This window comes from Oncorhynchus kisutch, linkage group LG25, assembly GCF_002021735.2.
Source record: "Oncorhynchus kisutch isolate 150728-3 linkage group LG25, Okis_V2, whole genome shotgun sequence".
Taxonomy (NCBI): domain Eukaryota; kingdom Metazoa; phylum Chordata; class Actinopteri; order Salmoniformes; family Salmonidae; genus Oncorhynchus; species Oncorhynchus kisutch.
The window spans coordinates 26381276-26439015 of record NC_034198.2 but is presented as its reverse complement, the minus strand read 5'-3'; the positions used below and the strand labels follow the sequence as shown (position 1 = coordinate 26439015).

Genomic DNA, 57740 nt, shown 5'->3' with positions numbered 1-57740 from the left:
ACATTCGTTTTAGACACGTGTATTCTATTACAGACAACTTAATGCACACTTTTGAATTATATTATGTGAGCTTAACGTAAACAAATATTTTTTTGCTGTTGTTGAGATTACTAATGTTACTGTCCCCACTACAAAAAAAGTATATTTAAATACATGTTATTTTGTCCTTGAAACATTTAATTGAAATGGAAGACCGCGCCTACCGGGGCAGGCCAATATGGCCGACCGGTGGCTTCAAAGCCACACAATAGACAATACATAGCATCAGCAATCCAGGGTTTATATGCATAATTCATCTAGACGGACGGAGGTAGAGAAGAAGAGAGGATGAGAGAGAGAGCTGTCCGCACCATGTGAGATCTGACATTTGGATGAAATGATGCGGCGAGTAAATTGCGAATGATAGCTTGATAGAGCCAGTAGGGCTATAGTTTCAACATGGTAACAACGTAGTATATGGGCTACATATGAATTTGACCATCGTGATACGAATCTATTGCAGTTGAGGAGGATGGGCTCGCAACTGGTACAGACTCTGCGTCAGGGGGTTTGGGCATCATTGACAGGAGGTTGGTACCATGACCCGGACCAGAACACATTCAATAATTCCTGTCACCTCTATTTGTGGATGTTCCTTCTAATGTTGCCACTATCACTACATTTGGTGAGTATAAATTCAATCGAAGGCCCAGATCTTGTGTTGGCTTATAAGGTTTAGTGCGCCGCATCACTAAGCGCCCTTTTCATTGACAAACACGCTTCTCTTGGAGCAACATTCCGTTCTAATCTTTTATTTACAGTGATATGTTTTTTATCCTCAGCACTGAAACATTTCCGCTTATTTATGAATTGTATTGGCAGAAAATGGAATGGTCGCATTTTTCTCTGCATGCCGTTGGCTAGTATGTAGCACAGTGATGGAACGCATGGCTGCCACAGTGATGAAAAAGCAGAAAAGTCCAGGCATTGTAACACTTGACTGTAGGTAGCTAACACAGCGTTCACAAAGACAAACGGCGGCACACCTCACCTCTCTCCCGTTTGGATGTGATAGTATAGCCTACAGCACGCACTCACCTGCATTTGATCAATTTATTTTAGTGGCTAGTAGTCCTACGTCATTAATGATGCTGTTTGGGTTTGGTTTAATTTGGTCAAGATAGCCTATAAAAAATAAATTCCGGCACCAAATGTTGTGGTTGTGGTCTCTTTAATGTGTCACTTTATTTCCATCGTAATGGAATTGAATGTATTTTCATTTCAAGAATTCTATGCTATTTCTTGTACAGAATAGGCCTACTATGTTTCAGAATATGACCTATTGTCTGGTTAAATAAAGGGAGTTTCATTTAATATTAATTTAAGAAAAAACCCACACCGCTTGTTTCAGAGTTTATCTATAAATAACTTGATAAAAAAAAGGTCAAACGACATACAGTATGAGCTACTCTGAAGACCAAAAGCCTTCTGATTATTTGTGCAGATGTTAAAGTGATGAAGGACTGTCATTCTTATGTAATGGTGCAATATTGTCCCACCACTAACCCATTTCAAGGAGATTAGTTTTGTCCTCTATTTCAAGTTCTTATTTTATTCCCTATACCACAGAATGTGATATTGTGTCACTTCATAAGGGCCTGAATTTCCATACGCTTGATTTCTCAGAAAATATATATCGATATATGTTTTTATACAAATAATATAGAAATAGCTCTTGTCAATTAATTGTTTTTGGTTGATATATTACTTGACAATAAAATAGGCTGTAATTTTAAATAAGAATTTGTTCTTAATTGACTTGCCTAGTTAAATAAAGGTAAAATAAAATACAAATTGAATACAATGTTATTGTGTGATTATGAATTTTTTGGACTTGGTCCTCAGGGTTTGATGACAAGGAGCTAAACACAAAACGTATGACATCCCTTAGGCTGACTGTTCCTCTGAATTATAGATCAGAGCAAGTCACAAGCCCACAGTTTTACTGTTCATAATTTAATGTAGGCCTATAGCATACCTGTGTTTCAACATAATGAACACCATGGCTATTGCACATATTTGTTTCTATTGACAGGTTGGTTGATTCCTCTGATGACTCACTCATCTCAGTATGTAGCTGAGGGGCCACATGACTACATTATATGGTCGGAGCATTGACTTTTCATTCAGATCATCCTCAGACAATAGTTTTTCTTTCAGTGTCGCTCTTGGCTGTTTGAGCATAATATTGCAGCCCCAGATAGCTGCTTTGGCGTTGTGTTTCAGACTTAATTTGAGACTAGTTATCATATTGTTGAGGAAAGGTTGGGATGCACTCTGTGATGAAGAAGATTGCCATTTTTTAGTGGAATATTCTTTTATTGTCAGGATATGTGTTTTGAGATATTGAGGGAGTTTGTGTGTTCTATCCTCAGGCTCTTCCGCCCACCACCATGGCACTTAGTATATACTGCACCTCAGTCACCATCTTCTTCATCACGATAAAGATGGTCAACTATCGCCTTCATGTGATGTTTGATAAAGGTGACGTTGTGCCCCCAAGCAGTCTCTCTGATGTCATCCAAGGTGCAGAGAATAAAAGCAACGCGTCAGATTCATGTCTTGCAGCCAAATTAAGGTGAGCCTGTTTATAAAAACAAAATGTATAATAAATATAATCCAAAGTATACAGTCCATTCGGAAAGTATTCAGACCCCTTGACCTTTTACACATTTTGTTACATTACAGCTTTGTTCTAAATTAGATTAAATTATGTTTTTCCACATCAATCTACACACGATACGCCATAATGACGAAGGGAAAACAGGTTTTTAGATTTTTTTGCAAATATATAAAAAATAAAAAACAGAAATACCATATTTACATAAGTATTCAGACTCCTTGCTATGTGACACGAAATTGAGCTCCGGTGCATCCTGTTTCCATTGATCATCCTTGAGATGTTTCTACAACTTGATTGGATTCCACCTGTGGTAAATTCAATTGATTGGACATGATTTGGAAAGGCACACACCTGTCTATATAAGGTCCCACAGTTGACAATGAGTGTCGGAGCAAAAACCAAGCCACGAGGTCGAAGGAATTGTCTGTAGAGTTCCGAGACAGGATTGTGTCGAGGCACAGATCTGGGGAAGGGTACCAAACATTTCTGCAGCATTGAAGGTCCACAAGAACACAGTGGGCTCTGTCGTTCTTAAATGGAAGAAGTTTAGAACCACCAAGACACTTCCTAGAGCTGGCCGTCCGGCCAAACTGCAATCGGGGAGAAGGTCCTTGGGCAGGGATGTGACCAAGAACCCGATGGTCACTGACTGAGCTCCAGAGTTCCTCTGTGGAGATGAGTGAACCTTCCAGAAGGACAACCCTCTCTGCAGCACTCCCCCAATCAGGCCTTTATGGTAGAGTGGCCTTACGGAAGCCACTCCTCAGTAAAGGCACATGACAGCCCGCTTGGAGTTTGCCAAAAGGCACCTAATGGACTCTCAGACCATGAGAAACAAGATTCTCTGGTCTGATGAAATCAAGATTGAACTCTTTGGCCTGAATGCCAAGCGCCATGTCTGGAGGAAACCTGGCACCTTCCCAACGGTGAAGCATGGTGGTGGCAGCATCATCATGCTGTGGGGAAGGTTTTCAGCGGCAGGGACTGAGAGACTAGTCAGGATCAAGGGAAAGATGAACGGATCAAAGAGCTATCCTTGATGAAAACTTGCTCCAGAGTGCTCAAGACCTCAGACTGAGGTGAAAGTTCACCTTCCAACAGGACAACAACCCTAAGCACACAGCCAAGACAACGCAGGAGTAGTTTCGGGACAAGTCTCTGAATGTCCTTGAGTGGCCCAGCAAGATCTTGGACTTGAACCTTATCAAACATCTCTGGAGAGACTTGAAATTAGCTGTGCAGCGATGCTCCCCATCCAACCTGACAGAGCTTGAGAGGATCTGTAGAGAAGAATGGGAGAAACTCCCCAAATACTGGTGTGCCAAGCTTGTAGCGTCATACCCAAGATGACTCGAGTCTGTAATCGCTGCCAAAGGTGCTTCAACAAAGTACTGAGTAAAGGGTCTGAATACTTAAATGTGATATTTGAGTTGTTTTTTGAAATATACATTTACAAAAAACATTTTTATTTTGCTTTGTAGATTGATGTAAAAAACATTTCAATACATTTTAGAATAAGGCTGTAACGTAACAAAATGTGGACAAATTCAAGGGGTCTGAGTACTTTCCAAATGCACAATATAATGTCTCTTATGGGTAGTGCTTTTGTCTTGAAAAACATGATGTCATCCTTTGATAAATGAACTACCACAGATGGCCACATACTATACATCTTTCCAAATAGGAAAAGCAGCACGGTTCCTGACAGTGTTGCCATGACAATGTTGACGAGAAACAGGCCGAGTCCAGTCATCCAGGTTACAGTGAAACAGACAGAAACGGACCCTGGGTTGATTGGTGTGGTTAGTGTGCCATTATAACTACCCTCGAGCTCCATTCTACTACTATATTATATTATGGAATAGACATTTTTGAGTTAAAGCTAAGATGTGAATGAGCACTGCCCCCCCCCCCCCATTTCTCTATTCATCATCATCCATATTTCTTGCCCTTACAGGAGTGCCCAAAATCAGAAGACTTAAAGAATACTGAAGGTACTGTACTCTCCTATAATTTGAACACTGGTCTGATTCCCCCCTATAGTGGGAAATGGGTTTTCTATTTACAAATCTCACTGTGAGAATAACATGCTCTTCCTGGAATGCATTGTGTGGATGTAGTGATAAAATGATAATACTACTCATTATGCTAGCCCAGCACATTATTGCTTAAAATAGGCTCAGATAAGCATGTTGTCAGCTTCCAATAAATATTCTCACATAATGTTGGTTATTGGAAATTATGGATGGTATATTCTATATTCTTTATTGTTAGTTAAGAGCAGAAATTGTAAAGACTGAGATGTTTTTTCTTCTTCTTTCATTTATGAGGCATTCTAAATTCCGGTCAATATGCTCTTTGTAACATTAATGTATCTGTTGCAGCCCAGAGTGACAGTATCCCCAAGGAGAAACAACCCAGAGTGAGCCTACAGCCTGAGCAAGAGCTCTCCCCAGAGGACCTGTCTAGCCCCAACCCTGACCAGGCTGCCCCTCTCCTGCTGGGGGAGCAGAAGCATGTGGCTGATAGGGAGATTGCTGATGAGGGACTGCCCTCTTCCAAGGGGAGTGATGAAGAAAGCACAGACGAGACAAAGCAGGAGAAACAGCTCCAACAGGACCCCAACAACAACTCTCTAGAGGTCATTCAGGAGCGTGATGACCCCCTCCCACATCCTCCTCAGAATGACCAGCCAGAGGAGACATACTGCTCAGATGAGATCGCTGTTGTCTTTGTGGACAACTCTGGCCCATCAGCCCGCCTGGATGAGAACGACATGGTCAAGATCATCATCACCATGAGCTGTGATGCCCAGACGGCTGCGGAGCTGGAGGAGTCGGTCAAACAGAGCATCCTGGAGTCTGCCCAGGCACAGATGGGCATCGACCCCCATGGAGGGGCTGCTGGCGACTGCCTCATCAAAATCCCTGTTATCACCTTTGACTCACCTGAGGATGATGAACGGAGTGGTGCAGAGAATGAAGGGGAACCCTTATCTGAGGCTGACTCTGCTGAGCTGCAGACCCCAAGCCCAGACGGCCAGATCACCAAAGAGTTGATGAGCGCTGACTCTGCCGCTCTGGACTGCCGGGACTTAGAGTACAACGAGGCAGACCTGGAACACCCCAGCCCCCAGTTGACCACAGCCGACAACAGCTCCTCTGGCATTGATGTCCACTCCCACCCTGACGAGAACGACCCTCCGGACCTCAATGTGGATGCAGATGGCTTCCTGCGAATCCCGTCTATGTTCAGGAAGTACGGCCCAGGGGGCAGGACACACGTGCGAGGCCTGAGCATGGACAGCGGGAAGGATGCAGTCCTCATTGCTGACAGATCACAGAATAAACAGACCACCATGACCTCATCCAAGTCAGACCTGGAGGCCAAGGAGGGCCAGATCCCCAACGAGTCCAACTTTGTGGAGTTTGTGTCGCTGCTGGAGTCCATCAACAGCACCAGGGGAGCCAGTGGCATTGAAAACCCACCAGAGGAGGTGACAAATGAGGAGGACAGAGCCATGGAGGAAGGTGAGTCCAGGCATATGTAGGTTGTCAGATAATAATGATATACATGTAGACAGTTAAGACTTTAGGGGAGAAGTTATTGTCTCTGTTGTGCAAATAGCTGTGTTTTACTCATTCTTTATTGGTAAAATTGAAAACGAGTGTTGCTTTTGCAGAGGATGTCACTGCAAAAATTGAGGATAACGCAGAGACAGAGAGCCAGCAGGAGCGGCCAAACCCTCCCAATACTCTGGCCACAACAGACACCCTCCACACCATCCCCGAAACACGGATCCCCATTGTGTCTCCAGACAGGTAAACCTTTTCAAATGTCTCTTAGATATAAAAGGTCATCATCACAATTTACTTTATTTTGTTATTTGATCTGATCTTTATTGTAAATGAATGCATTTTTTTTATATAATCGTTGTATAGTTTGTCCTCTACTCTCAGTCCCCAGACAGACCGGGATAAAGACCCAGACTACGACTCCCTGCCCTCCCAAACATCTCAGTCAGAGAGCTCGATGCTCCAGGTCATATGCAGACCAGAGGCCACCAACAAGGAGGACGCCTATACTTTTCATACAGTCCACAGTAAGTGCAAAATATTATTGTGTGGCATCAATTCACTGAAGTCTACAAACTGGTTACAAACCCTAGATAATGTCGTAGTGAACTGACCCTTCGATAATCTCCGCCCTAGAATTTTGGCCAACAAATCGCAGCACTTCAAAGGATATCAACTGTCGATACATCGGACAAGCATCTGTTTAAATCGCTTGAAAACTGAGCGTTTTCGCCAAGAAATAAATGTTTAAATGGCTAAATAATTGAATAGTATCTTGCTACTGTGATTCTTGAAATGCAAAGCTTGTTGTAGTATTTTTTTAAATGTGAAATTATACTTTTGTTTAGTTCAGCTGGTTAGCTAGCTCTAAGTCACATTGACCACCAAAAGTTGCTAACACTAGCTAGCCACTTAATATAACCAGTTTTTCTCAAAATGTATGTTAGCTAGCTAACTCCCATCTCCTGTCAACATCAGGATATGATTTGAGAGCACTAGTTAGCTCCAAAAGTGGTTATAGCTTTGACTGCTTGCTGACAGTGAATTCAGAGCCAGTCAGTGGCAAGCTACACTACAAACTTAATTTTACCAGGTTCCCGTAAAGCAATTGTAATGACAGTCCACCACAACATACCCAAGAGTTTCCTGATTAGCAAGGGGTAGTCTGTATTTCATTTAATTGTCTATTAGAAACACAGTTTTAGAATATTGTGAGTGGATTTGTTTATTAGAAACACAGTTTGAGATCATTGTGAGCGGATTCCGGGTAGTGGTTCAATGGGAAATTGGGCTTCCCGGGAAAATGTTGGCAGAGGTTGCAACAGTAACCAAGGGTTAATTGTCTGTGCTATTATTGCCCAACTATTGTATAACATACTGTATGTATATCACTTATGTCATATCAGGTAGGTGTTTTAAATGTGAGGTTCTGTCTGCTCTCTATTCCAGGAGACAGACCTCGTAAACTGTATGCTGAGAGAGCCCTAAACCTACCCCTCGGAGCTGAACTTATCACAGGCAACATGTGGTACTATAACCTCAATTATTTAATATGTAATATTTGTATGAAGTTTTTGTTGTGTTCTATTACATTTGACAATGTTTAATTTGAGTTGTTTTTAAACGTCATGGGCTTTTACATGTGAACCTTGTCGTGTACCCAGTGATCTCCTGTCAACTTCCTCCAACTCAGAGTGCCAGGACGGGCTGGCGGGTGGACATACAGACTGCCCCTTCCAGCGCCGCATCATCCCTTCACACAGGCTTCGGCCTCGGAGAACTCACCCTGAAATCTTCCAGGTGGCTACACCCCCCCCACCTCAACCTCAACCCCTTTCCCCCATCCCTTTTCCCCCACCACCCATTCCTCCCCACCTTCCCTCACCCAAAATCTTCCAAGTCACTACACCCCGTCCCTCCACTCTTTCATCTCCTCTCTCCTCTCCCTTCCACTCCACCCATAAACCCCTATCCATCCCAGACAGTGGACGCAGGCAACCAAGGCCAAGCAGTGCTCCGACTCAGCACTGCAAATCAGAGTGCTGGCCATTAATCAAACTATAGTGACTCTGTGAGCAGAACAGAAACTGTCTGCCTGGCTCAGACATCACAAAGCACATCGTTCCTCTCAGTGCTAAATTCACAATGTATGGTTCATAACACTCACACACCACACACAAACACACACACACAGGAAATACACTGGGTGAAATGTACTGATGATTATTACTTACAATGTAGCTGTATGAAATAACTGATCTAAACATTATCTGTGTCATGACAGCGTGTAGTCAGTTATGAGTTGAAACTAACAGTCATGACGGTTTAAGACATCTATTATGTCAGTGTTATGTAACCTTTATGACTAAGGGTTCAATTAAAATTATATTGAGATTTATTTTACACTACAACCTGAATTCCACCTCTGACAGGAGGAGGACTCAATTGATGAATCATCAGAGACCTCCACACAGGAAAAGCCTTCTCGTAAGCTGTACTACAAGCTCAAGCTTTTTCCTGGGAAGTGGGTAAACATCTTGTATGACCGGCTCGCCTTGTTGGCGCTATTGGACAGGTAAGAGAAAAAGCTCCCATTCTATCTTTCCTTTTCCATTTCTCAGCGATTGATCAACTAGTTAACAGAGACTCGACTTTGACCTTTGCTATCTCTCCTCAGGAACCAGGATGTGGTGGAGAACATAGCAGTTGTGTTCCTGGCCTTTCTGGTGGCCTTCCTGGGATTCATCCTGCTCAACCATGGCTGCTTCAAAGACATCTGGGTTTTCCAGTTCTGCGTGGTCATAGCTAGCTGCCAGTACTCATTGTTAAAGGTAAGGAAGGTATCTATTTTGTAACAAAGGATAAGGCTTAATCAACCGTACAACCATTGCTGATCTGTGTTGACATAATTCAGATCAGTGATAGGATACCAGATCTGTGATAATACTGTGCCATTTTCAATGCTCCACCACATACTCCACTGTAACAATGGAATTAAGCTTTAGCTAAGTACTTTTTATCAGACACATTGCTGATGGAAACACATTTATCTGTCAGTCATTGACTGTATATCAGTTAATCACGTTATTAACACTTTGAACAAATTGTTTGTATTACAGAGTGTCCAACCTGATGCAGCCTCGCCGACACATGTGAGTCTGTATGGAACATATTCTAAAGGCATACTGTGAAGATACAAGTAACTGCCAAAATAATGGAAACACTTGATTAAATGAGGGATACAAAGTATATTGAAAGCAGTTGCTTCCACACAGGTGTGGTTCCTGAGGGAATTAAGCAATTAACATCCCTTCATGCTTAGGGCCATGTTGAAAAATGCTGGGCAGGCCATTATTTTAGCTTCTGTGGCTATGCCCCCATAGGATGACAATGCCCCATCCACAGGACACGAGTGGCCACTGAATGGTTTGATGAGCATGAAAACGATGTAAGCCATATGCCATGGCTGGCTCAGTCACCAGATCTCAACCCAATTGAACACTTATGGGAGATTCTGGAGCGGTGCCTGAGACTGTTTTTTCCACCACCATCAACAAAACATAAAATGATGGAATTTCTCACTGAAGAATGGTGTCGCATCTGTCCAATAGAGTTCGAGACACCTGTAGAATCTATGGCAAGATTCATTGAAGCTGTTCTGTTGGCCAAACGCTCTATTGAGATACTTTATGTTGGTGTTTCCTTTATTTAGGCAATTACCTTTATATTTTCACTGGTTGTTTAGTATTTTACATTTTTTCAAACTAGATTGTTCAAGGCTTTCTCTGCTTCATTTCACTCCCCTCTTGATGTTTTCCAGGGACACAATCAGATTGTTGCCTACAGCCGGGCTGCTTATTTCTGTATTTTCTGTGGCCTTATTTGGATTCTGGAACAGATGTTAAGAAGGAAGGACCTGCCTGTGTCCACTGTATATGGCATCACCATAGTATTAGCAGATGCTCTCAAATTCCTGAGAGACATTTTAGTGGGTAAGTCACGTACCATAAATCATTACTTTTACCTTTTTCCAGTCATCTCCATTAAACAATTTTAGATTATGTTTTATTTTGACATTCTAAAAAACGTATAGTTCTAAAGTCCTGTCTGTTCTATATTCGACAGGCATCACTTACTGCTTTCCTATCACATTTCTCGTTGGCCTGTTCCCACAAATCAACACCTTTATGATTTACCTGCTCGAACAAATAGACATTCATTTCTTTGGTGGAACAGGTGAGTAGCACTCTCTTTTCTGTTTGGCTTGACCTTCATAATTATGAACTGAATGTATACTGTACCACCATAAACTTAGTCCTTAACCTGATTCCTGTGTTTCCACTTCCTTTGTCAGCTGCAACTGGACTCCACTCAGCAGTGTACAGCATATTCCGTAGTCTGACAGCATTGTCTTTGCTGTACGGTTTCTGTTTTGGAGCTCTGAAGGTAGGAAGGAATTCCTTATTGAGTAAAGATGTGTGTATGATTACATGAAGGATATGTTTTGCACTGCGCCGGAACAGTTTGTTGCTGCAGAGGCAGTTTAGTCGAGCATGAAACTGTACAATAATCAATATTTCTATTCTGTTCTAAAGGAGCCCTGGGATGAACAGCATACCCCAGCCTTGTTCTCTGGGTTCTGTGGCTTGCTGGTGGTTCTCTCCTATCATCTGAGTGGGCAGAGCAGTGATCCGACTGTGCTGATGTAAGCCGCCTGCTTTTCTGCTCCTATTGTTATGCCTGCTAACATGCTGACTGTATGAGAGTTGTTAGTGCTAAGATATTCCCCTTTTTTTGTGTACATACAGGTCTCTGATCAAGTCCAAACTGATGCCCACTCTTGTGGACAGTGAGGAAGAGGGTGAAGACTCAGAAGACATCAAGGATCCTCTTCCAGAGAAGCTCATGAATTCAGTGGTAAGTCAGAGACTTGCATTGTTTCCTCCACTTCCACTCAACTGCTGTCCTCTGTTTTTGTTTCAGGACAAAATTTTGACTTTAACACATTATATTCCGCAATTGTGATATTGTATGATTTGCTTTTGCATTTGCAGAAGGAGATTCTTCTTTCAGATCTTGTGGTCTGCTCCATTGCCTACATTTTAACTTTTGCTATAACTTCAAGCACTGTCTTCCTGTCCCTAAAGGTGGGTTACCTACATCCAAACACCATCCCTAAACGATGTCATAAATGTTGTTTGTGTCATAAAGCAATGTTGTCTCATCAGTAAATAATTACTGTGGTGTCGTAAATAAAATGTTATCTGATAGGTTCAGTATTCAATCAACCCCCTTTTCTCTCCATCTCTCCCTCTTTATCCCTTCCTATCCCTTTCTCTCCCTCTCTCTCCCCCTACCCCTCTCTCTCTTTCTCTCCCTCTATCCCTTTCTCTCCCTCTATCCCTTTCTCTCCCTCTATCCCTTTCTATCCCTTTCTCTCTCTCTATCCCTTTCTCTCCCTCTCTATCCCTTTCTCTCCCTTTATCCCTTTCTCTCTCTCTTTCTCTCCCTCTCTCATTTTCTCTCCCTCTATCCCTTTCTCTCCCTATATCCCTTTCTCTCCCTCTATCCCTTTCTCTCCCTTTCTCTCTCTCTCTATCCCTTTCTATCCCTTTTCTCTATCCTTTTTCTCCCCTTTTCTCTCTCCCTCTCTATCCCCTTTTCTCTCTCCCTCCCGCTATATATATATTTCTCTCTCTATTCCTCTCTCTCTCTCTCTCTCTATATATATATATATATCTTTCTCTCTCTCTCTTTCTCTCTCTTTCTCTCTCTCTCTTCCTTTCTCTCCACAGCCCTTTGTGACCATAGTACTGTATGCGCTGGCAGGGACAGTGGGCTTTGTCACCCACTATCTTGTACCCCAGTTACGGAAGCACCACCCTTGGCTCTGGATCTCTCACCCAGTGCTAAAGAGCAATGAGTACTCCCAGTTTGAGCCCAGAGGTCAGTCCTGCCTTTATTGTTTAAAGAAATAAATAAAATTGGACACAATGCAGTTTTTCCTACTATAGACCTTTTGCATCTCTGACTCTCTGGTACAAATTTGATGAAAGACTACATTTAATAGCCTATAGTTCTATACACATGTGGGTTCAGTTAGTTGGGGAAGACCTATCTCCTGAGCTTTCATCTATACGGATTTGTCAAGTACTGCAAAAGTAAGAAACAGCTCTTGTGTGTGGTGAATAAAGTTGATTTCATTTTCCAGATGATGCTCAGTTGATGTGGTTTGAGCGTCTGTACGTGGGCCTGCTGTGTTTTGAGAAATACGTGGTTTACCCAGCCATCATTCTGAGTGCGCTCACCAATGATGGATTCTCACTCAGTCACCGCAAGAAGCTAGGCATCCAGTAAGTACCTTTCTCCTATTTTAATAACAAACACATACTCCCTCCTTTCCCTGAACAAAGACCCAGACCTGGGTCAAATGCAAAAGTATTTGAAAGTATTTGATGTGCGCTTGGTGTAATTTAGGGTTTGTACTTTTGGAACTATTCCAGTGATTCCATTGTACCAAGCTAACTAATTCAAGCCTATGCCAAGTATTGGACTTATGTATTGCAGGTTGACGTTTATTGTCATGAGTCTTGCTTGCCCTGGAAGCAGAACTGATCGGTTTCCACTAGATAGTCAAAATTGTCGATATCATAAAAATTCATGAAAACAAAAATGTGCTTTTTGATCTTAATTTAAGGTTAGGGTTAGACATTAGGGTTAGCAGTGTGATTCAGGTTTGGGCTAAGTTTAAAATCAGATTTTATGACTTTGTGGTTGTGCTAGCTAGTGACCAATCTGCAGAGCTGCCTTCAGTACATGAGTCATCTCAATAAATGCCAACCTGTGTATGTATTTGACCCAGGTCTTCTAAGAACCATTTTCAGTCTGTATAACATTCAGTTTGAAATGTAAAGTTAATCTCTTTGCAGGTAGACATTATGAAATACTTTAAACTTGCCTCTGTCTCACTTACGTAATTACCTTAAAATGTGAACATAAATCTTAATGTACAGATAACTGCCAAAATAACGGAAACACTTGTGTAAATGAGCATTACAAAGTATATTAAAATTAGGTGCTTCCACACAGGTGTTGTTAAAATCTGGTGATTTAGAAAGCCACAGCATATGGTTTCAATCGTTTTCATGCTCATCAAACCATTCAGTGACCACTCGTGCACTGCAGGCATTGTCCTCCTATGGTGGCATAACCACAGTAGCCAAAATAATACCTGTGGAAAGAAGTGGAGGACGCTCAACCAACCGACGTCAGTCGAGGTGCAACCAACATTTTTTTTTTATCATAGAAAAGGAAAAGGTGCAAGACTCGCTCACCATTAAACATTATTTGTTTTATTTAAGCAAGGTTAAAAGATTCATGTTTCGGCCTTCATCAGAATAATCCTGATGTTTATTCAGATGAAGGCTAAAACGTTCATCTTTTAACCTTGCTTAAATAAAACATAAAAATGTAATGGTGGGCGACTGTTGCGCCTTTTCCTTTTGAGTTCTAAAATAATGGCCCGCCTAGCATTTTATACATCATGGGATATTAATTGCTTAATTAACTCATTGCTTAATTAACCCAATTGAACACTTATAGGAGATTGTGGAGCGGCGCTTGAGACAGCATTTTCCAGCACCATCAACAAAAAAGCTGGTTATGGTATTTCTCATGGAAGAATGGTGGCGTATCCCTGCAATATAGTTCCAGACACTTGTAGAATCTATGCCGACGTGCATTGAAGTTGTTCTGGTGGCCCAACACTATTCAGACACTTTATGATGTCGTTTCCTTTATTTTGTCAGTTACATGTAGCAGCTGGGGAAACCTTACCCAGAAACACACAGTTCTTCATAGGTTTATAAAGTCTCCACCACTCCCTTCTGTGCATCTTGGAAGTGGAACAAAACCCTTAGCACCTTAATCAATCACATAAATATCACTTTCAACCCAGTTTGAATTATGTACATGTACTAACTAGTAGACAGTCAGTCACTTTGATGTCATCATCTGAACCTGGTCATCATGACAACAGTCACTTTGCATGTCAATTCTCTTGCTAGGGAAGAAAGTGTGATGTATACACAATATTCGCTAGTATTGGTGCATTTGTCTCCCCTGCTCCCGTCCCACTCAATGTCACCCCTCTGCTTTGCTCCGCTGTGTCACGCCTGTACACCTGAGTCGCTCAGGTCTCTGTGTCTCGCTCCAGCTGTGATGTCTTGTTGATGACAGTTGCTGGGATGAAGCTCCTCCGCGCCTCCTTTTGCAATCCCAGCTTCCAGTTCGTCACTCTCATCTTCACTATCGTCTTCTTCGAGTTCGACTGCAGCAGGGCCTCAGAGACCTTTCTGCTGGACTTCTTTATCATGTCCATTGTCTTCCACAAGGTCAGTCTGCGACGTGACCGGAGACTGGTACACACACTCCCAATGACAGACGTCTCACTACAATAAGATAGGAAAGGAATACAACTCACTATGACTGCGGTCCCCAAACTCCCTACAGTTGATTAACAAACATACAGTTTTCTTCGGGGTCTACATGAAGCAGCAAACACCTGCCAGCTGCTCTGTATGTAGAGTGGCCTTCCTACTTTTGATTATATTGGATTTATTTTTAGGATCTGGTCTAAAAATAACTGGCTTTGCTGTCTGTCAGTGACTCACAGCAGGTCTTTGTTCCTCGACAGCTCAGTGATCTGCTTCACAAGCTCCACTTCATAATGGTCTATATCGCACCGTGGCAGATTGCATGGGGTAGCGCCTTCCACGCATTCGCTCAGCCCTTCGCTGTGCCTCGTATCCTTTGGTTTTCACATGTGTAGAAACTACACAAGCTTCCGCATATGTTTTGACGTTGCTCTGACTGAAACTGTAATGTAACTGCAAATTTTACAGAAGATATGTGAGTATGGTAAACCTGTTGTCTCCAATTGAATTGATACCTGGTGGATTTTCCTTGGTTGTGGTGGTTCTCCTTCATGATGCAGCTCAGATTCAGCCATGTTGCTGCTGCAAACGTTTGTGACGACTCTGTTCTACACCCCTCTCAGCCCCTTCCTGGGCAGTGCCATCTTCGTCACCTCCTACCCACGGCCCGTCAAGTTCTGGGAGAGGAACTACAAGTAATGGCTTTTCACCGACCGCAGCATGAGATAAAGCACAATGAAATATGCATGCACCCCTTAAAGCACCATGGTGTGTCGGCCGCACCCCAGGGCATTCAGCCTTAGAGATGGGACATGGGAAAGTCCATTATGAATAAAGAAGGGGACAAGGGACGTCCGACTCAATTTGAGTCTATGACCAAACCATTGAGTTAGGTCGCTGTCAATAATTTTTCATCTGGTGAAAGTTCATTGTTAGTCACTCACCTCTGTTTCATCTGTTTTTATTAATGTGCTCAGAAAATATGCAAGTGGTGAATTATATGGCCTCCTAGAGCCCCTGTTGACGTCCATATAAGGACATTTCTTTCTCAGAGATGATGTCATGCACTCAGCTGACTGAGCCAAGTTTTAGTGCTATCCTGGATCCTTTTACCCTAAACCCTAACCACTACACTTACCCTAACCTTAATCCTTACCTTAACCATTTAAAATTTAAACTTCAAGGGGGTAGGGACGTCCCAAGGATTCTGGATAGCAAAGACCCTGAGCTAAGTGCTCTAGTCTAGGGGTATACAAGCAGAGTATAGAGACCACTAAAGATGATGGATAAAAGAAGTCTTACTCAGGACGTTTACCACTGAAAAGAATGGTCACAGTTCCGGTCTGCTTAAGGGATGTCTCTCCCATTGCGATAGCGACTGGGTCTGGTCTGCTTAGTTCATTGACTGTATATGAACCAGAAAAAAGGATCGAGTGAGATGTCTCGCTTCCTTTTCCATCTCTAACATTACTCCAGTCACTGAGTTATTGATGAGGATATATGTAATTAATTTAACACACAGAAAAGGTCCTATAAACCAGAATTAGACCATGTTTAGCTTATTTCAATGAATGTACTGTCTCCCTAATCTATGGTTTTGTACCATTTTGCAGCACCAAACGCATTGACAACTCTAATAGCAGACTGGTATCTCAGGTTGATAAAGAGACAGGTAACCTATTGAGTTTATTGAATAAATATCAACATGTTTTTTCCCCTAATTCACGTCAAAATAATAATCTGAATTAGAACTTCTCAACTCTACAAGGATCTTCTCATGGTTAATACGTTGGTTTGTTGGTCATGTCAATCAGTGTATTTTACATAAGCCTTTATTCCCCCAGGATGCGACGACAACAACCTGAACTCCATCTTCTATGAGTATCTGACGCGCTCTCTGCAGCACTCTCTGTGTGGTGACCTGATGCTGGGCCGCTGGGGAAACTACAGCTCTGGAGACTGCTTTATCCTGGCCTCTGACTACCTCAACGCCTTTGTTCACCTCATCGAGATCGGCAATGGCCTGGTCACCTTCCAGCTCCGAGGCCTGGAGTTCAGAGGTCAGATACTGACTAATATACAGCAACACAGTGAGGAGCACTAAACCACACCCGGAACCATATACATCTATATACACATAGATACTCTGTTTCTCTGATCACACTCTACGGATATGGGAAATATCTTGACTGTTGAATGTTACATGTTTGATATGTTTCATTTAATTCTGAAGTTATTCAAATTTTATCTGAAATTGTTTTCTAATAATCCTAAACCTTACATCTCGACCACAGATTTTAAATCACCATTAACATGATGGTCTGTGCTCCTTCTCCTCCTCCCCAGGTACATACTGCCAGCAGAGGGAGGTAGAGGCCATCACTGAGGGGGTGGAGGAGGATGATGCCTGTTGCTGCTGTGAGCCGGGCCACCTGCCCCACGTTCTGTCCTGCAACGCGGCCTTTAACCTGCGATGGCTGGCCTGGGAGGTCACCACCACCAAGTACCTGCTGGAGGGCTACAGCATCAGCGAGAACAATGCTGCCACCATGCTGCAGGTGTACGACCTGCGCAAACTGCTCATCACCTACTATCTGAAGGTTGTAGACCTTTTTACTTCTTATGGAAATGTAACAGACAATAACGGTTTTTGAATTTGAATTTAACCTATGATCTAAGCAGTATTTTAAACTGGGTGGTTTGAGCCCTGAATGTTGATTGGCTGAAAGCCGTAGTATGTCACAACGTATACCACGGGTATGACACAAATTACTTGTTTACAGTTCTAATTAGGTTGGTAACCAGTTTATAATAGCAATAAGGCACCTCAGGGGTTTGTGGTATATCGCCAATATACCACGGCTAATGGCCTGTGTTGCGTCGTGGATATGAACAGCCCTTAGCTGTGGGTTATTGACTATATGCCACTCCCCCTCAGGCCTTATTGCTCAATTATATTCATTTTTTTAAATTTTTTTATTTACTTTCAGCATCTTTGTAATTCATTACCGGTTTTATTTCATAAGCAGTTAAATAAATGTCATCCCATAGTAAGTCTGAGCTTGGTCTTATGCAGGCAAAAGGGAGTAGACCATAAAATCATCAATCTTCTGTTATTATGCCCTCTTGTTTCACCTCTAGAGCATAATCTACTACCTGATCCACTCCCTGAAGCTACAGACGTGGATCAAGGATTCCTCTATCACGGAGGCTCTGGTGTCCTACACCAAGTGGCACCACATAGAGAGAGACCCGGCCGTGTTCAGCGTTAAGATAGATGAGGACTACGTCCACTGCCTCCAGGGCGTCACCAGGGCCAGCTTCTGCAACGTCTATCTGGAGTGGATCCAGTACTGTGCCAACAAAATGGAGGAGGTAAGTAGAGATGTGAGATTGCAATGAACAGTACAATCATGCATGTAGTCAGGAAAAACTCCAGGCCCTAGTCTAGATCATTTTTCCTGATCAGGTCATGTGGTCAAGATAAACTTCAGGGCCTTATCATGACATGCATTATGACCCCATATTATACAGTTTTGTTTCCTTGCTGCTGGTCATTTCAGTGGATGTGAGCAATGAGAACCTTTGACCTTTGTGCTTTGCCAGCCTGTGGACTGTGACGAGGACTCCCCTCTGGTCACTCTGTGCTATGCCTTGTCTGTGCTGGGCAGGAGATCCTTGGGGACTGCATCTCACAACATGTCCAACAGGTAAACCTTCCATAGCTGTCAAATATTCATTCCTTTCATGTTTAATATGGGATTTATTAGCCTCCAGGCATGGACGGTAAAAACACATCAATCTACACTGAGCTGTAGTTCCATTGAGATTCAGCCTCTACTCATGGATGGTAAAAACACATCAATCTACACTAAGCTGTAGTTCCATTGAGATTCCGAAAGGGGGCAGCTATGGCTCTCGTGTGGTCAGGTGCCACAAAGAGGGACCTCGGTAAATTACAATTGACTCAGAACAGGGCAGTACGGCTGGCGCTTAAATGTACACGGAGAGCTAACATTAAAGTGGAGAAGAGATTGACTTCATCGCTACTTGTTTTTGTAAGAAGTATTGACATGCTGAATGCATCTGTTTAAACTACTAGCACCCAGCTCAGACACCCATGCATACCCCACAAGACATGTCACCAGAGGTCTCTTCACAGTCCCCAAGTCCAGAACAGACTATGGGAGGTACACAGTACTACATAGAGCCATGACTACATGGAACTAGTATATTCCACATCAGGTAACAGATGCAAGTAATAGAATCAGATTTAAAAAACAGATAAAAAATACACGTTATGGAACAGCGGGGACTGTGAAGAGATATACACACACACACACAGGTACAGACACACGCACCCTACACACGTACATTGTAATGTTGTTGTCTGGGGGTTTTATACATTTTGTGTTGTAGATATGTAGTGGTGTATTAATGTTATATGATGTACTGTTTTATCTTTTGTTTTATGTGTGATGTAAGAGCCTTAATGTGTTGGGACCCCAGGAAGATAGAAACCGAAACAGTTGAAGATGGAAGTTTACATACACCTTTGCCAAATACATATAAACTCAGTTTTTCACAATTCTTGACATTTCATCCGTGTAAAAATTCCCTGTCTTAGGTCAGTTAGGATCACCACTTTATTTTAAGAATGTGAAATGTCAGAATAATAGAAGAGAGAATGATTTATTTCAGCTTTTATTTTTTCCATCAAATTCCCAGTGGGTCAGAAGTTTACATACACTCAATTAGTATTTGGTAGCATTGCCTTTAAATTGTTTAACTTGGGTCAAACGTTTTGGATAGCCTTCCACAATAAGTTGGGTGAATTTTGGCCCATTCCTCCTGACAGAGCTGATGTAACCGAGTCAGGTTTGTAGGCCTTCTTGCTCGCCCACGCTTTTTCAGTTCTGCCCACAAATGTTCTATAGGACTGAGGTCAGAGCTTTGTAATGGCCACTCCAATACCTTGATATAGATACTTTTGTACCTGTTTTCTCCAGCATCTTCACAAGGTTCATAGCTGTTGTTCTGGGATTGATTTGCACTTTTCGCACCAAAGTACGTTCATCTCTAGGAGACAGAACGCGTCTCCTTCCTGAGCAGTATGACGGCTGAGTGGTCCCATGGTACTTGCGTACTATTGTTTGTACATATGAATGTGGTACCTTCAGGCATTTGGAAATTGCTCCCAAGGATGAACCAGACTTGTGGAGGCCTACAATTATTTTTCTGAGGTCTTGGCTGATTTCTTTTGATTTTCCCATGATGTCAAGCAAAGAGGCACTTTGTTTGAAGGTAGGCCTTGAAATACATCCACAGGTACACCTCCAATTGACTCAGGCTAATTGACATAATATATCAGAAGCTTCTAAAGCCTTGACATCATTTTCTGGAATTTTCCAAACTGTTTAAAGGCAAAGTCAACTTAGTGTATGTTAACTTCTGACTCATTGGAATTGTGATACAGTGAAATAATCTGTCTGTAAACAATTGTTGGAAAAATGACTTGTGTCATGCACAAAGTAGATGTCCTAACCGACATGCCAAAACTATAGTTTGTTAACAAGAAAATTGTAGAGTTGTTGAAAAACAAGTTTTAATGACTCCAACCTAAGTGTATGTAAACTTCCAACTTCAACTGTACAAATACACTGTAGTATCACAGTGGTACGCAAGTCTCTTTAAACTCTAACCCTCTGTTTGTTGTAATGTGTTTGCTGTAATGTGATTAAAAAAGACAATGCTCCCTTTCTGTCTCTCTAACTCAGTTTGGAGTCCTTCTTGTATGGGTTCAACACTCTGTTCAAAGGAGACTTCCGTATCGCCACTAAAGATGAGTGGGTGTTCACGGATATGGATCTGCTGCAGAAAGTGGTGGCCCCAGGTGTGAGGATGAGTCTCAAGCTCCATCAGGTATTCACAATAGCCTATCTTGAAGACAATAACATTTGCTCTCTTGTTCCCTTATTGAAGTAGAATATGTAGGTGACTGTACATTTAACCTTAAACTCTTCCTGTGCATTCTCAGTGGACTGTACATGTCTCTATTAACCATGGTATCTTGCTGTACAGTGCCTTCAGAAAGTATTCACACCCCTTTACTTGTTCCAAATGTTTAGTTAAACTGAATTTTAAAATGGATTAAATGGCCTACACATAATACCCCATAATGTCAACATGGAATTATGTTTTTACAAATGTCTACAAATTAATTAAAAATGAAAAGCGTAAATGTCTCGAGTCAGTAAGTATTCAACTCCTTTGTTATGGCAAGCCTATATGTTCAGGAGTAAAAATGTGCTTAGCAAGTCACATAATAAGTTGCATGGACTGTGTGCACTAATAGTGTTAAACATGATTTTTTTAATGACTACCTCATCTCTGGACCCCACACATACAATGGTCTATAAAGGTCCCTCAGTTGAGCAGTGAATTTCAAACACAGATTCAACCACAAAGACCAAAGAGAATTTCCAATGCCTCGCAAAGAAGGGTACCTATTTGTAGATTATTAAAAAATATATATTTATATATCCCTTTGAGCATGGTGAAGTTATTAATTACACTTTGGATGGTGAATCAATACACCCAGTCACTACAAAGATAAAGGCGTCCTCCCTAACTCAGTTGCCACAGAGGAAGGAAACTGCTCATGATGAGTGAATTGAAAATTGTTACAGAGTTTAATGGCTGCGATAGGAGAACACTGAGGATTGATCAACAACATTGTAGTTACTCCACATTACTAACCCAAATGTAAAGAAGGAAGCCTGTACAGAATAAAAAATATTCCAAAACATGCATCCTGTTTGTCCTAAATACAAACTGTTATGTTTTTGGCAAATCTAGTACAACATACTGAGTACCTTTTTTCAAGCATAGTGTGGCTGCATCATGTTATGGGTATTCTGGTAATCGTTAAGGACTGGGGAGTTTTTCAGGATAAAAAAGACGGAATGGCGCTAAGCACCAAATCTACACTGGAGTTTCTTGTTACTGAGTGGCCGAGTTAGTTTTTACTTAAATCTACTTGAAAATCTAAGACCTGAACATGGTTGTCTAGCAATGATCAACAACCAATATGACAAAGATTGAAGAATTTTGAAAATAATAATGGGCAAATGTTGCACAATCCATGTGTGGAAAGCTCTTAGAGACTTACTCGCAGCTGTAATCCCTGCCAAAGGTGATTCTAACGTCTATTAAAATATATATATATTTAACCAGGCAAGTCAGTAAAGAACAAATTCTTATTTACAATGATGGCCTACCCCGGACGACGCTGGGCCAATTGTGCGCCACCCTATGGGACTCCCAATCACGGCCAGATGTGATGCAGCCTGGATTCGAAACCAGGTACTGCATTGATGCCTCTTGCATTGAGATGCAGTGTCTTAGACCACTGTGCCACTCTATTGACTCAGGGTGTTGAATACTTATATCTAATTCATTTTTCATATATATATTTTTTTATACAAATGTTTGAATTTTCTTCCACTTTAACATTATAGAATATTTTGTGTAGATTCTTGACAAAAACATTAAATTAAATCAATTTCTATCCCACTTTGTAACACAACAAAATGTGGAAAAAGTCTAGGGATGTGAATACTTTCTGAAGGCACTTTACAGTAGAGCTGCAAAGATTGATTTATTTAGGCCAGGATGCAATCAAAGGCGCATTGTCGATAAGTGCACTGACTGCACTTTGCTTTTAAAGGTTATTTACCCTTGAGCTGACATCTGCAGCGTTTACTGTGAATGTGATTCCCACAAATGTCAAGAGAAATTGCCTTTAAAAGGAGCAATTCACGGGTAAAAGCGACGGATGTCGGCTCCAGTGCAAATTGCGCTATAAAAGTTTTCGACAATGCTCTGTTAATTGAATCCTGTCCTTTAAGTGGTTCAGTAAATCCCTGAAATAAAGCTTTTACTTATGGCGGTTCTACTTACTGCTCTGTTCCTTGGTTGTTCTCAGGACCACTTCACATGTCTGGAGGAGACCGAGGAGCCAGCCATCTTGTACGAGGCCATTAGTAACTACAAGACCAGTCTGGTGATCTGCCATGAAAGTGACCCAGCCTGGAGGAAGGCGGTTCTGTCCAGCCGGGACACTCTTCTCACACTGAGACACATGGTGGATGACGGCACGGACGAGTACAAGATCATCATGCTCTACAAACGCCACCTCAGCTTCAAGGTCATTAAGGTGGGTGTGGGATGAATGGTGTAGGGTGTAGATGCCCCTAGACACTGATCTTGGGTCAGTTTTGCATTTTCCCCACCAATGGTTAAAAAACTTCACCCCAGATTGGAATGAACAGTTGTGCTGAACACATGATGAATTCCAAGCCCCTATTCTGTAGCCACTTCTGTAGATCAGTGAGGAGTGTATAAAGTAAGCAATATGGCAGTTTTTCTACCAACCAATAGGCAAGATGAAGCTATTACGATATTGCTTACATCTATCCAGTCCTTTCAGATCTATAGAAATGCCTATGGTATTATAGTTCAAACTGGAATTATTCAGCATTGCTGTCTATTCAAGCTGTGTGAAGCTGTCTGGAACATGAGATGAAGTTACACTGATGTTCCTTCAAAAAGTATTCACACCCCTTGACTTTTTTCACATTTTATGGTGTTACAAAGTGGGATTCAAATGTATTTAATTGTATTTTCTTGTCAACAATCTACCCAAAATACTCTAATGTCACAGTTTTAGAAAAATTATAAAATATGTATTAAAAAATATATTTTAAAAAAAATATGAAGAAAAACATACTAGTATATCTTGATTAGATAAGTATTCAACCCCCTGAGTCAATACATGTTAGAATCACCTTTGATAGCAAATACACCTGTGAGCCTTTCTGGGTATGGCTCTAATAGCTCTCCACACCTGGTTGATTGGTTGATAATCATTGCTAGACAACCATTTTCAGGTCTTGACATAGACTTTCAAGCAGATTAAGTCAAAACTGTAACTCAGCTTCTCAGGAACATTCACTCTTCTTGGTAAGCAACTCCAGTGTAGATTTGGCCTTGTGTTTTTGGTTATTGTCCTGCTGAAAGGTGAATTAATCTCCCAGTGTCTGGTGGAAAGCTTTTTTATCCTGAAAAACTCCTCAGTCCTTAATGATTTCAAGCATACACATAACATGATGCAGCTACCACTATGCTTGAAAATATGGAAAGTGGTACTCAGTAATGTGTTGTATTGGATTTGGCAAAAACATAACACTTTGTATTCAAGACAAAAGGAAATTGCTTTGCCAAATTTTTTGCAGTATTACTTTAGTGCCTTGTTGCAAACAGGATGCATGTTTTGGAATTTGTGTATTTTGTACAGGCTTCCTTCTTTTCACTCTGTCAATTAGGTTAGTATTGTGGATTAACTACAATGTTGTTGATCCATCTTCAGTGTTCTCCTATCACAACCATTCAACTCTAACTGTTTTAAAGTCACCATTGGCCTCATGGTGAAATCCCTGAACGGTTTCTTTTCTCTCTGGCATCTGAGTCCTGTCTGTACCTTTGTTGTGGCTGGGTGTATTGATACACCATCCAAAGTGTAATTAATAACTTCACCATGCTCAAAGGGATATTCAATTTCTACTTTTTCTATTATTACCCATCTACCAAGTGCCCTTAAAAACCTCCCTGGTCTTTGTGGTTGAATCTGTATTTGAAATGTACTGCTCGACTGAGGGACCTTACAGATAATTGTATAAGTGGGGTACAGAGATCATGTTACACTATTATTGAACACAGAGTGAGTCCATGCAACTTATTATGTAACTTGTTAGGCAAATGCTTACTCCTGAACATATTCAGGCTTGCCATAACAAAGGGGTTGAATACTTATTGACCTAAGACATTTCAGCTTTTCATTTTTAATTAATTTGTAAAAACATAATTCAACTTTGACATTATGGGGTATTGTGTGTAGGCCAGTGACACCCTAAATTTAATCAATTTTAAATTCAGTCTGAAACACAAAATATAGAAAAGGTCAAGTGCTGTGAATATTTTCACAAGGCACTGTATATTAATAGAGTTTAGAGTGTGCAGTGTGGGGTAGACGAGTTGTTGGTTTGGTTAATGAAGTAAAGAAACTTTATCCAAATGGATCTGCCATATCCAATTGATTAAAATTGTGATTTAATCAGAGTAAAAAAATGTGGAATTGGACAAGGTGTGTGATGTGTTTTCAGGTGTCAATAGTACTACCCTGATCCCTCTCTCTGCCATCGCCAGTAGATTGAAGTCATGATTTAATCATAGTATCATAGTTGATTAAAATGGTGATTTAAATCAAATAAGTATGGATTTGGACTGTCATGTGTATTCAGATGTCAGTAATACTACCCTCTTCATCCTCTCCTCTCTTCTAGATCAATAAGGAGTGTGTAAGGGGTCTGTGGGCTGGCCAGCAGCAGGAGCTGGTGTTCTTGCGCAACCGCAACCCAGAGCGAGGCAGCATCCAGAACTCCAAGCAGGCCCTGCGAAACATGATCAACTCGTCGTGCGACCAGCCACTGGGCTACCCCATGTACGTGTCCCCCCTCACCACCTCCTACATGGGCACCCACAAGCAGCTGAGGAGCATCTGGGGCGGCCCTCTCAGCCTGGACAGCATCAGGACCTGGCTCTTCTCCAAGTGGCTGCGGTGAGTGCTTGCTGCCAAGGGGAAACAGAAGGGTATCCTTTATCAGCCAGTCTGCTAGAGCTCTGCTCCCCTATGGATGGAATCCAATCAGGGACGTTTCTGCTGTGACAGCACCACTCTTTCCAAAACCTATAGGGCTAAAGTGCTGCGACATGTTTGGCTGCATCCAGAGAGATTGAAATAACTAACTGACCATTAGCATCTTCTGTTAGGCTAATGGAACTTTTTATGTTTAGAGTGTTTATTGGGTGGAGGCACAGCTGCACTGTGTAAGCTTTTTATAGGTCCATGCTTTCGATTGACATTATCAATCCAGATTCATTGCCCTTGAGTTAAACAACATTTTAATAGAGCTGTCGGACGGCATATAAAGGTAACATAGGGCTACTGTGTGTGTGTGTGTGTGTGTGTTGCAGGGTGCGGAAGGATAACCTGACCAGTTGTAACAGTGGTGTGAACATGGAGGATGTGGACTGTGCAGGGGGCTCCTCTTCTCTGAGCCACAACCCAAACTCCATCACCTCCCAGAGCCTGAGTCTTTACCAGGCCAGGCCCAACAGGACCTCTCACGCCAATAGGCAGCACGCTGCAGGTTTGGTTCACCAGATTTTCTCTACTGGAGATGCACACGTATGCTCAACAAATGCAATATATGATAAGTTTAAAGGGATGGTTCACCCAAGTTACTCATTTACATATTGGTTTCCTTACCATGAAAGCATTACACATCTAAGTAGAGTACATTGATGTGTCTTGCACAGCTATGTTCATGGTTCTGCCATGTTAGGTTCTGACAGCCATGTTCAGGGTTCTGCCATGTTAGGTTCTGACAGCTATGTTCAGGGTTCTGCCATGTTAGGTTCTGACAGCTATGTTCATGGTTCTGCCATGTTAGGTTCTGACAGCTATGTTCAGTGTTCTGCCATGTTAGGTTCTGACAGCCATGTTCAGTGTTCTGCCATGTTAGGTTCTGACAGCCATGTTCAGGGTTCTGCCATGTTAGGTTCTGACAGCCATGTTCAGGGTTCTGCCATGTTAGGTTCTGACAGCCATGTTCAGGGCTCTGCCATGTTAGGTTCTGACAGCTATGTTCATGGTTCTGCCATGTTAGGTTCTGACATCTATGTTCATGGTTCTGACAGCCATGTTCAGGGTTCTGCCATGTTAGGTTCTGACAGCCATGTTCAGGGTTCTGCCATGTTAGGTTCTGACAGCTATGTTCAGGGTTCTGCCATGTTAGGTTCTGACAGCCATGTTCAGGGTTCTGCCATGTTAGGTTCTGACAGCTATGTTCAGGGTTCTGCCATGTTAGGTTCTGACAGCTATGTTCAGGGTTCTGCCATGTTAGGTTCTGACAGCTATGTTCATGGTTCTGCCATGTTAGGTTCTGACATCTATGTTCAGGGTTCTGCCATGTTAGGTTCTGACATCTATGTTCAGGGTTCTGCCATGTTAGGTTCTGACACTGACTGTGTCTTCTTGTCTTTATGTGCATCCATCCAGCCAGAAGAGAGTACCGGAGCCGCTCAGTGCAGCCCCAGAGCCAGCGGCCTCCAGTCACCAGCCAGTCAGGGCCCATCCTGGACAGCCAGCAGGTGTCAGCTTCTGCCAACGGCCTGGTGCAGCGCCTCTCCAATAGCCAGCTGTCCTTCAACACCTCCATCGCCTCCATCTTCTCCCAGGTGCCGCGGCTCTCCACGGCCGGGGGCCAACTGAGCTCCCAGCTCCAGGCTGCAGCCCACCACCGTTCAAGTCAGGTGTCCTCCTCCAGCTCCACCCTCAGCCTGCTGTTCGGCAAGAGGAGCTTCTCCAGTGGTCTGGTCATTTCCGGCTTGTCGGCGGCCGAGGGGGGCAACACCACGGACACGCAGTCGTCCAGCAGCGTCAACATCGCCATGGGTGGACCCTCCTGCCGGTCCACTAGCCGAGCCACACAGGTAGAAGCTACAGCCCGATAACATATTTAGTAGCATTTATTAACGTTTAACTATGTTGTGGTTACCTATGTTAGCATTTAATGTCAACAGTTGATTGAGGACACAGAACCTTTAAATAAGTCAAATTCAAATTAAACTAAATGAGCTTTTTAGTTGGTACAATGCATCAGATTTCAGATTGTATTAAATAAATGTAATGAAATAATTCTGAATGAATTAAGAATTTTCTATCTTTTCTATGGTGCTCCCAGTGGACATCAGAGCCCTACGAGAGTATAGATGCAACCTACTCCAACACTCCCAATGGCGCGAAAGACAACAAGCCTTCAAGTGACAAAGGCTGCACACAGGTCGCAGATCAGAGCCAGGAGGACACAACAACTTCTGAAACCCACGAACTTCCAGAGCAAAAGACTATCTGAGACCACCAACACCTACCTCACTCCGCAGCATGTTCAGCCCCAGTGTTCTGAATGTAAACAACAATGCCTGTTGCTCGAGTGACAAAATAAACTTTTTTGTAAGAAAGACAACTCCTGCACCGTTCATGATCCTACACCGGGAGGGTTGTCCAAAGGGTTGTGAATTATGTGATGTGTCAATAGTGTACTAAAAACTCATAAACACTTAACAAATTATACACATTCAAAGGTTCAGTCGTGTTCAGGGTGTCGCTGGATCACTTGATTCATTTCATACTGTGGAGTAAATGTGAACAATAATCACAGATCACTTTAAGGATATATCTGGTGCATGAGATATGGGCACTTTCCATGGACTGATGTTCATTTTTCACAATGTGCTCAGTTTACCAATAAAAAACCTAACAAAAAGGTGCTTGAAACAAAGTTTTGAGCGTTCATAAATTGGAAAATATTTTGTCACTTTCTAAAGGTTGTATCTCGATTGGTTGGTGAGGTGCTAGCTGGGAAAGTAGAACACTTAAGCCTTTTCTCAATTGTGCAAAAGTAAGTCCTCTCCTCGACTTCTTCCTCTCCATGACCCGGAAACTGATAATTGGTCGCCATATGTAGGTAGGAGTGTCATTTTGTTAATAGGTGAACAGAGGAGTTTGCTCCTCTCCTCGATTGCCTCTGCAGAGGATTCTCAGGTGTATCCTACTGCAGATGTTTCGTCGTAGGAGAAAAGCATGCATATGTTTAAAAACAATACACAACTGATCCTTTTAGTATAGATTGTCTAGCACACCGCCATACGTTTCTTTTTTACCACACTAAGGGTCTTGCCCATTTACCCTCTGAATGGCACACATACACAATCCATGTCTCAATTGTCTCAAGGCTTAAAAATCCTTCTTTAAACTGTCTTTTCCCCTTCATCTACACTGATTGAAGTGGATTTACCAGTGACATCAATAAGGGATCATAGGTTTCACCTGGATTCACCTGGTCAGTCTGTAATGGAAAGAGCGTCATAATGTTTTATGCACTCCGTGTATATAAAACAGAAAAATCCCGTTTCTGACTGCACTGGGCCCCACTGCGCTCTTTAAAGGACCTTTATATCAAATAGTGTCTGTTACAGGTGAGTAGGTTTCAAAATATATAAGAATACTGGGAGAGATGGAGACCCGCACACTGTCGGAAATTTAGGAAAAATCCAAAACAGGTTTAAATGCTAAATTTAAATGATGATTTATTGGGACATAATGATGCCCGAAAAATTCATAATGTAAGGTGAAAAAACTAAAACGTTTCGGGCATCAAGCCATTTAGGGTTGCGTTCAGTATGCCAGAACTGTACGCAATGTTGAATTCAACAGACACAGAAACGGTACTGTACTGAACGACCAGTTAAGAAATGTTGTGATTATGGTGGCCCAGAGGGCAGTTACCATATTATGGTGTGCTGCACGAGTTTTGCTAATTCAGATGGTCACACCCATATTGATCAGGCCAAATCCACCAAATGATCTTACTAGATCATGTCCCAAAGGGAGATGTCGAACCGAGTCGACTGGAAGTCAACCAAAATAAAGGCATAGTGTGTATGGGAGAATGGAGGTTTAAAAACGGATGGATTGCTGCATCATGTGTATAGCTAACACACATGACTTACACACACAGTGCAACATGCAATACAACAGAACCATTTTGTTCAAAGGTGTACAATGTGCTCTGATATTAGAGAGCCAGAGTTTGTTAACCAGTGGTGAAATAACAGTTGTCATCAGTTGCACAATATCACACCAATATTATGGTGTACATGACAGGAGGCTGGTGAGGGGAGGACAGCTCATAATAATGACTGGAATGAAGTGAATGGAATGGTATCAAACACAAGTAAACCATGATGTGGGTTTCCACTGGAATGGAATGGTATTGATGTGTCAATACTATTCCATTCCAGTCATTACTGGTCCTTTGTAGTTCAGTTGGTAAGTGCATGGTACTTGTAACACCAGGCTAGTGGATTCAATTACAGGGACCACCCATACTTAAAATGTATGAATGCATGACTTTAAGTCACTTTGAATAAAAGGCAATACATTGCATATATTATTCATATGAGCCCGGCGTCCTCCCCAATAAAGATGCCACCAGTAGCTTGTGGTGCACATGCTTAATGTTGAATGCATTCAGATATAAGGCTGGATCTAATGTTGCCCGTCTGATGCCAATGCTACTTTGGAGTCATTAAACGTCTCTAGATTAGCTGAGGTGATTTGTCGTGTGAAACGCTCTATCTAGAAACAATTTGTCCTTGATTGCGAAACGTTTATCATCCAAAAATAACTTTACAAAATAAAATAAAAAATAGACTTACTTACTGTTAGCTGTTTTACCACAGATTTGTGTGACACAGCTTCGAGACACATTTCTTTGTGTTCCCATTTAGCTAAGGAAGTATCACAGTTCAGTTTTATGTGCAACGCATAACACCTATGTGTGGTTAAATGGCGCACAGTAAGTTTACCTTCTATATTTGTAAAATTATGTTGGGGTGATATGAAATTAGTTTCTAAAACCGTATAACACGCGATCTTTATTAACTTTTGAAAGAGCGTTGGGATTGTTGTACACATTGGCTGCACTGTGGTTGAGATCTAATGTAGAACGACAAAAAGAGCCTGCAAATTATAGAAAAGCAGTTGGGAAATGAACGTTTCAATTTCAGATACTTATTATTAAGTCAATGAATGTAAATAAATGGAGGTGGTTAACTTCTAACCCCAGTGCCATATCTGCAGTGGCAAACATTTTGATTGTGCCAAAATCTTGCACATCCAATATTCTACTAATTATGGCAGTGCGAGACATGTTTTATATATTGTACATTTCATTCATATACATTTGAACAAAGAACATCACATTTGGGGTTAGATTCAATCCAATCGCCCTTTGCAGGCTATGCACCTATTAAAGGTTCACGGAGACCGGAAAGGCTGCATGATGTTTTTTATTTAACTAGGCAAGTCAGTTAAATAACAAATTATTATTTACAATGACGACCAAACCCGGACGACGCTGGGCCAATTGTGCCCCACACTATGGGACTCCCAATCACTGCCGGATGTGATGCAGCTTAGATGTCGGCTGAATCGGAAATGACCATTAAATGTCAATCGGGCTATAATGGGATCTTCCTCGATCACTATTTATTGGGTACAGAGACAAATTGCAAAGGTGTCTCAGGCAGTATTTGGAGTATCTAAATATAGTGTAACCTAAACCTACAGTGGTGTAAACTACTTAAGTCGTTCTTTACTTTACTATTTATATGTTTGACAACTTTTACTTCACTACATTCCTAAAGAAAATAAAAAAAAACAAGAAAACGGTGCCTTCGTGTTTGTTTAACATAAGGAATTTTAAATGATTTTTTACTTTTGATACTTTTTTTATTTTATTTTTTTATTTTACCTTTATTTAACCAGGTAGGCAAGTTGAGAACAAGTTCTCATTTACAATTGCGACCTGGCCAAGATAAAGCAAAGCAGTTCGACAGATAAAACGACACAGAGTTACACATGGAGTAAAAACAAACATACAGTCAATAATGCAGTATAAACAAGTCTATATACAATGTGAGCAAATGAGGTGAGAAGGGAGGTAAAGGCAAAAAAGGCCATGATGGCAAAGTAAATACAATATAGCAAGTAAAATACTGGAATGGTAGTTTTGCAATGGAAGAATGTGCAAAGTAGAAATAAAAAATAATGGGGTGCAAAGGAGCAAAATAAATAAATAAATAAAAATTAAATACAGTTGGGAAAGAGGTAGTTGTTTGGGTTAAATTATAGGTGGGCTATGTACAGTTGCAGTAATCTGTGAGCTGCTCTGACAGTTGGTGCTTAAAGCTAGTGAGGGAGATAAGTGTTTCCAGTTTCAGAGATTTTTGTAGTTCGTTCCAGTCATTGGCAGCAGAGAACTGGAAGGAGAGGTGGCCAAAGAAAGAATTGGTTTTGGGGGTGACTAGAGAGATATACCTGCTGGAGCGTGTGCTACAGGTGGGAGATGCTATGGTGACCAGCGAGCTGAGATAAGGGGGGACTTTACCTAGCAGGGTCTTGTAGATGACATGGAGCCAGTGGGTTTGGCGACGAGTATGAAGCGAGGGCCAGCCAACGAGAGCGTACAGGTCGCAATGGTGGGTAGTATACGGGGCTTTGAAGATAAAACGGATTGCACTGTGATAGACTGCATCCAATTTGTTGAGTAGGGTATTGGAGGCTATTTTGTAAATGACATCGCCAAAGTCGAGGATTGGTAGGATGGTCAGTTTTACAAGGGTATGTTTGGCAGCATGAGTGAAGGATGCTTTGTTGCGAAATAGGAAGCCAATTCTAGATTTAACTTTGGATTGGAGATGTTTGATATGGGTCTGGAAGGAGAGTTTACAATCTAACCAGACACCTAAGTATTTGTAGTTGTCCACGTATTCTAAGTCAGAGCCGTCCAGAGTAGTGATGTTGGACAGGCGGGTAGGTGCAGGTAGCGATCGGTTGAAGAGCATGCATTTAGTTTTACTTGTATTTAAGAGCAATTGGAGGCCACGGAAGGAGAGTTGTATGGCATTGAAGCTTGCCTGGAGGGTTGTTAACACAGTGTCCAAAGAAGGGCCGGAAGTATACAGAATGGTGTCGTCTGCGTAGAGGTGGATCAGGGACTCACCAGCAGCAAGAGCGACCTCATTGATGTATACAGAGAAGAGAGTCGGTCCAAGAATTGAACCCTGTGGCACCCCCATAGAGACTGCCAGAGGTCCGGACAGCAGACCCTCCGATTTGACACACTGAACTCTATCAGAGAAGTAGTTGGTGAACCAGGCGAGGCAATCATTTGAGAAACCAAGGCTGTCGAGTCTGCCGATGAGGATATGGTGATTGACAGAGTCGAAAGCCTTGGCCAGATCAATGAATACGGCTGCACAGTAATGTTTCTTATCGATGGCGGTTAAGATATCGTTTAGGACCTTGAGCGTGGCTGAGGTGCACCCATGACCAGCTCTGAAACCAGATTGCATAGCAGAGAAGGTATGGTGAGATTCGAAATGGTCGGTAATCTGTTTGTTGACTTGGCTTTCGAAGACCTTAGAAAGGCACGGTAGGATAGATATAGGTCTGTAGCAGTTTGGGTCAAGAGTGTCCCCCCCTTTGAAGAGGGGGATGACCGCAGCTGCTTTCCAATCTTTGGGAATCTCAGACGACACGAAAGAGAGGTTGAACAGGCTAGTAATAGGGGTGGCAACAATTTCGGCAGATAATTTTAGAAAGAAAGGGTCCAGATTGTCTAGCCCGGCTGATTTGTAGGGGTCCAGATTTTGCAGCTCTTTCAGAACATCAGCTGAATGGATTTGGGAGAAGGAGAAATGGGGAAGGCTTGGGCGAGTTGCTGTTGGGGGTGCAGTGCTGTTGTCCGGGGTAGGAGTAGCCAGGTGGAAAGCATGGCCAGCCGTAGAAAAATGCTTATTGAAATTCTCAATTATGGTGGATTTATCAGTGGTGACAGTGTTTCCTATCTTCAGTGCAGTGGGCAGCTGGGAGGAGGTGTTCTTATTCTCCATGGACTTTACAGTGTCCCAGAACTTTTTTGAGTTAGTGTTGCAGGAAGCAAATTTCTGCTTGAAAAAGCTAGCCTTGGCTTTTCTAACTGCCTGTGTATAATGATTTCTAGCTTCCCTGAACAGCTGCATATCACGGGGGCTGTTCGATGCTAATGCAGAACGCCATAGGATGTTTTTGTGTTGGTTAAGGGCAGTCAGGTCTGGGGAGAACCAAGGGCTATATCTGTTCCTGGTTCTAAATTTCTTGAATGGGGCATGTTTATTTAGGATGGTTAGGAAGGCATTAAAAAAAAATATCCAGGCATCCTCTACCTCTACTTAAGTATATTTGATCAATTACATTTACTTTTGATACTTGAGTACAGTATATTTAAAACCAACTATGTTTAGACTTTTACTGAAGTAGTATTTTACTGGGTGACTTTTACTTTAGTCATTTTCTATTAAGAAATCTTTACTTTTACTAAAGTTTGACAATTGGCTACTTTTTCCACCACTGCCGATCAATGTATAGAGAGAGAGCAGTGCTGTAAGAGGGTGCAGTCCCGAAATTAGATGAGAGCTCTACCATCTATGCCAAAAGCCTGTGCCTCTGATGGCGACAGTAGAACTGTCATCACCGCATTCTACAGTATTCCCATGCTACAGTATTCACTGCATGCCATAGTCGTATATAGAGGCTGTCAGTCAGTCAGGACCAAAACATTTTCAGTGGTAACCCTCATTATGGGCCATACAATCACTACCCTCTGGGCATCAGAGGTCGCCAGGTCGCAATTGTAAATGAGAACTTGTTCTCAACTTGCCTACCTGGTTAAATAAAGGTAAAATAAATAAATAAATAAATAAATCAGTAGATACCGTCATTCTGGCTCCTATATGGCTGTAAGGCAGTTTTCAGGCTGTTGTGAAAGGCTTCATGGATACTTGTTAGTCAGTGAGACCAGTCTCAGATACAGACCATCGTCACGGCTCCACGTCAGTCAGCACCTACGCAATCGCCTCTTTCAGAACCCTATATACTATTCTGCCATTCTATCTCTCTCCTGTTTGATTGGGGGCTTTAATGTTTGCCAGAGAATACCTGGAGTAGCTCTTGTTACCAGCATGGGGGCAGTAGTTGGTTGGGTTTGTAGAGGTAGGGGGCATGTAAAGGGATCCCATTAAAAACTTAGTCAAATGTTTTCAGAGCCTGCAGCTGGTTAGATCAGCGAAGCGGGGTCTCCCGCCGACTGATTGACATCTCGGAATGGCAACATCTCATAATAAGCTGTTAACTGGGTTGAGTGTAGACAGAAACACTTTGTTCTGGACTGGGGCCCGTCCAACCCAAACAGGACCTCGCACCTGAATCTAATCCCACCTCTCCACACTGCTGTGGGGAAGGGAGTGAGAGTTTTGGGAGGCTAGGGAAGGAGTGGGTCACAGCTTTTTTTTACCCTTATTCTGGCTGTGTTGATGCTTTTGGAATTGTGGGAAAATGTAAAAAACTAAGCTCACATTCTTCCCAAACTGTCCAGTCTGTCAATGGCATAATTGGTTTTCTGGTCTTGTTTCTTCACGGCTGCCATCGTGAGCAGCCTCTGCTGGGTTCAGCTGTCAGTCTCACAACGCCTCACTCTCTCTCTTTCTCTTTCTGTGTGTGTGTATTTGTATTTATTAAGGATCCCCATTAGCTGGTGTGTGTGTGTGTGTGTGTGTGTGTGGGTGAGGGAGAGAGACACTCAACCTAGCTCCCACAGCCAAACCCCAGGTCATGCAATATACTGTAACTCTATGTTCAGTAGAAGAGAATATATTGAGAAGATACAGAGAAGATATTGATTTCAATACTACGGAGTCAAAGGATAGAATGTACATCCCCCTCCATATGTAGTACAATAAGTGGAACTCTCCCTTTAGAAAAAAATGGTTCTTAGATGTCCTCCAACCCTGCTCTGTCTTTACCTTCTACCTCATGTGTCCTGAGGTGGATTCTTCAGGTAAGGAACACTGAGGCCCACAGAGTTCCCCTTCCTGCCTGCCTGAAGCCAGTGTGCTGAGTTACCAGTTGTAGGAGTGTAACATACAGGCTCCAAATCTGTCACACTGCCTCAGGAGGAGAGGTCCCAGCTTTCCTTACTCTTGATTCTACCCTTGCAGGACCAGTGGAAAGAGCATGCTCTCTGCCCGTCTAGAACATTTGTTATTGCTGACAGAGGGGGTGTTTGGCTGGGGTAGGCCGTCATTGTAAATAAGAATTTGTTCTTAACTGACTTGCCTAGTTAAATAAAAAAATTATAAAAAGACGGTCCGATTTTCAGGTGTGGGTGGATTTAAATGTGGAATTCCTGTCATTGGCCAAATACACAGCCAACACTTTCTGTCCCTTCAGAAAAGCAGTTCAACCTTATAACTCCGTTCTATTAATCTATTCATTCATCAATTAATAGCTTCCATACCACGCCTCAGTGCCAATATAAGGTGAGGTCTTTCAATTTCTGCTTTATATTTCAGGTTATCTTTGTAATCTAGCCACAACAATGATAGTTCGTATTGCCTTATTAATAAACTGCTGTTTCTGTAAATGGTTAGCTAACTGATATATCCTAGCTACAAGAGGTGGGTAGTAACGTGCTACAAGTAACACATTACATTACACATTTTGGAGGAATTTGTACCTTTCTAGTTACTCTCTGTTGGCAGTACTTATACTCTTACAAAGTTTTTACTTACTCAGTACATAATGGCCCTGGAGGGGATGGCTACGGTTTTACGGGTTCCTAACCAATTGTGCTATTTGTGTGTATTTTTGCAGTGTTTGTAACTTATTTTTATACATAATGTTTACGCTACCGTCTCTTATGACCGAAAAGAGCTTCTGAATATCAGAACAGAGATTACTCACCTCGAACTGAACAAAGATTTTTCTGTAATGAGTCTGACGCAAAGGATATACTGCAGCTCCCGGACCAGGCCCAATACCCCGTCATTTGTATGAAGAGAAAACGGAGATACAGGGGCTGAAGATCCGGGTGCCTTGTGAGAATTTGCTGGCGAGTAGGTAACCCACCTCTACCATCCGTCTTACTGGCCAACGTGCAATCACTGGAGAATAAACTGGATGAGCTCCGTTCCAGACTATCCTACCAAACGGGACATTAAAAACTGTAATATCTTATGTTCCACCGAGTCGTAACTGAACGACGACATGGATGAGATACAATTGGCTGAGTTTTCTCTGCATCGGCAAGACAGAATAGCTACCTCCAGAAAGACGAGAGGTGGTGGTCTGTGTCTATTTGTCATAAGTGGTAACCAATCAAGCAAACCACCATAGTCCCTGTGCCCAGGAACGCCAAGGTAACCTGCCTAAATGACTCCCGCCCTGTAGCACTCACGTCTGTAGCCATGAAGTGCTTTGAAAGGCTGGTCATGGCTCACATCAACACCATCATCCCGGAAACCCTAGACCCACTCTAATTCGCATACCGCCCAAACAGATCCACAGATGACGCAATCTCAAAACTGCCTTGTTGGTTAAGGGCATGTAAGTAAGCATTTCACTGTAAGCTCTACACCTGTTCGGCGCATGTGACAAATAACATTTTATTTTATTAAAAGTAATTTCTGAAAGAACTAACTTACTTTTAATCCATTACATTTTACCGAATCACTTCAATTACATAGATTTATATTATTGTATCGTCGCTGTTGGATTAAAACTTTTTTTTTTTTTACATGAATCGATACTAATTGTTCACCTTTATGTCTGTATGAACGTTTCACAACCTCTTGACCAATAAAGTGTATTCAAAATAGCTTGTCATCAAAACTCTGAGAAAAGTTGTCTGTCAATCCCCGTATCTCCACCACGGCTCTTGAAGTGAAGCACGCATCTTCACTGTTGAGAGTTTTGTTTGTGTGTTCTTAGCCACACGCGATCAGAGGTAATTTATTTATTTTTTACTTTTACCACTTTTTCTCCCCAATTTCGTGGTATTCAATTAGTAGTTACAGTCTTGTCTCATCGCTGCAACTCCCGTACAGACTTGGGAGAGGTGAAGGTTGAGAGCCGTGCATCCTCCGAAACACAACCCAGCCAAGCCGCACTGCTTCTTGACACAATGCCCGCTTAGCCTGGGAAACCAGCCGCACTAATGTGTCGGAGGAAACACCGTACACCTAGCGACCGTGTCAGAGTGTATGCGTCCGGCCCGCCACAAGAGTCGCTAGAGCACGATGGGACAAGAACATCTCTGCCGGCTAAACACTCCCCTAACCCGGACAACGCTGGGCCAATTGCGCGCAGCCCCATGGGTCTCCCGGTTGCAGCTGGCTGCGACAGAGCCTGGACTCGAACCAGAGAGATAAGTTACACTTTATTACCTTCCGCCTTTGTAATATTAAATATTTATGGAGTAAGATAAGTATTTCTCAGATATAATTCTGCTGTTGATATTGTATTTTGAGGGAGAGTGCAAATGAAATGGATAGCTTTGGATAACCCAGGATCTGACAAAGTTTAATCTCATGTTTTTAGCTCTCCATATGATTTCTGTTTGTTGGCTAACTAGCCACCTTGTCATTGGCATAACGAGTGAACAAATGAATCAGATGTGTGTGACAATAGCTAACTAGCTATCACGTTAGGTTGCCACTAGATATTATGGTTAAGCTAGCTAGCTGCATTGTCACCCATGTAGCTAGCTAACGTCAGCTAGATCAACAGGTCAGCCCAGAGCAGCATCCTCCCACTACGTTGCTCTCTCTCACTCTGTGTGTGTGTGTGTGTGTGTATCTAAATGTCATTCTGTTTTAATGACAAGGCCAAAAAGCACATATGTCATACAGTGAGTGCATCATCTAATTAAGCTTACCCCTTGACTTATTCCACATTTTGTTGTTACAGCCTGATAAAAAAATATATTACATTGACATTTTTCTCTGTATTTTTGGACTTGGAAAACATCATCAAACTCAAATGCTTTTTCTTATAATTGTTTTATTTGGCTTTTCCACATTTCAAATTCAGTAGGGAGATGACAAGCCTAGTCTACGTGAAGTGAATATGTTGGGACCTCTTCACTAGCTGACCACCACTACCAAGACCTGTGTCAAGATCAGTTACTTACCCCACCGGCCCTCCCCCTAAACTCTATGTATGAGAGAGCGGGTCTGGAATCAGTGTGGCAGGATAAGATGATTACACAGAAGGATCCTCTGGGGGGGGGGTAACAAGGAGGCAACTTGATTGGACTCTGATAGCTTTTATTCAAATGTTTATAGTGCGAAAAGTTAAACAATTAGTAAATCATGCCGCAAGAGTTACCCGATCAGGGCAAATAGGCACTAGAACAAATAAAGTCAAATCTGAGTGGTGCCAGATTCTGTTCCGGCTCAAATCAAGCTCTGGAAACGCAGCAGTTGGCGTTCCCTAACAGAAATATGCAAAAACCCTCGGCTAGGATCTCGCTAGCTTGTGCTTGGCTCTGCCCACCTCCTTGCTTGTTCCGCACACTGTGCATCATTGGCTCCCATTGTAAATGGCGTCGATGTGCACATGCTCTTTAAGTTGCGACTCTAGGGGCAGTTTCATTTTCATTTTTGGAGAAAAAAAACATTCCCGTTTTGAAACGGGATATTTTGTCAGGACAAAATGCTAGAATATGCATATAATTGACAGCTTTGGATAGAAAACACTCTAACGTTTCCAAAACTGTAAAGATATTGTCTGTGAGTATAACAGAACTGATGTTGCAGGTGAAAGCCTGCGAAAAATCCAATCCGGATGTGCCCCATATCTTGAAAGCGCTGAGTTCCAATGAGTCCCTATTGAGCTGTGAATGTGCTATCAACCAGCTTACGCTTTCTACATATTCCCCAAGGTGTCTACAGCATTGTGATGTAGTTTTACGCATTTATGTTGAAGAATAGCCGTAGGCGGCTACATTGCGTAAGTGGTCACCTGATGGCTCCCAGAGGTAGCCATTACTCCAATCGGTCCTACTGAAAAACTAATTGTCCCGACAGATATATTATTGAATGGAGCTATTTCGCCTACAAAAATTATCTTTTTGGAAAAAAGGAACATTGGCTAGCTAACTGGGTGTCTCGTGAGTGAAAACATCCGAAGCTCATCAAAGGTAAACGATTTAATTTGATTGCTTTTCTGATTTCCGTGACCAAGTTACCTGCTGCTAGCTGGACAAAATGCTATGCTAGGCTATCGATAAACTTACACAAATGCTTGTCTAGCTTTGGCTGTAAAGCATATTTTGAAAATCTGAGATGACAGGGTGATTGACAAAAGGCTAAGCTGTGTCTCAATATATTTCATTTGTGATTTTCATGAATAGGAATATTTTCTAGGGATATTTATGTCTGTTGCGTTATGCTAATTAGTGTCAGGCGATGATTACACTCCCGCATGCGGGATGGGGAGTCAGTGGAGGTTTTAAACAAAGGCACATGCACTTTAGACAACAGTTCGCTGATAAAGTGGAGAGGTTGCATAATGAGATATGAATGAGCAAGATCATTTAAAAAAAATATTGCCAGCCAAGCACCAATCATCATGTCACCAGCATACAAATTATACCCTAATTGATATGTATTGGAAATCTGCATCAAGCTCATCAACGTGCGAAGTTCATTCCAACTTATTTCATTTGCCTAATAAACCTTTCATGCCTTTTCCACATCGTGGTGGGAGGACAACAAAACATATCATTGTGTGACTCCACATTTACCTCGACTCCACATGATGTTTAGGGAGTTATTTCTAATAAGGGATACATGGAGTTCTCTGAAATAAAAATTGATGGCTCTCTCTTCAGCAGTGGCATGTATTCATGGATGCCAAGGGAAGCCAGGTTCCCCAAATATTTTACAAATAAAAATGATAACATTAACTTTCGTCTCTCTGTGTCTTCATAATTTTCCTTAAATTCGCAAGTGGCTGAATCTCACTGGAGAAATCATCTGAGCAAAGGAAACTGTGCCCCTCTGTCTCAGTATGTGTCTGATGCTTTCTGGAACAAAAGAGTATGACATGTTGCCGCCATAACATAACATTTGATTGATTGATGCCAGAAAACTTGGTGTCACGGTCGTGAGGAGAGACGGACCAAGGCGCAGAATGATTGGAGTTCCACATCTTTATTTTAGTGAAACTTAAACAAACCAAGCAACAAACACACAACGCCGACGACGACCGTGAAGTACCGTAGTGCTACATGCACTCACTCAAAACAATATCCCACAAAGCAGGTGGGAGAAAGGGCTTCCTAAATATGATCTCCAATCAGAGGCAATGATTACCAGCTGCCTCTAATTGGGACCATACAACCCAGCCACATAGAAAATCAATGACTAGAACAGCCCCCTAGTCACGCTCTGACCTAAACACCATAGAGAACCGAGGGCTCTCTATGGTCGGGGCGTGACATTTGGCCTCCCTTGATTGAAAGAATGATAAAATAATTAGCCAATCAGCGTTGAGCTGAGGTCATCTGTGGATTGTCCTGGCGCAGCAAAACTCTCCCAAAGGGAGGCCAGTTTGGATTTGGCTTCACATCAATAAAATCACATCTTGAGCAAAACGTCATCAGTCAGAAGAACGTGTCCAAGAACTGCTGGTGTTGATGTCCTGTAGTAGCTAGCTTGCTAAATCGGCCCTTTCCTAAGCCATGGATGGAGATGGGGATTTGGACTTGTGGTTTTGCTGGTTCATTGTTGCCCATACAAAGAAGTTACACTAGCAAGCATTTTAGCTAGGTAGCCTATGGAAACAGAAACTAAAAGCGTTCAACTAGTCTACAAGTAGGGTGAGTCCCACAACTTTTTTTTTTGCACTTACACACACAAACACAATATTTAGCAACATTGATTGGACTAAAATGTTTTTGGTATCTTTAAGTTTCTTTTCAGTGTATTAAACTAAGCATACAGTGTTGTGAAAAATATTTGCCCCCTTTCTAATTTTCTCTACTTTTGCATATTTTTGATACTGAATGTTATCAGATCTTCAACCAGAACCTAATATTAGATAAAGGGAACCCGAGTGAACAAATAAACACAACAATTACATACTTATTTCATTTATAACAACGTTATGCAACACCCAATGCCCCTGTTTGAAAAAGTAATTGCACCCTTACACTCAATAACTGGTTGTGCCAACTTTAGCTGCAATGACTCCAACCAAATTCCTCCTGTAGTTGTTGATCAGTCTCTCACGTTGCTGTGGAGGAATTTTGGCCCACTCTTCCATGCAGAACAGCTTTAACTCAGCGACGTTTATGGGTTTTCAAGCATGAACTGCTCGTTTCAAATCCTGCCACAACATCTCAATTGGGATTAGGTCTGGACTTTGACTAGGCCATTCCAAAACTTTACATTTGTTGATTTTTAGCTATATTCATGTATACTTGATTGTGTGTTTTGGATCATTGTCTTGCTGCATGACTCAGCTGCGCTTCAGATTCCACTCCAGCTCACAGACGAATGGCCTGACATTCTCCTGTATAATTCTCTGATACGGAGCAGAATTCATGGTTCCTTCTATTAAGGCAAATAGTCCAGGTCCTGAGGCAGCAAAGCATTCCCAAAACATCACACTACCACCACCATGCTTGACCATTGGTATAAGGTTCTTACTGTGGAATGCAGTGTTTGGTTTTCGTCAGGCATAATGGGACATATCACAATCTCTTTCAATAATGACAGGAATGGAGGAGGTCAATATTATATTATATTGTGCATCTAAATGTTTTTCCTCATTATCCTGGACTATCGGACCACCATTTTTTATTACGTTTGCAATCGCAACAAAGAATCTGCTCAGACCCCAACCAAGGAACATCAAAGCCGTGCTATAAATTATCGGACAACCTAAAGATTCCTAGATGCCTTTCCAGACTCCTTTCACTTACACAAGGATGTCGGAGTACAAAAATCAGTTAACCACCTAACTGAGGATCTTAATTTAACATTGCGTAATAGCCTAGATGCAGTCGCACCCCTAAAAAAACAAAAACATTTGTTACAAGAAATGTACTCCCTAGTATACAGAAAATATCGGAGCCCCGAAGCAAGCTTCCAGAAAATTAGAACAGAAATGGGGCTCCACCAAACTGAAAGTCTTCAGACTAGCTTGGAAAGACAGTACCTGTGCAATATTGAAAAGCCCTCACTGCTGCTTGATCATCCTATTTCTCCAACCTAATTGAGGAGAATAAGAACAATCCTAAATGTATTTTTGATATTGTCGCAAAGCTAACTTAAAAGCTGCATTCAACAAGAGAGGATAGCTTTCACTTCTTCAGCAGTGATATTCATGAACTTCTTTGATGAAAAGATCATGGTCATTAGAAAGCAAATTACGGACTCCACTTTGTATCTGCATATTTCTCCAAAGATCAGATGTCCCGAGTCTGCACAGAACTGCCAGGACCTAGGATCAATGGAGACTCAAGTTTTTTAATCCTGTATCTGTTGACACATTCATGAAAATAGTCATGGCCTCTAAACTGTCAAGTTGCATACTGCACCCTATTCCAACTAAACTACTGAAAGTGCTACTTCCAGCTCTTGGCCCTCCTATGTTGAACATAATAAATGGCTCCCTATCCACCGGATGTGAACCAAACTCACTAAAAGTTGCAGTAATAAAGATTCTCTTAAAAAAGCCAAACCTTGACCCGGAAAATGTAAAAAACTAAATTGGCCTATATCCAGGCCAGGTCGCAGATTTAGATAAGATGGAAGTTTCTGAAGTATGGCCTTGTAAACAGAAAGGGAGAAATGTAGAACTAAGGGTCTTCAGTGAAGTCCTGCCAACCTTTTGATACAGGATGCGGTGATGAGTATCAACTGTCACCTGTAACAAAATGAAGGGCACTATGGTAGATGGTACAGTATCTACCCAAAGGTTTAAGATTAGTAGTTGCTGCACTTTGATAAATAATATCACCATAATTGATACAAACGGGGCTCCCGAGTGGCGCAGTGGTCTAAGGCACTGTGTCTCAATGCTAGAGGCATCACTACAGACACCCTGGATTGGATCCAGGCTGTACCACAACCGGCCATGATTGGGAGTCCCATAGGGCGGCACACAATTGGCCCAGCATTGTCCGGGTGTGGCCGGTGTAGGCCATCATTGTAAATAAGAATATGTTCTTAACTGACTTACTTGCCTATTAAATAACGGTTAAATAATTTTAAAAAATACAAATAAATCAGAACCAGTGGCGATTTTAGCATGTAAATCTTGGCGGAGCAAACTCTAAACAATACATTAATTGCACTATAATGGCAACAAGCAGTGCCCACAGACATTTAGGGCTTACATAAAGCTGTCCCAACAGCATCTCTTTCTTTCCAGCACACTGGAGTGAATCCTTACCACCACTACACCTGGCTATCAGCGGAGCTGCCTGTTTTAAAAACACAGCTGATATGGCTGACCATATCTCCCTGGAATATTACATCATTTGTGCAGCAGCATATAAGACATTTTTGGACCCCTTGTTGTGCGCGACGGTCCTTCAGTGGCAAATTTTGTCATCAAAGAAAAAGATTTACAATTCCGAGTTGGATGACCGTTCAAAATGTTTTTTTCCCAGTCTGACTTCCCAGCTGCAATGTTTGCGGTTAGCCACTGTCACGATTCCATCCAAACAACTCATTGTTGAATTTGCGATTTCCAAGTTGTTGTGTAATGTTTATGTCCAATGGCCGATGAGCATCGATACGTTTTATCTATATTTTCTCTTCAATATTTCTCTTCTTATGACAAGGATTAAAAAGGATTTGCGAGTAGACTTGATTCACAATGATGACTGCTAGCTTAAATTGTGAAAGTAAGATGTTGACATGATCAGTCCAATCAAAGCTACTGTACATATAACTTGATTTGACATCATTTGTGTCCAATGACCTTGAGCCTTCTTGGAAGGGCACTTGTAATATAACTCTATGGTAGGACCCAAAGGGCTGACATTTTGGATGTCTACCATTTACTAAAGGACTGAAGCTAGGCAATTGCGCAAGGTCCCCATGAGTGACAGAATACTGAGACAATCACGGCGCAATGCTCCCATTTTCTGCTGGCTTGCCCCACCACCACAGAAAGCACTGAGTTAGGCTGAAACACCTGCATTTTGGAGCTGCCTTACTCAAGAAAACAAAAAGAGACCATGGTTGTATGCGGCTTTATTAACTCAATTATATTTGCAAACTGATGTGTGACACGTATTAATGCCAAAGTAACATGCAAGCCCCCCCCAAAAAATATTTGTATATATTTTTTGGGCAAAAAATGTGGGTCTCAGAACAGGTGGGGCTCTGCCTGAATTCATTGGGGATTTTAAAAACAATATAGATTTTGTTTTGCACATATTAAGCACAAGTTTTAAAATCAGCAAGGGATTCCTGCATAGCTATAAAATCTGGTTGTATTTTTTTACACAGCCAGATCAACAGTAGGAGCAATAGCATCCATAATAGTATCATCTGCATATAGATTAAATTAAAACAATTTACCAGATTGGCCATTGGTGTTCATATAAATAGTGAAGAGAACAGGTCCCAAAATCGACCCCTGTGGTACACCATTATGTACTTCAAGAAATACAGACTAAGATAGGCCTGAGCTCCAATGCCGGTTTCATGACTATCGAGGAAAACGTATTCAATAAATTCGTATGATCAAAAGTATCAAAAACTTTTGACAGGTCCACAAACAAAGCAGCACATTTAATTTTAGTATCTAAAGCATTGACAAGATTATTAACATCTAAAGTGGTTGATGTTATAGTGCTATGCCCAGTTGTAAACCCTGATTGGTTAACATTCCAAATACATTTCTCAGATGAAAAGGAGCAAAGTTGTACATTTACTAAAGAATCAAGAATCTTAGCTAAACAAGGAGTCCTTGAAATGGGGCGATAATTATTAAGATCCCTGCTATCCCCATCCTTATGGATTGGCAGCACAAGAGCTGATTTCCATACTTTTGGAATATTTTCTGATAACAATGTTAATTAAATAACAAATGTGGGTTAATGAGGCAACAATGATGGGCGCTGCACACTTAAGCAGACCAGGATCCAATTGGTCAGCCCTTGTGGATTTCTTGTTGTCTATTGCTAGCAAAGCATCCAGGACTTATTTTTGTGTAAATAGCCTAAAAGAAAAGCTTTGACTATCATTTATCTGATCATTCAGCAACCTTCACCTAACAGCTTCAAGCCCAATTTCATTGTGGATATGCTCAGAAGTTCTTTCAAAGAGATAGCCCGCTGAAATAAAATGGTGATTAAATTGATCAAAGGAGGCATTTATCCCCGTAATGAGGCCAGTGTCCAAAGTGTGGTGTAAGGAAAATAACCTCACACTCAACGTCAACAAAACAAAGGAGATGATCGTGGACTTCAGGAAACAGCAGAGGGAGCACCCCCCTATCCACATCGACGGGACAGTAGTGGAGAAGGTAGTAAATGTTAAGTTCCTCGGCGTACACATCACGGACAAACTGAATTGGTCCACCCACACAGACAGCGTTGTGAAGAAGGCGCAGCAGCGCCTCTTCAACCTCAAGAGGCTGAAGAAATTCAGCTTGTCACTAAAAGCACTCACAAACTTCTACAGATGCACAATCGAGAGCATCCTGTCGGGCTGTATCACCGCCTGGTACAGCAACTGCTCCGCCCACAACCGTAAGGCTCTCCAGAGAGTAGTGAGGTCTGCACAACGCATCACCGGGGGCAAACTACCTGCCCTCCAGGACACCTACACCACTTGATGTCACAGGTGGCCATAAAGCTCATCAAGGACAACAACCACCCGAGTCACTGCCTGTTCACAACGCTATCATCCAGAAGGCGACGTCAGTACAGGTGCATCAAAGCAGGGACCAAAAAAGAGACTGAAAAACAGCTTCTATCTCAAGGCAATCAGACTGTTAAACAGCCACCACTAACATTGAGTGGCTGCTACCAACATACTGACTCAACTCCAGCTCACTTCAATAATGTAAATTGATGGAATTTTTTTTATCACTAGCCACTTTAAACAATGCCATTTTATATAATGTTTACATACCCTACATTACTCATCTCAAATGTATATACTGTACTTGATACCATCTACTGCATCTTGCCATCTTTATGTTATACATGTATCACTAGCCACTTTAAACTATGCCATTTAATATAATGTTTACATACCCTACATTACTCATCTCATATGTATATACTGTACTTGATACCATCTACTGCATCTTGCCTATGCCGTTCTGTACCATCACTCATTCATATATCTTTATGTACACATTCTTTATCGCTTTACACTTGTGTGTTTTAAGGTAGTAGTTGTGGAATTGTTAGGTTAGATTACTCGTTGGTTATTACTGCATTGTCAGAACTAGAAGCACAAGCATTTCGCTATACTCGCATTAACATCTGCTAACCATGTGTATGTGACAAATAAAAAATAAGATTTGACTTGAAATTAATTTGTTGTGGCGGAGAGGAGGAAGTATAACCCTTCAGGGATTTGACAGTGTTACAGAATTTATCCGGGTTCCCATTACAATCCGAAAAAGCGGTTACATAGACAAATCAGAAAGGCTAAATCCGATCACTAACACAATGATTCCTCAGATGCTTAAAAGCCTGCAATCCTGGCCTTGACACAAGCATCATCTCTTTTATGAATGACTTCTGATCATTCCGGACCTTAAATCATCTACCTCTGCAGGTTATCTAATTATCATGATTCCCAGTACTGGCATGCAACTCCACAGCTGTTCTTGTTCTCATTCCTATTGGTTCATTGCTCATATATGTCGTATCTTTGGCTATGCCGGATTAAGTGATATGACATGCTATTCTATCAAATAATTTCTCCTTAATTAATATTACCTGATTGAGCTAATCATGTAAATGTAATTAACTAGAGAGTCAGGGCACCGCAAAATAATATTTATAGAGCTGTTATCTCCCGAAGAAACTCTTAAAGACCTAGTAATATTTTACATCAATAGCAGTCAATATTAATCGTCACCTTAATTCAGTCTCATCTGAAAGTTGTAAATTCTTGGTTATCGTCACGAACCCTGGCTAACAAGTTGAATCAGCAATACAAAATTGGGTTTAATTATTTATTTACTAAATACCTAACTAATCACACAGAATTACACATACACATAATTAATCATAATTTGATTACAAATTACGTCATAAAGGAAAACGTCCCTAGCGGGCGGAACAGATATGACAGCTTGTTACACAAAAGAAAAGGGGCTGGGTTTGAGTGAAAGAGCGGGAAGACTGAGGAACAAAGGGCGAAGCTGTGCTATCGTAAATAAAGTATTTTATGCATTCTAAATTACCGCCCATTTGGAAAAGGAAAATGCAATAAATATTTACTCTGAGCTGCGCTTCAGTAGGTTGGTGGTAGATGGATGGCCATGCATCCCGCAAAGGTGGAGGTGTTGCTAACATTTACGATAGCAAATTTCAATTTACAAAAAAAAAAATGAAATTTTCGTCTTTTGAGCTTCTAGTCATGAAATCTATGCAGCATACTCAATCACTTTTTATAGCTACTGTTTACAGGCCTCCTGGGCCATATACAGCGTTTCTCACTGAGTTCCCTGAATTCCTATCGGACCTTGTAGTCATAGCAGATAATATTCTAATCTTTGGTGACTTTAATATTCACATGGAAAAGTCCACAGACCCACTCCAAAAGGCTTTCGGAGCCATCATCGACTCAGTGGGTTTTGTCCAACATGTCTCTGGACCCACTCACTGTCACAGTCATACGCTGGACCTAGTTTTGTCCCATGGAATAAATGTGGTGGATCTTAATGTTTTTCCTCATAATCCTGGACTATCGGACCACCATTTTATTACGTTTGCAATTGCAACAAATAATCTGCTTAGACCCCAACCAAGGAACATCAAAAGTCGTGCTATAAATTCACAGACAACACAAAGATTCCTTGATGCCCTTCCAGACTCCCTCTGCCTACCCAAGGACGCCAGAGGACAAAAATCAGTTAACCACCTAACTGAGGATCTCAATTTAACCTTGCGCAATACCCTAGATGCAGTTGCACCCCTAAAAACTAAAAAAATGTCTCATAAGAAACTAGCTCCCTGGTACACAGAAAATACCCGAGCTCTGAAGCAAGCTTCCAGAAAATTGGAACGGAAATGGCGCCACACCAAACTGGAAGTCTTCCGACTAGCTTGGAAGGACGGTACCGTGCAGTACCGTAGAGCCCTTACTGCTGCTCGATCATCCTATTTTTCTAACTTAATTGAGGAAAATAAGAACAATCCGAAATTCCTTTTTAATACTGTCGCAAAGCTAACTAAAAAGCAGCATTCCCCAAGAGAGGATGACTTTCACTTTAGCAGTGATAAATTCATGAACTTCTTTGAGGAAAAGATTATGATTATTAGAAAGCAAATTACGGACTCCTCTTTAAACCTGCGTATTCCTCCAAACCTCAGTTGTCCTGAGTCTGCACAACTCTGCCAGGACCTAGGATCAAGAGAGACGCTCAAGTGTTTTAGTACTATATCTCTTGACACAATGATGAAAATAATCATGGCCTCTAAACCTTCAAGCTGCATACTGGACCCTATTCCAACTAAACTACTGAAAGAGCTGCTTCCTGTGCTTGGCCCTCCTATGTTGAACATAATAAACGGCTCTCTATCCACTGGATGTGTACCAAACTCACTAAAAGTGGCAGTAATAAAGCCTCTCTTGAAAAAGCCAAACCTTGACCCAGAAAATATAAAAAACTATCGGCCTATATCGAATCTTCCATTCCTCTCAAAAATTTTAGAGAAGGCTGTTGCGCAGCAACTCACTGCCTTCCTGAAGACAAACAATGTATACGAAATGCTTCAGTCTGGTTTTAGACCCCATCATAGCACTGAGACGGCACTTGTGAAGGTGGTAAATGACATTTTAATGGCATCGGACCGAGGCTCTGCATCTGTCCTCGTGCTCCTAGACCTTAGTGCTGCTTTTGATACCATCGATCACCACATTCTTTTGGAGAGATTGGAAACCCAAATTGGTCTACACGGACATGTTCTGGCCTGGTTTAGATCTTATCTGTCGGAAAGATATCAGTTTGTCTCTGTGAATGGTTTGTCCTCTGACAAATCAACTGTAAATTTCGGTGTTCCTCAAGGTTCCGTTTTAGGACCACTATTGTTTTCACTATATATTTTACCTCTTGGGGATGTTATTTGAAAACATAATGTAAACTTTCACTGCTATGCGGATGACACACAGCTGTACATTTCAATGAAACATGGTGAAGCCCCAAAATTGCCCTCGCTAGAAGCATGTGTTTCAGACATAAGGAAGTGGATGGCTGCAAACTTTCTACTATTAAACTCGGACAAAACAGAGATGCTTGTTCTAGGTCCCAAGAAACAAAGAGATCTTCTGTTGAATCTGACAATTAATCTTAATGGTTGTACAGTCGTCTCAAATAAAACTGTGAAGGACCTCGGCGTTACTCTGGACCCTGATCTCTCTTTTGAAGAACATATCAAGACCATTTCAAGGACAGCTTTTTTCCATCTACGTAACATTGCAAAAATCAGAAACTTTCTGTCCAAAAACGATGCAGAAAAATTAATCCATGCTTTTGTCACTTCTAGGTTAGACTACTGCAATGCTCTATTTTCCGGCTACCCGGATAAAGCACTAAATAAACTTCAGTTAGTGCTAAATACGGCTGCTAGAATCCTGACTAGAACCAAAAAATTTGATCATATTACTCCAGTGCTAGCCTCTCTACACTGGCTTCCTGTCAAAGCAAGGGCTGATTTCAAGGTTTTACTGCTAACCTACAAAGCATTACATGGGCTTGCTCCTACCTATCTCTCTAATTTGGTCCTGCCGTACATACCTACACGTACGCTACGGTCACAAGACGCAGGCCTCCTAATTGTCCCTAGAATTTCTAAGCAAACAGCTGGAGGCAGGGCTTTCTCCTATAGAGCTCCATTTTTATGGAACGGTCTGCCTACCCATGTCAGAGACGCAAACTCGGTCTCAACCTTTAAGTCTTTACTGAAGACTCATCTCTTCAGTGGGTCATATGATTGAGTGTAGTCTGGCCCAGGAGTGGGAAGGTGAACGGAAAGGCTCTGGAGCAACGAACCGCCCTTGCTGTCTCTGCCTGGCCGGTTCCCCTCTTTCCACTGGGATTCTCTGCCTCTAACCCTATTACAGGGGCTGAGTCACTGGCTTGCTGGGGCTCTCTCATGCCGTCCCTGGAGGGGGTGCGTCACCTGAGTGGGTTGATTCACTGTTGTGGTCATCCTGTCTGGGTTGGCGCCCCCCCCCTTGGGTTGTGCCGTGGCGGAGATCTTTGTGGGCTATACTCAGCCTTGTCTCAGGATGGTAAGTTGGTGGTTGAAGATATCCCTCTAGTGGTGTGGGGGCTGTGCTTTGGCAAAGTGGGTGGGGTTATATCCTTCCTGTTTGGCCCTGTCCGGGGGTGTCCTCGGATGGGGCCACAGTGTCTCCTGACCCCTCCTGTCTCAGCCTCCAGTATTTATGCTGCAGTAGTTTATGTGTCGGGGGGCTGGGGTCAGTTTGTTATATCTGGAGTACTTCTCCTGTCCTATTCGGTGTCCTGTGTGAATCTAAGTGTGCGTTCTCTAATTCTCTCCTTCTCTCTTTCTTTCTCTCTCTCGGAGGACCTGAGCCCTAGGACCATGCCCCAGGACTACCTGACATGATGACTCCTTGCTGTCCCCAGTCCACCTGGCCATGCTGCTGTTCCAGTTTCAACTGACCTGAGCCCTAGGACCATGCCCCAGGACTACCTGACATGATGACTCCTTGCTGTCCCCAGTCCACCTGGCCATGCTGCTGCTCCAGTTTCAACTTCCACCTGACTGTGCTGCTGCTCCAGTTTCAACTGTTCTGCCTTATTATTATTTGACCATGCTGGTCATTTATGAACATTTGAACATCTTGGCCATGTTCTGTTATAATCTCCACCCGGCACAGCCAGAAGAGGACTGGCCACCCCACATAGCCTGGTTCCTCTCTAGGTTTCTTCCTAGGTATTGGCCTTTCTAGGGAGTTTTTCCTAGCCACCGTGCTTCTACACCTGCATTGCTTGCTGTTTGGGGTTTTAGGCTGGGTTTCTGTACAGCACTTTGAGATATCAGCTGATGTACGAAGGGCTATATAAATCAATTTGATTTGATTTGATTTGATGGCCGTGTTGCCAAACCGAGTCCTTTATCCTTTGAAGTATGTCTCTGGTGGTCAATTGGTTACGTTGTAGTAACGTTGTTGTGTGATAGACAGGATACTCTGTCTGTTCCTTCCTAAACCTTGTTTGCAGCTGCTGTTGCTAACTAAACGGCTAGGAGGTATCACTTCTGTAGTGAATAGGAGTTCGAAGTTCATACCATTCGCAACCAAAGCTCACTCTGATGTTGGCTTCGTTCTGTAGTTATTATCTGAACCATTCTGACATCGGACCGTCTTCCTCATATCCTCGGAACAGGAGGTTACATTGCTGTCAAGGCTTTATATAGGAAGGGAGAGGAGGGTGTGTTTGAAAAGTTTTATAGCCCATGTCCCTTCACAGGGGCGGGCCACTGATAAGGCTATGCTCAATCTTATGAAAACCCAAATCTCACATTTTAGAAGCTAAAATCACATTTCATCCCATCACGAATAATTTAATATTCAAACATTTAAATTGAACACCAATTCCATGTGAATCCGATAACTCTGATGTGTAGACTTTCCACTGTAGAGTTTATGTAATCTTATCATTGATGAGAATGTCTCAGATGACAACCGAACTGACGTCATATTCATTAAGTACCACCGCATATGTTCAATTGGTCGGATTACCAGAATATAGTTCATTTCCCCCCACCTTTTGATGTTCCCAGAAATCTCTATGTTAACCAAGGGGTTGCAAATGTAACATTAGTAGGGTAGAGAGAGGAAAAAGGGGGGAAGAGGTATTTATGACGGTCATAAACCTACCCCCAGGCCAACGTCATGACATATACAACAGGCTTATACACAAAGGTATCCCTGGTGTAAAAGTAACCAAATGTGTATACTGCATAATGACGAATAAACAATGAAATGCAGGGTTTTTCCACTTTCAATTGGTAGCAGGGCAGCTATTGAGGCAGAACTCAACTCGAGCACAACTTGAGTTGTTTTGTTTATCAGGACAATATGGACTAAATTCAGAATTTATGTTTAATCAAGGAATGTTTGCTTGATAATCCCCTAGGAGTTAAAATGTAAAAAAGTATGCTTAACAAGGGAGATCTATGTGATTTAACAACCGTATCATAGTCTTACTTTCTGTAATTACAGAAAATGATCAAGCATTTACACAAATGTGGGTTCTGCTGTTTTGCTTAACTATATATTTTGTATAAGGAAAACTGCTACTAAATCAGCTTGTTGAACATAAGCCAAGTGATCTACCCAATTGCATAGAATATGAAAGTGCCTTTGATATTTGCCAAACAAAGTGACTGAGATCCTTAATTCGTCAGCTTGCATTATCATCTAAACTCTGATCTGCTTGTTATGGTGTCCAACAATGTTATTTCTCTCTCTCTTTAACCTCGCTAATTTGCTCCACTATTCTCCTAACATCTGTCAGCTGGCTCTTCACATTGGCAGCCCACATCTCATGATGCTTCTGAACGTCTGTTTATTCATGAGTCATCTTTAGCCATGTTTCTCCATCTAAACTACAGCCAAATTTGGACCTGTATGAGTGAGAGATTTAACCTGCATGTTTAAGATTCAGAGCTCTGTGAGATGGTGTGACAGTTGTGGCAACGTGCAATTAAGTTGTCTCAGCGATGTTAAAAAGGCGACTCAAAGTATTATTGCAGACAAAATATTAGAGTTGAATGAGAAGTTCACAGAAATACGATACGGTAAAGTATGATTTAGGATTATGTTTGAGTCATGGTGGAGCATGTGTCATGTCTGACTAGATTTTCTTGTTTATTTCCTATATTGTGCACTAATTTTGACCAGAGCCCTGGGCCCGTATCCAAAAATCTCTTAGAGTAGGAGTGCTGATCAAGGATCAGTTTTGCCTTGTAGATCATAATGAATAAGATTACATGTACAGGTTGGGACTTGATCAGCACTCCTACTCTGACACGCTTTGTGGATACAGGTCCTGGTCAAAAGTAGGGAATAGGGTGCCATTTGGGATGTAACCAGGGGGGTTAAGCAATGTTTTCAGACAATAGCTTCTCATCTCGAAAATGGATGTATTTTCTCTCAATACTTTAACATCCTTTAACCCTTCTTTTTTTTAACGGAGTAAGACGGTCCACAATAGTATTGAAGACATCTGTAAAAAGGTTCAGGGATAGCTGAAATACAATCAAGGTCACTAAAATAAAGATCATGGGGGGAAAAAGTTTTTAAAGTTTATCTTTGTGATGACACAAGGCTTAGATTTTTGTGTTCTCAAATCTGTAACACAAACAACTAGGCAATGGTCAAATCAAATTTGATTTGTCACATGCGTCGAATACAACAGGTGAAATGCTTACAGTGAAATGGTCACTAATGTCTTGTGCGAAGACACCAGAATAAAAATATTTCTCTGGTGTATTCGTTAAAATAAGAACAATCAGAGTTGACTTTGAAGGATCTTTAGGGTTGGGCCATGTAGGCTTAGTCACCAGCTGGATTAGGTTTAGATCACTACACATCTTTTAGATTGTCTGAAGCCTGCATTTCCCAATCATAATTTAGGTCACCCAGGATAACTTCTGATGTAGTAAAAGACGACAACAAACTAGTCAACTCCTCGAGTGCACAAAGGTTAGCCGAGGGAGGATGGTAGACACCTATAACAGTTCAAATGAATGGGTACAAGATTACAACTGACAACACTCCTGGAAGTATAGAACAACAGTACGATGATAACACCTAGAAAGGATGGGAGGTATTATCTGAGCGGGGCTACTGTAGGTCTGTCACTGAGTCAAAATCTTAATGCGGCCTTGAAATGTGAAGAGAGGGTCCAGGCTCCTAGATGGTTTGAGTCCATCATATTTGGTTTTGCAAAAAGTGTCCCAGCAACGGCACTGGACTAGAGATAATTGGCTGCTTTTCAGAGCGTTTCAGGGTGTTGATCAGCTCAATATAAACCTTTTTTCATTAGCTCTGATTTATCCTTTTGATATCATTTGATCCCACAAGCACTACGGCAGCTGCAGGTGATGTAGGATTGACAGAAGAAATCGTGTGATATCCTTCACCATAGCCCCCAGGAAGTGCATGTTTTTTTCTTCTCCAGGAACCGAGATGTTCCTTACCATGGAGCTACCAATAATGATGGTTGGACGAAAGTGAGTGTCTGTGGACGGGAGATGGGGGACCAATCTAGATTTAGGAAATCCCATTCCACCGACACTTGCCTATTATGTAACTGATCACATCAGAAAGGAAGTAGATGGAGGGAAATCTTGTGGTATGGACATGTTAGATCTCCAAAAGTTGTTTGATACAGTGGATCATGAGATTCTGTTAATCAAACTAAGAGCCATGGACTTTAACAACTTAGCAGTAAAGTACCTCCTGTATGTAGCCTCACTATTGTTATTTTACTTCTGCTTTTTAATTATTTGTTACTTTTATTTTTTATTTAACACATATTTTTTTTCTTAACTGCATTGTTTGTTAATTAAGGTATAGGGGACGCTTGCGTCCCACTTGGCCAAAGGCCAGGGAAAATGCAGCGCGGCAAATTCAAATAAAATTATATAAAAATCTAACTTTCATTAAATCACACATGTAAGATACTAAATTAAAGCTACACTCGTTGTGGATCCAGCCAACATGTTAGATTTAAAAAAATATTTTCGGTGAAAGCATAAGAAGCTATTATCTGATGATAGCACAACAGTAAACAAAGAGAGTAGCATATTTCAACCCTGCAGGTGCTACACAAAACGCAGAAATAAAATATAAAACATGTCTTACCTTTGACGAGCTTCTTTTGTTGGCACTCCAATATGTCCCATAAACATCACAATTGGTCCTTTTGTTCGATTAATTCCGTCCATATTTATCCAAAATGTCAATTTATTTGGAGCGTTTGATCCAGAAAAAAACAGCTTCCAATTTGCTCAACGTCACTACAAAATATCTCAAAAGTTGCCTGTAAACTTTGCCAAAATGGTTAGTCCTCTGGGTTTTGCCTGCTACATAAGTTATGTTATACTCACAGGCATGATTCAAACAGTTTTAGAAACTTCAGAGTGTTTTCTATCCAAATCTACTAATAATATGCATATCTTATATTCTTGGCATGAGTAGCAGGAAGTTGAAATTGGGCACGCTATTTATCCAAAAGTGAAAATGCTGCCGCCTATACCTTAAGAAGTTTAAGGGCTGGTAAGTAAGCATTTTGCTGTTGTATTTGGTGCATGTGACAAATAAAATTTGATTTTTATTTTAAAATGGGTTCTCTTATCTGCAAGGAAGAAAACAGATGGCGAATGTGGATGGGACCCAGTCTAAACCCAAAATCCTGAACTGTGGGGTACCCCAAGGGAGTGTGCTGGGTCCACTTTTCTTTCTAATGTATATAAATCATCTGAAATCTACCTGTACATGTGACCTTTTCCTCGATGCAGATGATTCAGCACTGTTGGTTTCTCACAAAGACAAAAATGTGGTTGAGAAAGCCCTGAATGTCAATGTCAAATTACTATATGATGATAAGCTGTCACTTCACCTTGGAAAAACAATGTTCATGTAGTTCAGGTCCAAATTGAAACTGAGGAAATCCCCTGATTTTAAGGTGGTAGTAGGTGATATAGTTGTCACAGCAAAAGACTATGTTAATTATCTTGGATGTGTGCTAGATAACCATCTGACAAGGGAGAGCATGGCACAACATGTTATCTCCAAAGTGAACCATAAAACTAGGTTTCTGGCAAGAACCTCCAAATATCTGGATAAGAATGCAATGGGGGGGGGGGGGGGGGGGGCATTGGTAGGGGCTCTTGTTCAGGGCCACTTTGACTATGCATGCTCTTCTTGGTACAATAGTGCCCCCAAGATAATACAAAATACATTTCAGATGTCTCAGAACAAATTAGTCAGGATTATTCTTAAACTTCTAGCACTTACACATCTTGACCATTCCCACTTTGAAAGCCTTAGATGGCTCAAAGTGGAGGAGAGAGTCTCTCAGATTAAATTGTGTCTTGTACATAAGATTGTCCACAGTATGGTCCCCAGGTACATATGTAACTACTTTAACTTGGTACAGGATAACCATAACTATTCTACAGTACTATAAGTAGTGAAACTGACGCTGTTTCTTTTTAGATTTAAAAGTGGTATGGTGAAAGAAACTTTTTTTAAACTCAGCTGCCATTCTTTGGAAATGTCTTCTGAAGAATTTGAAACTTATAACCTCCATAGGTAGTTTCATGTTCTCACTGAAAAGAACTGGAGCCTCAGACACTCTAGAGGTCTGCTGTGAGAGGGAGCCCGGGGGTACAGGCCTGTCGTAGAAACCCCCTGAGCTGGACCCTCAGGAGACAGGGTAGAGGATGAAGGAGCAGGAGTAGGAATCTCTGGAAGCAGATGGGAAAGACTGTTGATCAGCAGGATGGGATCCCCCAAAGACATTTCAGCCCCATTCACCAAAGACCTCTGCCTTGACTGGGATGCAGGATCGATAACCGTGGCATCTGCCGGCTCCTCATAAATACAGTTGAAGTCAGAAGTTTACATACACCTTAGCCAAATACATTTAAACTCAGTTTTTCACAATTCCTGACATTTAATCCTAGTTAAAATGACCTGTCTTAGGTCAGTAAGGATCACCACTTTATATTAAGAATGTGAAATGTCAGAATAATGGTAGAGAGAATGAATTATATCAGTTTTAATTTCTTTCATCACATTCCCAGTGAGTCAGAAGTTTACATACACTCAATTAGTATTTGGTAGCATTGTCTTTGAATTGCTTAACTTGGGTTAAATGTTTCGGGTATCCTTCCACAAGCTTCCCACAATAAGTTGGATGAATTTTGGCCCATTCCTTCTGACAGAGCTGGTGTAACTGAGTCAGGTTTGTAGGCCTCCTTGCTCGCACACGCTTTTCAGTTCTGCCCACAAATTTTCTATAGGACTGAGGTCAGGGCTTTGTGATGGCCACTCCAATATCTTGACTTTGTTGTCCTAAAACCTCCACAACATGATTCTGCCACCCCTGCTTCACAGTTGGGATGGTGTTCTTCAGCTTGCAAGCCCCCCCCCCTTTTTTTTAAACGATGGTCAATATGGCCAAACAGTTCTATTTTTGTTTCATCAGACCAGAGGATATTTCTCCAAAAAGTACGATCT

The 57740-nt window shown here is 41.8% G+C and overlaps 1 protein-coding gene across 3 annotated transcripts; it reads left to right on the top strand.

Moving 5' to 3' along the window:
* The first annotated feature begins 269 nt into the window (after window positions 1-269).
* pcnx2 (pecanex 2) lies at window positions 270-28136 on the top strand. 3 transcript variants are annotated; one of them, XM_020461146.2, is made up of 34 exons: window positions 270-664; window positions 2415-2617; window positions 4347-4464; window positions 4620-4656; window positions 5047-6192; window positions 6345-6483; window positions 6604-6764; window positions 7687-7765; window positions 7902-8037; window positions 8670-8812; window positions 8915-9068; window positions 9357-9389; window positions 10058-10229; window positions 10363-10473; window positions 10592-10683; window positions 10833-10942; window positions 11046-11154; window positions 11292-11384; window positions 12033-12183; window positions 12449-12590; window positions 14453-14630; window positions 14933-15041; window positions 15238-15367; window positions 16286-16344; window positions 16517-16732; window positions 17019-17272; window positions 17814-18047; window positions 18279-18382; window positions 20450-20594; window positions 22660-22890; window positions 25076-25350; window positions 25767-25942; window positions 26854-27287; window positions 27539-28136. In XM_020461146.2, exons 1-34 carry the CDS (start codon window positions 512-514, stop codon window positions 27707-27709), a joined length of 6198 nt encoding a protein of 2065 aa, XP_020316735.1. In that variant the 5' UTR covers window positions 270-511; the 3' UTR covers window positions 27710-28136. The 3 variants fall into 3 exon arrangements, with proteins under 3 accessions (XP_020316735.1, XP_031661044.1, XP_031661043.1); XM_031805183.1 differs by having other exon boundaries at window positions 271-664; window positions 6622-6764; XM_031805184.1 differs by lacking the exons at window positions 14453-14630; window positions 14933-15041; window positions 15238-15367.
* The last annotated feature ends 29604 nt before the right edge of the window (window positions 28137-57740 follow it).

Bases quoted from the DNA above. Each gene is read 5' to 3' on its own strand.
- pcnx2 (XM_020461146.2), top strand. From the start codon at position 512: ATGGGCTCGCAACTGGTACAGACTCTGCGTCAGGGGGTTTGGGCATCA. The intron at 6,765-7,686 runs GTAAGTGCAAAA...TCTCTATTCCAG, and splicing joins TACTTTTCATACAGTCCACA to GAGACAGACCTCGTAAACTG. The intron at 11,385-12,032 runs GTGGGTTACCTA...TTCTCTCCACAG, and splicing joins CTGTCTTCCTGTCCCTAAAG to CCCTTTGTGACCATAGTACT.